We start from the raw sequence: 62,715 nt of genomic DNA, 5'->3' as shown, positions 1-62,715 counted from the left end.
TCCATGAAGGTCCTGTGGAACGGTGCACTACCAGATCTAATGAGCTGATTAAGGTCTGAAACCTTGTAAAAAGAATCTGAGACTCTGGAACTCTTAGGGTGCCCAAACTTTTTCACAGAGACATAATAATGTTTTTATTTTATTTATTTTTTGTTCATTTTAAGGCATAAGAAGTAACTATGCATCAATGTTTGCTGAAAATATTGTGTGTTTTTTTTCCATTTTCAAGAGAAAAATTTTCCAAAATCAGTTCTTTATTAAGGGGTGCCTAAACTTTTGCATAAGACTGTATATACAAGCTGAAAGCACAAATCCTCTCTGTTACTGTCTCATCATTGTGATTTCACACTGTGATTGCTTTTTGATGATGTGACTAATTTTCGCCATTAAAATGTCCTCACTTCCTGTCAAGTGACAACGTCGGCTCTGAGTCAGAATCATTACGACAAAAACCAAACAAACGGGAACAAATTGGGTTGGGGGGGATTACCTATTTTGTAAATAATAATAATAATAATAATAATAATAATATACCTCATTACACAACCATTAGCTTATGGTTTACACTTCATCTTTAATTTTGTAATTGTAATTCTTGTTAATAATTTTTTAAAATAATAGATAATAGATATAATAGATGAATGTTACATATCTGCAAATGTGACACAACAAGCTCATTAAGCTCAAAGGCTCATTAAAAAAAAGCATTTTTACGTTTGTGAATTTAAAAAAGCGTAATTTTTTAAACATATTGTATCTCAGTGGGCGGCACGGTGGCTTAGCGGTTAGCACTGTCGCCTCGCACCTCCAGGGTCCCGACCAGGTTCGATTCCCACCTTGAGGTCTGTGTGCATGAAGTTTGGATGTTCTCCCTGTGCTTGGTGGGTTTCCTCCCACAGTCCCAAGACTTGCAGATAAGGTTAAATGGAGTTCCCCAAATGTCTCGTAGTGTAGGTGTGTGTGTGTGTGTGTGTGTGTGTATGTGTGCCCTGCAAAAGATTGGCACCCCCTCCAGGGTGTACCCCGCCTCGTGCCCTAAGTAAAGATGAGAAATTTTCATTTATTTATTTGTTTGTTTGTTAATTAGGGTTAAATTTTAACAATCCATTACTATTACTAATACAACAACTCCTATTACTACTACTGTTAATGAGTCAGTATATAAAAAATGTATAATGTGTTAAAATGAATAAAGTCATTAATAAGCACAAAATCATGTGACATGTTTTAAAGTGATAAATTATTGCCATTACAGCATCTTTACTTCCTGTCATGTGGCAAAGTTGACTCTGAGTCATTATGACAAAAAGAATTGAAGGAAAATTATTTAGTTTGTAAATTAAAATAATAACAACAATAACAATGATCACAATGATTATTATTATTATTATTAATATTATTATTATTATTATATAATCATATAATATAATCAAGCTTAAAATGTTATACATTTAATGTAGATGTACATTCATGTAGATGATGCTAACGACACTTTAGCCCTCGCATTTATGGACTTACTAAATTCCTTTGGGGTTAAACAAAATATAAATAGATCAACTCACCGCTGTAATCATACACTAGATTTAATTATATCTCATGGTATAGATGTCACTAATATAGAGATTTTAACTCAAAGTGATGATATCACAGATCATCAACTCCTGATATATACTCTACCCATAGAACAGATTAGCTGTGTCTCTCCACGTTATCGATTTGTTAGAAATATGAATCCGACTACTAAAGACAGATTCACAAGTAATCTACCGGATCTGTCCCAAATTCTTATTAGACCCCTAAATGCAGACGATCTAGACGAAGTGACCAGCAGCATGGGTACTATTTTTACCAGTACATTAGACACTGTTGCTCCCATCAGATTTAAAAAAGTCAGAGATAAAACACTTGCTCCTTGGTACAATAGTCATACTCGCGCCCTAAAGAGAGCAACCCGTAACCTTGAGCGAAAATGGAGAAAAACTAAATTAGAAGTTTTTCAAATTGCGTTTAAAGACAGTATGTGCAGCTATAGACAGGCTCTAAAAACTGCTAGGACCGAGCATCTTAGCCAACTGATAGCAAGAAACCAAAACAATCTCAAGTTCTTATTTAGTACAGTAGCCCGCCTAACAAAACCTAAGATGCCTCCAGAGAGTACTCCACAACATTTTAGTAGTGAAGATTTTATGGACTTCTTTAATGAAAAAATCGATAGCATAAGGAAGAAAATAACAGAGGTTCAACCTCTAATAGCATCTCATGATCTAGTTCAGCCTAGAGCTTCACATTTAGATTTTCAGTGCTTTACAGGTATAGGACAGGAAGAGCTGTATAAACTTATCACCTCAGCTAAATCAACAACGTGCCTGTTAGACCCAATACCAACCAGATTTTTAAAAGAAGTGATGCTTACAGTTGGAGAGCCACTTCTAAACATTATTAATTCTTCATTATATCTAGGTCACGTCCCTAAACCTTTGAAGCTGGCAGTTATTAAGCCGCTTCTTAAAAAATCTAATTTGGACGCGAATGAAATAACAAATTATAGACCGATTTCAAACCTTCCGTTCATATAAAAAATATTAGAAAAAGCAGTATCAGCTCAAATATGCACATTCTTGCAGAAAAACAACATCCTAGAAGAATTTCAGTCAGGTTTCAGGCCCCATCATAGTACAGAAACTGCACTAGTTAAGATTGCAAACGACTTGTTTTTAGCTTCAGACCAAGGCTGCATCTCAATACTAGTCTTACTTGATCTAAGTGCTGCATTCGACACCATAGATCATAATATTTTCATAGACCGCCTACAAAATCATATAGGTATTCAGGGGCAGGCATTAAAATGGTTTAGATCATACCTGTCTGATCGATACCATTTTGTAGATCTAAATGGAGTACCGTCTGATGTAATGCCAGTGAAATATGGGGTCCCACAAGGGTCAGTTTTAGGACCTCTCCTGTTCTCAATTTACATGCTTCCCCTGGGAAACATCATTAGAAGGCATGGGATTAGTTTCCATTGTTATGCTGATGATACCCAATTATACATCTCAACAAAACCAGATGAAATACCCAAGTTGTCTAGATTAACAGAGTGTGTCCAGGACATAAAAGATTGGATGACCAATAACTTTCTTTTACTAAATTCAGATAAGACAGAGATATTGCTCATCGGCCCAAAAACCAGCACACAACAGCTTTCACAATTCAGCCTGCGTTTTGAAGGATGTACTGTTACTACTAGCTCAACAGTAAAAGACCTGGGCGTGATATTAGACAGTAACTTGTCTTTTGAAAATCATATTTCCAATATCACAAAAACAGCCTTTTTCCATCTTAGAAATATTGCCAAACTTAGGAGTATCCTATCCGTATCTGATGCAGAAAAGCTAGTTCATGCATTCATGACCTCCAGACTGGACTATTGTAATGCATTACTAGGTGGTTGTCCTGCATCCTCAATAAACAAGCTACAGTTAGTCCAAAATGCAGCCGCCAGGGTTCTCACTAGATCCAGAAAATATGATCATATAACCCCAATATTATCATCCCTGCACTGGCTACCTGTTCAATTTAGAATTAATTACAAAATAGTACTACTTACATACAAGGCTTTAAATGGTTTAGCTCCCTCATACCTAACCAGTCTTTTGATACGCTATAATCCACCACGTCCCTTAAGATCACAAAACTCCGGACTTCTGGTAATTCCCAGAATTTTAAAATCTACAAAAGGAGGCAGGGCATTTTCATATTTGGCTCCAAAGCTTTGGAATAGCCTTCCAGACACTGTTCAGGGAGCAGACACGGTTTCCCAATTCAAAAGTAGACTCAAGACGCATCTCTTTAATCTGGCATACGCGTAACTCATCCCATAACCTCATACTCCAGTACACCTATCCTGAATGGCAACTACGCTAATTCTCTCCATCTTTTCTGTATTTTTCTACCCATCCTGAGACATCTGGAGATTGTGCCAGCTTCAGTAGACAAAGGCCAACCCTGCAAGGTTTCTAAGGCATCTTGAGAAGGACCTGCTCCAGCTAGATTCTGCTTTATGATGGCTGGAGCTACACATCCTGCTCCTGTGCTTCCAGTGATCTGACCCCATCTGCCCTCTGCACCTACTGCTGAACTGAATCTACACAACTTCTGATATATTGAACTTTCACCTGCACAACACACTTGATGTTATTTCTGTCTGTTATCACCCAGATGAGGATGGGTTCCCTGTTGAGTCTGGTTCCTCTCAAGGTTTCTTCCTATTGCCATCTCAGGGAGTTTTTCCTTGCCACTGTCGCCGTCACCCTTGGCTTGCTCATCAGAGACATTTCATTCATCATTCATTCATTTAATTATTATCTAGACACATTTTTCTCACACATACACACTTTCAAATATTTTCTTTTCTTAAAAAAAAAAAAAAAATCTTTAATTTTTTTTTTTGTGAAGCTGCTTTGGGACAATGACCATTGTTAAAAGCGCTATATAAATAAAATTGAATTGAATTGAATTAAATTTCTTTAAACAAAAATCATCCAACCCATCTAGAATGTTTTTATTTTTTAAATATATTTAATACACACTTCAGGATTAAGCTGCATTTGTGATGAATGAGTGAATAATACAAACTATTTTAATACACAGACAATTTTGATCTGAATTTCTCTTCAACTAAAAATGTTTTGTACAGAGATAGTGTGCCTCAGTGAGCCTTGGCTGCTCAGGATCCAGTCGCCATTTCACCGGTTCTCCTTGTTTGGACACTTTTGGTATGTCCTGAACACTTCAGCCTCGGAACATCCCACAAGCTTCTGGTTTGAAGACATTTTCAGTGTCTTGTTACAAAGCAGGTGAAAGTGTTTGGGATATATATAAAAAAATGGGCAAGCGTAAGGATATGAGTGACATTGACAAGGGACAGATTGTGATGGCTAGAGTACTGGGTCAGACCAAGTGAAAAACTGCAGCTCTTGTGGGATGTTCCCAGACTGATGAACTGGTGAGCTGGAGTCAGGGCCATGGGCGACCAATACTGACTGATGTGCATGGGGAGTGAAGGCTGGAGTAGTTCACTTTGTAGTGTAGTCCGACCCAATAAACGCACTACAGTAGATCAAACTGAGGAAAAGGTTACTCCTGGCTGTGATGGAAAGGAGTCAGAACACGCAGTGCATCACTGTTATGGTAGAGAAAGGGGAACATACTCAACATTAGACAGGTGCGCATAATATCATTGTATATCTGTGTATATACATATCTATCTGTCTATCTTTATACACCAAAACTCAAATTTGTCACATATACACAACCACACCATACACAGAATATGATGCAGTGATAACCTTATATTCTTTATTCTTAAGATACAATAGAAAAGAAGGGTTCCAAATTTATATATATATAAATTGCATTAAAGGATATAATAAAATAAAATAAAAAGAAATTCCAATAAAAATGTAGGTTAAAATATAAAATTGTACAAATTTAAAAAGGAAAGATAAAAAAAAAAATATATATATATATAATTATACAGGAGTATATACAGTATATTAAGTGGTTAAATTGGAATAGAACAGAATACAGGAGAATACTGTATATCTTGCGTCGGGCGCGCGAACCAGCGTCTCGGTCTCGCGCGCGCACGTCGCGCCCGCGCGCACGTCTGGCGTTTAAACGCCCCCCCCCCCCTTCCCCCACCTCTCTCCACCACTCCCCCTTTCTCTTCACTGTAAACAGCTGTGCGCATGCGCGTCCGGGCTCGGGTTGAGAGAGTGAGAGAGACTGAGGGACTGTGAGGGAGGAGAACTGAACATTAATACAACACACAGCCCGCAAAACTCATCCCCGCTCCGAGTGTGTGAGTAAATCAGACTCCGTGTTTATCATGTGTGTGTGTGTGTGTGTGTGTGAGAGAGAGAGAATACACCGCAGTGTGCAGGGGTCCGGGCAGGCGCAGCGCTTCTGTTAGCTTAGCATAGAGAGCAGGCTAGCTCGCGCTGCCCCACAGTGTGTTTGTTTGTTTGTTAGTTTGTTTGTTGAATTAAGTCGACTCTTTGTTCTGTACAGCGTGTTTATGTGAATTAATGTTTCTCAGTGTTGTTATGCACGTGACACTGAAATAAACACCAGGTGTTATAAGAGTTTATAACAAACACACTGTGGGGCTCTGAGCAAACACACAGCACACTCACTGTCTCTCTCACTGTCTGTCTCTCTCACTGTCTGTCTCTCTCACTGTCTGTCTCTCTTACTGTCTGTGTCTCACTGTCTCTCTCACTGTCTGTCTCTCTCACTGTCTGTGTCTCACTGTCTGTGTCTCACTGTCTCTCTCACTGTCTGTCTCTCACTGTCTGTCTCACTGTCTGTCTCACTGTCTGTCTGTGTCTCTCACTGTCTGTCTGTGTCTCTCACTCTGTCTCTCTCTCTGTCTGTGTCTCTCTGTCTGTGTCTCTCTGTCTGTGTCTCTCTGTCTGTGTCTCACTGTCTCTCTCACTGTCTGTGTCTCACTGTCTGTGTCTCACTGTCTCTCTCACTGTCTGTGTCTCACTGTCTGTCTCACTGTCTCTCACTCTGTCTCTCACTGTGTCTCACTGTCTCTCACTCTGTCTGTCTCACTGTCTGTCTGTCTCACTGTCTCACTCTGTGTCTCCATCTGTCTCACTGTCTGTCTCACTGTCTCTCACTCTGTCTGTCTCACTGTCTGTCTGTCTCACTGTGTCTCACTGTCTCTCACTCTGTCTGTCTGTCTCACTGTCTGTCTGTCTCACTGTCTCTCACTCTGTCTGTGTCTCACTGTCTGTCTGTCTCACTGTCTCTCACTCTGTCTGTGTCTCACTGTCTCTGTCTCACTGTCTCTCACTCTGTGTCTCTGTCTGTCTCACTGTCTGTCTGTCTCTCACTGTCTGTCTCACTCTGTGTCTCCGTCTGTCTGTATCCTTCCCTCTGTCACTCCCACTGTCTGTCTCCCTCTGTCTCCCTCTCTGTCTGTCTCTCCTCCCTCCCTCCCTCTCTGTCTGTCTGTGTCTCTCTCTGTCTCTCTGTCTGTCTGTCTCTCTGTCTGTCTGTCTCTCTGTCTGTCTGTCTCTCTGTGTCTCCCTCTCTCTGTCTGTCTCTCTGTCTGTCTGTCTGTCTCCCTCTCTCTGTCTGTCTCTCTGTGTCTCCCTCCCTCTCTGTCTGTCTCTCTGTGTCTCCCTCCCTCTCTGTCTGTGTCTCTCTCTCTGTCTGTCTCTCCCCCCCTCTCTGTCTCTCCCCCCTCTCTGTCTCTCCCCCCCTCCCTGTCTGTCTGTCTCTCCCCCCCCTCCCTGTCTGTCTGTCTCTCCCCCCCTCCCTGTCTGTCTGTCTCTCCCCCCCTCCCTGTCTGTCTGTCTCTCCCCCTCTCCCTGTCTGTCTGTCTCTCCCCCCTCCCTGTCTGTCTGTCTCTCCCCCCCTCCCTGTCTGTCTGTCTCTCCCCCCCTCCCTGTCTGTCTGTCTCTTTCCCCCCCTCCCTGTCTGTCTGTGTCTCTCCCCTCCCCCTCCCTGTCTGTCTGTCTCTCCCCCCCTCCCTGTCTGTCTGTCTCTCCCTCCCTGTCTGTCTGTCTCTCCCCCCCCTCCCTGTCTGTCTGTCTCTCCCCCCTCTTCCTGTCTGTCTGTCTCTCCCCCCCTCCTTGTCTGTCTCTCCCCCCTCCCTCTCTCCCCCTCTCCCCTCCCTCTCTCCCCCCCTCCCTCTCTGTCTCTCTCTCCCCCCCTCCCTCTCTGTCTCTCTCTCCCCCCCTCCCTCTCTGTCTCTCTCTCCCCCCCTCCCTCTCTGTCTCTCTCTCCCCCCCTCCCTCTCTGTCTCTCTCTCCCCTCCTCCCTCTCTCCCCCCTCCCTGTCTGTCTGTCTCCCCCCCCTCCCTGTCTGTCTGTCTCCCCCCCCCCCTCCCTGTCTGTCTCTCCCCCCCCCCCTCCCGGTCTGTCTCTCCCCCCCCCCCCTCCCGGTCTGTCTCTCCCCCCTCCCTGTCTGTCTCTCTCCCCCCCTCCCTGTCTGTCTCTCTCCCCCCTCCCTGTTTGTCTCTCCCCCCTCCCTGTCTGTCTGTCTCTCCCCCCCTCCCTCTCTGTCTCTCTCCCCCCTCCCTCTCTCTCCCCCCCTCCCTGTCTGTCTGTCTTTCTCCCCCCCTCCCTCTCTGTCTGTCTCTCTCCCCCCTCCCTCTCTGTCTGTCTTTCCCCCCTCCCCCCCTCCCCCCCCTCCCTGTCTGTTTGCCTCCCCCCCCTCCCTGTCTGTCTCTCCCCCCCTCCCTCTCTGTCTGTCTCTCCCCCCCTCCCTGTCTGTCTGTCTGTCTCTCCCCTCCCCCTCCCTGTCTGTCTGTCTCTCCCCCCCCTGTCTGTCTGTCTCTCCCCCCCTCCCTGTCTGTCTGTCTCCCCCCCCTCCCTGTCTGTCTGTCTCTCCCCCCCTCCCTGTCTGTCTGTCTCTCCCCCCCTCCCTGTCTGTCTGTCTCTCCCCCCCTCCCTGTCTGTCTGTCTCTCCCCCCCTCCCTGTCTGTCTGTCTCTCCCCCCCTCCCTGTCTGTCTGTCTCTCCCCCCCTCCCTGTCTGTCTGTCTCTCCCCCCCTCCCTGTCTGTCTGTCTCTCCCCCCCCTCCCTGTCTGTCTGTCTCTCCCCCCCTCCCTGTCTGTCTGTCTCTTTCCCCCCCCTCCCTGTCTGTCTGTGTCTCTCCCCCCCCCTCCCTGTCTGTCTGTCTCTCTCCCCCCCCCTCCCTGTCTGTCTGTCTCTCTCCCCCCCTCCCTGTCTGTCTGTCTGTCTGTCTCTCCCCTCCCCCTCCCTGTCTGTCTGTCTCTCCCCCCCCTGTCTGTCTGTCTCTCCCCCCCTCCCTCTCTCCCCCCCCTGTCTGTCTGTCTCTCCCCCCCTCCCTCTCTCCCCCCCTCCCTGTCTGTCTGTCTCTCCCCCCCTCCCTGTCTGTCTGTCTCTCTCCCCCCCTCCCTGTCTGTCTGTCTGTCTCTCCCCTCCCCCTCCCTGTCTGTCTGTCTCTCCCCCCCCTGTCTGTCTGTCTCTCCCCCCCTCCCTCTCTCCCCCCCTCCCTCTCTGTCTGTCTCTCCCCCCCTCCCTCTCTCCCCCCCTCCCTCTCTGTCTGTCTCTCCCCCCCTCCCTCTCTCCCCCCCTCCCTCTCTGTCTGTCTCTCCCTCCCTGTCTGTCTGTCTCTCCCCCCCCTCCCTGTCTGTCTGTCTCTCCCCCCCCTCCCTGTCTGTCTGTCTCTCCCCCCTCTTCCTGTCTGTCTGTCTCTCCCCCCTCTTCCTGTCTGTCTGTCTCTCCCCCCCTCCTTGTCTGTCTCTCCCCCCTCCCTCTCTCCCCCTCTCCCCTCCCTCTCTCCCCCCCTCCCTCTCTGTCTCTCTCTCCCCCCCTCCCTCTCTGTCTCTCTCTCCCCCCCTCCCTCTCTGTCTCTCTCTCCCCTCCTCCCTCTCTCCCCCCTCCCTGTCTGTCTGTCTCCCCCCCCTCCCTGTCTGTCTGTCTCCCCCCCCCCTCCCTGTCTGTCTGTCTCCCCCCCCCTCCCTGTCTGTCTGTCTCCCCCCCCCTCCCTGTCTGTCTCTCCCCCCCCCCCTCCCTGTCTGTCTCTCCCCCCCCCCCTCCCGGTCTGTCTCTCCCCCCCCCCTCCCGGTCTGTCTCTCCCCCCTCCCTGTCTGTCTCTCTCCCCCCCTCCCTGTCTGTCTCTCTCCCCCCTCCCTGTCTGTCTCTCCCCCCTCCCTGTCTGTCTGTCTCTCCCCCCCTCCCTCTCTGTCTCTCTCCCCCCTCCCTCTCTCTCCCCCCCTCCCTCCCTGTCTGTCTTTCTCCCCCCCTCCCTCTCTGTCTGTCTCTCTCCCCCCTCCCTCTCTGTCTGTCTTTCCCCCCTCCCCCCCTCCCCCCCCTCCCTGTCTGTTTGCCTCCCCCCCTCCCTGTCTGTCTGTCTCTCCCCCCTCCCTGTCTGTCTGTCTCTCCCCCCTCCCTGTCTGTCTGTCTCTCCCCCCCTCCCTGTCTGTCTGTCTCTCCCCCCCTCCCTGTCTGTCTGTCTCTCCCCCCCTCCCTGTCTGTCTGTCTCTCCCCCCCCTCCCTGTCTGTCTGTCTCCCCCCCCTCCCTGTCTGTCTGTCTCCCCCCCCCCGTCTGTCTGTCTCCCCCCCTCCCTGTCTGTGTCTCTCCCCCCCCTCCCTTTCTCCCCCCTCCCTCCCTTTCTCCCCCCTCCCTCCCTGTCTCCCCCCTCCCTCTCTGTCTCTCCCCCCCCTCCCTGTCTGTCTGTCTCTCCCCCCCCTCCCTGTCTGTCTGTCTCTCCCCCCCCTACCTGTCTGTCTGTCTCTCCCCCCTCTTCCTGTCTGTCTGTCTCTCCCCCCCTCCTTGTCTGTCTCTCCCCCCCTCCCTCTCTCCCCCTCTCCCCTCCCTCTCTCCCCCCCTCCCTCTCTGTCTCTCTCTCCCCCCCTCCCTCTCTGTCTCTCTCTCCCCTCCTCCCTCTCTCCCCCCTCCCTGTCTGTCTGTCTCCCCCCCCTCCCTGTCTGTCTGTCTCCCCCCCCTCCCTGTCTGTCTGTCTCTCCCCCCCCCCTGTCTGTCTCTCCCCCCCCCCCTCCCGGTCTGTCTCTCCCCCCCCCCTCCCGGTCTGTCTCTCCCCCCCCCCCCCCTCCCGGTCTGTCTCTCCCCCCCCCCCCCCTCCCGGTCTGTCTCTCCCCCCCCCCTCCCGGTCTGTCTCTCCCCCCCCCCTCCCGGTCTGTCTCTCCCCCCCCCCTCCCTGTCTGTCTCTCCCCCCCTCCCTCTCTGTCTGTCTCTCCCCCTCCCTCTCTCTCCCCCCTCCCTGTCTGTCTGTCTCTCCCCCCTCCCTGTCTGTCTGTCTCTCCCCCCCTCCCTGTCTGTCTGTCTCTCCCCCCCCTCCCTGTCTGTCTGTCTCTCCCCCCCCTCCCTGTCTGTCTGTCTCTCCCCCCCTCCCTGTCTGTCTGTCTCTCCCCCCCCTCCCTCTCTGTCTGTCTTTCCCCCCTCCCCCCCTCCCTGTCTGTTTGCCTCCCCCCCCTCCCTGTCTGTCTGTCTCTCCCCCCCTCCCTGTCTGTCTGTCTCTCCCCCCCTCACTGTCTGTCTGTCTCTCCCTCCCTCCCTGTCTGTCTGTCTCTCCCTCCCTCCCTGTCTGTCTGTCTCTCCCCCCTCCCTGTCTGTCTGTCTCTCCCCCCCTCCCTGTCTGTCTGTCTCTCCCCCCCTCCCTGTCTGTCTCTCCCCCCCCCCCTCCCTGTCTGTCTCTCCCCCCCTCCCTCTCTGTCTGTCTCTCCCCCTCCCTCTCTCTCCCCCCTCCCTGTCTGTCTGTCTCTCCCCCCTCCCTGTCTGTCTGTCTCTCCCCCCCTCTCTGTCTGTCTGTCTCTCCCCCCCCTCCCTCTCTGTCTGTCTCTCCCCCCCCTCCCTCTCTGTCTGTCTCTCCCCCCCTCCCTCTCTGTCCCCCCTCCCTCTCTGTCCCCCCTCCCTCTCTCTCCCCCCTCCCTCTCTGTCTGTCTCTCCCCCCCTCCCTCTCTGTCTGTCTCTCCCCCCCTCCCTCTCTCTCCCCCCCTTCCTGTCTGTCTGTCTTTCTCCCCCCCTCCCTCTCTGTCTGTCTTTCCCCCCTCCCTCCCTCCCTGTTGTCTGTCTCTCCCCCCCTCCCTCTCTGTCTCTCTCCCCCCCTCCCTCTCTGTCTGTCTCTCCCCCCCTCCCTCTCTCTCCCCCCCTCCCTGTCTGTCTGTCTTTCTCCCCCCTCCCTCTCTCTCCCCCCCTTCCTGTCTGTCTGTCTTTCTCCCCCCCTCCCTCTCTGTCTGTCTTTCCCCCCTCCCTCCCTCCCTGTTGTCTGTCTCTCTCCCCCCTCCCTCTCTGTCTGTCTTTCCCCCCTCCCTCCCTCCCTGTCTGTTTGCCTCCCCCCTCCCTCCCTCCCTGTCTGTTTGCCTCCCCCCCTCCCTGTCTTTCTGTCTCCCCCCCCTCCCTGTCTGTCTGTCTCTCCCCCCCTCCCTGTCTGTCTGTCTCTCCCCCCCTCCCTGTCTGTCTGTCTCTCCCCCCCTCCCTGTCTGTCTGTCTCTCCCCCCCTCCCTGTCTGTCTGTCTCTCCCCCCCTCCCTGTCTGTCTGTCTCTCCCCCCCTCCCTGTCTGTCTGTCTCTCCCCCCCTCCCTGTCTGTCTGTCTCTCCCCCCCTCCCTGTCTGTCTGTCTCTCCCCCCCTCCCTGTCTGTCTGTCTCTCCCCCCCTCCCTGTCTGTCTGTCTCTCCCCCCCTCCCTGTCTGTCTGTCTCTCCCCCCCTCCCTCTCTCTCCCCCCCTCCTCCCTCTCTCCCCCCCTCCCTGTCTGTCTGTCTCTCCCCCCCTCCCTGTCTGTCTGTCTCTCCCTCTCTCTCTCCCCCCTCCCTCTCTCCCCCCCCTCCCTGTCTGTCTGTCTCTCCCCCCCTCCCTGTCTGTCTGTCTCTCCCCCCCTCCCTCTCTGTCTGTCTCTCTCCCCCTCCCTCTCTCTCCCCCTCCCTCTCTCTCCCCCCTCCCTCTCTCCCCCCCTCCCTGTCTGTCTTTCTCTCCCCCCCCTCCCTGTCTGTCTGTCTCTCCCCCCCTCCCTCTCTCTCCCCCCTCCCTCCCTGTCTGTCTCTCCCCCCCTCCCTCTCTGTCTGTCTCTCCCCCCCTCCCTCTCTCTCCCCCCCTCCCTGTCTGTCTGTCTTTCTCCCCCCCTCCCTCTCTGTCTGTCTTTCCCCCCTCCCTCCCTCCCTGTCTGTTTGCCTCCCCCCTCCCTGTCTGTTTGCCTCCCTCTCCCCCCTCCCTGTCTGTCTCTCCCCCCCTCCCTCTCTGTCTGTCTCTCCCCCCCTCCCTCTCTGTCTGTCTCTCCCCCCCTCCCTGTCTGTCTGTCTTTCTCCCCCCCTCCCTCTCTGTCTGTCTTTCCCCCCTCCCCCCCTCCCTGTCTGTTTGCCTCCCTCCCCCCCCTCCCTGTCTGTTTGCCTCCCTCCCCCCCCTCCTTGTCTGTTTGTCTCCCTCCCCCCCCTCCCTGTCTGTTTGCCTCCCTCCCCCCCCTCCCTGTCTGTTTGCCTCCCTCCCCCCCCTCCCTGTCTGTTTGCCTCCCTCCCCCCCTCCCTGTCTGTTTGTCTCCCTCCCCCCCCTCCCTCTCTGTCTGTCTTTCCCCCCTCCCTGTCTCCCTGTCTCTGTCTGTCTTTCCCCCCTCCCTGTCTCCCTGTCTCTGTCTCTCTGTCTCTCTGTCTCTGTCTCTCTCTGTCTTTGTCTCTTTGTCTGTTTCATTCTTGCACATCTGATGCAACTCTATTTGTGTTTAAATAAAATTTAAAGAAGAACATCTAATCTAACACACATTCAAGGGGTAACAAAACCGTCCTCATTTATTATATATTTTCTTAATTTATTATTATTTCCATGCAGGCAGTTTTATTCTGAAGCCCGGTCTCTCTGTGGGCTTTGGTCTCGTCCATGTTGGTGTCACATGATCAGATTAATCAGGAATATTATTCAGAGGTGTGAGATCGACTAAAACCCTGTTCTAATTGGATTAGTTTATCAGGAGGCTAAACTAATCCTGGATCAGTGTGTTGTATCGCCAGAAAGTATTTATCTGGAAGAATGTAAAGAGGGGTGTGTGTGTGTGAGAGGATTTCAGTAATACTTTATACTGGTAGCTGTCATTGTTTAATCTGCCTATGGGATCTCGATTTTCTTCTCGACTTATAGTTTCTCTCCTCCTTTAGAGGTAGTGAGCGTGTGAGTTTTCAAGGTTTCACTAATTTATTCCAGAAGTTTCTGGAATAAATTCTTTACGATTGTTTAATTATTTAGTAACAAGTGCAGAGTAGCAGCTGTGAACAGAGTTTATTTATTTATTTTTATTTATTACATTAAAAGGCTTCATTGAGGCTTTCAGGATACAAGTCATGAGAATATAATGATTGTTTGGTTTGTTCATTTAAACATATACTTTAATTTTTTATTACATTCATCCATCCAGCACGTTTCGTTAATCACTCCAGGCAGCTAGAGCTTTAATGTGGCACAACAACAGATTTTTAAAAATGTTTTATTTACGTTTTTACGTTTAATTTATATGTTTTTGTATTTAATTAATGAAAAATCGTTGCAGTTCCTTTAGGATCCTGCAGGTGGTGCCCTAAACCACTCACAGCACAGGATTGTGTTTTTGGAACTTTGGAACTGTAGGAGCGAATGAATGCTTTACCATTATGTCCTAAATGATAAATCAGTGTGGTGAGGTGTGATGGCTTGAGGTCATGAGAAAATATTTTCTATTTATGATATATTTCTAAACACAAATCTGGGAAATAATAGTATAATAATAATAATAACTTTTTATAAAAAATTATGCTTGATGACGTCTCATGTTCGCCTGCTCTTGTTTTATTTCCAGGCAGCATCTCAAGCGAGCGTCCTCACTCTGTCCTGTCCCTCCCCTCAGCTCCCTGAGACACTAAACCTTCATCACCTATAAGCTTAGACACACACACACACTCTCTAAACACTACACACGGATCACTTCACCGCCCTGTTTGATGTGATACGAGCGTCTGGTTCATCGTCATGGCCTCCGTCTCCAAAACCTCCGAGCTGGACATCCCAGATAACCACCAGAAGAGCTGGCAGGCCCTGCTCGCCGCTGCCGAGGTGTACAGCCAGAAGTCGGGCTGTGACCTGGCCATCCTGACTGCCTGCAAGAAGTTCCTCCCATCTGGCGCTGAAGCTGACACTGGCAAGAAGAGAGAAGGGGGCGGAGCCTTGCCGGCAGGAAGCAGGAAGTGGGAATACGGCTATCATGTTTGGGGTCAGGGGGCGCTGGCCGAGGCGTCCCGCCGATACCTGGACGACATCGGCGTGCTGCACTCCACCACGGTGCTGACGGCGCAGAGACAGGCACGCCTCGCCTCAGGGGAGGGCGGGGCCAAACTGGGCGTGGACATTCCCTCCGAGAGGCCGGTTAGTTGATTGGAAGGAGACGTGACATCATACTTTAGCTTTGTCCAATTCTCTAACAATTTTATTTTAATTTCTTTAAAAAAATTTTTTTAAAGTCAACATTTCTGCCAGGAGTTTAATCATATAAAGTTTTACTGTAACATTAGACTGAACACAGCATCTTATTTTCAAGCATTTTTTATTTTATAAATAAACAAATAAATACATAAATAGACAGACTAGTTCATTGATTAATTCGTTATAATAAAATGCTTGAAAATTAAATGCAGTGTTGCGTCTAATGTCAGCATTTAACACTTTAAATATTAATTATATAATTTGTATTTTATTGCTGATCTTACTCTTAATTTTATCTTTTAGTATCCTGTCTCAAATTTTTTAATACATTTATTTATTTATTTATTTTTAAAGTTCTTATTATTTTATTAAACTTATGCTAACTTTCTTTGACCATAATTTTTTTTATTTAATTGTAATTTGTTTACTTGGGTCATGTTATTAGATAATTATTAAATATAATTTTTCTGATATTAGGCTCATTTTAAACCTTTAAGCGTGTCTCTAAATATGAATTAATTTACACATTATTATTGTTATTAACAAATATATTTAATTTTTTACTATTAAGCATCTTAACAGAATCTCCCCCCCCCCCATCAGTTCCCTATCATTATTTTTTTTTTAATGATAATTTTATTTAGTTCAATTATTAAATGTTTTTTTTTTTTTATGTTTTATTTATAATTCATTGTTTTGCTGATTTTAGTTCTTTGGATTGAAAAAAATATATACGTATTTTAATTGCTGACTTCATCATCCTGACTTTGCATTTTATATTTTTAAATTTATAAAAACAAAATACCGATTTTACTTTTAGTAGCGATCTGATGTGGTGTCGTGTTCCCTCCAGGTGCTCACTCTGTAGGCTGTTATCCCTGATGATGTCATTCCTTGATCCCTAACCCCTGGATTATTACGACTTTGTTTTGTTTTTTTGTCGTCCAGACGTCGGTGGGTGACGGAGGTTCGGGCTCGATCAGTCCCGGCCTGAGACTCTACTCTCAGAGCTACCCGTCTATCTACAGCGGGGCGGCGGTCGGCGTCCCCCCATCGGCCCTGCAGGGGAACGGAGGGAAAGAGAGAGAAAGAGCTGCTCTGGGGGAGGTGGAGAGGGCGAGGGAGAGGGCTGGCATCGTGGACCTGGAGGAGGAAGAGGAGGAGGACGGGGAGGAGGACGATATGGACGGGCGCAGACGCAATCTCAACGAGTCGACCGGTCTGTCTGTCTAAGCTTGTTAATCACTTATTTTACCTGTAAATAAGTAAGAAAAAGGGCAGATGTACAATTTCTCTCTCTCTCTCAGCTTGTCTCTCTGTCTCTCTCCTCCCCTCAGGTGTCTTCTCCATGGACGAGGATTCTCTATCTCATGACTGTGAGCCGTTTTTCGAGTCGGATGGTGAGGAGGAGAGCACTGACGGTGAGTACACAAAGCACAACCCTCCCCTAAGTGTAGTAGTAAGGATTGGCCACTAGAGGTCAGACTTGGACATCTGTACTGATTACAATGTGGTGATGATTGATTGGTGTGTTTGTGTGTTGAGGTTCCCTGAGTGAGGAAGCTCCTCCTCCTCCTCGAGGCCTGGCCATGGGTCACTCGGCCCTGTCTCGCCTGTCTCACCCCACGGCGCTGGCGCGCTCGCTGCCCGTCTCGGTGCCCGTCTGGGGCTACAGGAACAGCCGGTCCGGGCAGGGCGAGTCTCACAGTGGAGAGCGGGTGAGCTCGAAGTTTAATTACATAGGATTCTGTTAAGTAAAAATAATATATATTGTGCAATCCGTGTAACGCCCACAAAACTCCATATAAAAATAAAAATATTGAATGATGTATAGGTATAATAATCATCATCATAATAATAATAATAATAATAATAGTAAGAAGAAGAATGTATATATTTAAAAAAATCTATTTTAAAGATTTATTTATCATAATTTATGGACTTTTATCGTCTTAAACAATTCACTTGAATTTTGGAATTTATGTGTCAGCTTTATGTGATTTTAATTAATAGTTTGATTAAATGTTCCCGGATGGTGCTCTTTGTCTCCGATTTAGTGTGTTTGTTTTGGGCGCTGTGGGTTCACGACGTCTTCTCAAATCATGATTTAAATATTAAAAGATTTAACTCTACAGTATTTTCCAGATTAAATGGAAGTGCATTAATCTGCACAGTCAATAAAGTCAAGGTTAGGTTTGTTTACCTTAGTACAGTTTTTCGAGGAAAACTTTAGTACAGTGCAGCAGAACGCTCCCTCAAATCAATACGCAGCTAACTGTTTGCGTCTCCTTTCGCTTTGTGGGTGACGTAAGCGCTTCTTCGTCGGTGTTTACCGACGGTTTGCATCCGGAAGCGTGTCTCACCAAACAAATAATAGCGCAAAAAAAAAAACATGACGCAAGCTTTTAAAATTACAGTGGAACCTCGGATTACGAGCTCAATTCGTTCCGGAAGCAGGCTCGTATTCCAAAACACTCGTAAACCAAATTTAATTTACCCATAGGAAATAATGAAAACTTAAATTATTCGTTCTACAGCCCAAAAAAATAAATACATAAATATAATTAACACAAAATATAAAGTAAAAATAAAACAAAATAACCTGTACTTCACCTTAAATTTTTTTTTAAATATATCCCGACAGATAAGGGTTTTCGTTTGTGCACGGAGGGTGTATGTGCAGTGGCGGACTGGGACAATAATTCAGGCCGGGAATTTGACTCCACTCCCAGGCCACCTCTGCTGCTGCAGTCACCACCACCCTATTCATGTAATCTACTGGACTGATAAACTTGTAGGCTAACCCTATTATTGTAACAGGTAGACTACCAGATGCAATATAAATGAATAAAAAAATAGCCCTTAACAACTCACTAGGAATACACCATTTATAATACCAAACCAATGACAAATAGAAAATTGGCTTTTTAAAAGAGATAATAAGAGACACATTCACATGTTGAAATATTTACATTTTATGTATTTTCAGTGCTCAACTCTAGTATATCGAATGCATCAGAAACACAAACACAAATAAACTTAACAAAACCTATAACAGCGTAAGTAACAGATAACAATGTTTACTTAATTATGGCATTATGTGAAACAGACCAGTAAGAGTAAACAGTAAGTAATTAGCACTACTAGTACACCAGTAGGCGTTTGAATTGGGTGATACTTAAAAAAAAAAATCTAAATCTTTAGACTGTGGACAGGCAAAATAATCAAAAGAGATATAAAGGCTTTCACTGTCTCCTTAATCTTTCCCTGAATCCTTCTCTCTATCACTCTGCACATGTAGTTGCTCTGCAATATGAAATAAGCATGTTCAATAATCTGTACTTATAATTGTGCAGCCATCAGTTGTATGTCCCCAAAATCACAGTCCTACTACTGATCTTATAAATCATAAAAAAGCACATGTTGTTTAAAAAGTATAGCCTGCTGCCTGCATGTTTAGTTTTGCTTATCTTTAACTTTACCTGAAGGTCCCTGCTCTGACTCAAACGCTGAACTGTCCACCACCTCTAGCTCAACAGCAGGAGCATTTACAGCACTAGTGCTACTGCTGCTTCCTTCGTCACCTTTTCAGACGAAACGAGACTTGACACAGCACAGCAGCACTTACATATTGTTACTCGTTTGTTGGTTTAGTTTTATCGATTGTGATGATCTAAGTGATTTGGATGAAAGTGTTCGTCTGCCAAATTATTATAAATATAATGTAGATGTAATCTTGACCGACCTGTTCCCTTACTGGCGAACATGGCTGGGATTTTGCAGCAGCTTGCTGCGTCTGTGGCCAGGGCTTTTTTCCTTTTTTTATACGCTGACTCTCTGCTCCTCCTTTGCGTTTACGCTCCATTTTTTGAACGATTTAGTCAGATATACCCTGTCTCCGGATATAGCCAGATATTAAGCAGTGCGTCGCTGACGTTGGGTCATGTGATGTGGGAGTGTAATTTTTCCTCCTGATCTTCTAATCTTCCCCTCCCTTTCCATTGCCTGATTCGTAGATTGAGAGACCCGTCAATTAATTCGTAGTTATACACCAGCCTATCACATGCCAGGCTGATCGTCTGCACAGCGGCAGCCGGCAGGCCAGAACGACCGTCAGGCCACCGGGAAATGTCCCGGTGCTCCCGATGGCCAGTCCGCCCCTGTGTATGTGTGTAAAATGTGCACGCACACACACACACATTAACGGGTAGACCGTTTTTGAAACCGTTTAAAAATTAGCAAGGAACATTCCTAGTCACACTCACGTGAGCGCATACTAACAGGATCACTGCTGTAAGTAAAACAACAACAAAAAAATTAAACAGCTCCTCACCTTTGAAAACAATCGCGACAAAGAGGAGTTTGCGTGTTTATTTGGCAACCTAAGAAGAGGGGGGCTGAATGGGGGCTCGCTCCCGTTTACAGCCTCCTTCTCTCAGGTTGCCAAACAAACACACAAACTCTCTGCCTAACACAGACACAAACACACACACGCACTCAAAAACACTGCAAGCACTAAGACCCAGCAGGGGAGACGATAGGTCTCGGCTTTACAGCTCCCCTTCTCTCAGGTTGCCAAATAAACACACAAACTCTGTCGCGATTGTTTTCAAAGGTGAGGAGCTGTTTAATTTGTTTTTTGTTGTTGTTTTACTTACAGCAGTGATCCTGTTAGTATGCGCTCACGTGAGTGTGACTAGGAATGTTCCCTGCTAATTTTTAAACGGTTTTAAAAATGGTCTCTCCGTTAATGTGTGTGTGCGCGCGCGCACGTACATCACACACACACACACACACACACACAGTGTGTGTGCGTGTGTGTATTCACTCAGCAGGAGAGGCAATTACCTACAATTCTGCTGCAAGAGAGAGAAAAACCGTTGGCTCACTTGTGATGATGTAACGCTCGTTGTTAAAACAAGAAGCGCATGCGTGAAACATGATACTCGGTGCTCGTAAACTAAGACAATGCTCGTTTTTTAAGGCAAAAATTATTAAAAATTGTTGCTCGTCTTGCGAAACACTCGTAAACTGCGTTACTCGTAATCCGAGGTTCCACTGTAATTAAAAGAAGCTTTGAGTTTGAAAATTTTGCCTTAATCATTTTTTGTAATCGAGTTACTCGAGGAATCGTTTCAGCCTGAAATTTGATGCAGATTCCACATTTTCTAGCCTTACCGTTTGTCTCTCTTATTTTAAAATACAGTCCGTGAAAGTTTTGAATGAAAAATGCGATGAAACTTTGACCATCAGGTCCTTTTGATGGGCGTGGTCTAATATTCTAATGAGCTGGCTTGATTGACGGCCTGGCGTTACTTAGATTAGCTTTCAAATAATTGAAACCTTGGTTTTATTATTGTGTGTGTGTTGCAGGTGGGCTGTGCAGATCTCGATCACATCGCTGCCAGCATGAAGGCTCTTCTAGCTCCTGCAGCCACCGACGGAACGGAGATGTTCGGAGCGCTTCCTCGACCTCGGCTCAACACAGGCGACTTCTCGCTCAAGCACTGATGATGGATGTGTGTGCGTGTGTATGGTTGGGAAACGAATCATGAAAGACTAGACGTGTGAAAATGAACTGAGATGTAAATACGAGGCGAACATGTTATTTTTTAGACAGATTTCCACATTTAACACGACAGGAATATTTGGTCTTTTTTTTTTTTTTTTTTTTTTTTTTAAATGAGGCAAAAGTGGAAAGACCAAGTTTGAGTTCGGAGATTGTACAGATCCGCATCGAGCTGCTCTGGGATTAGTGGTTTGCCTCTGTGGCGTAATTAAATGTAGCAGTTGCACTGATTCTGGATCAGTGGTGAAAGTTTAGGAACAAAGAAATTATGAAAAGAAAAAAAAAGTTCACAAGGACGTTTTTGGCGTCAGGATTCACTTTCGGTAACGTTTAAGCTCTAACGTAAAGCTTGCCGATATGATACGACGATTATGATGATACGATATCGATATTGCGATACATTTGTTACCATTAAACGATGACTTTTATAAGCGTTGTTAGTATTGTTATGCATCAGCTGTTTTCATAGTTCTCAATAGTTTGATAGTTTTTTTTTTTATTTATCTTTTTTTTTTTCCTTTTTAAAAAGTTATTTTTTTAATAACTATTTTTATAACACTGCACTCATTTTGTGTTCATCAAAGAAACAAAAATCTTGATGTCACCATGTGATATTTTCGGACATATCGTGCCAACTCTCAAAAAAAAAAAACGGACATATTGAAAACCCATCAGTTAATTTCATTATAGATTGACTGGGGGCGGAGCTTAAACTCTAGTCTTTGCCCACAACCAAGCAGTAATGCATATCAATACTCCCGTCACCCGCCCCAACCCACCATAAAACGTCCTTGTAAACTCGGATATAGGGAACGTGGATCAGACTTGGATGAAAACGTGAGCGTGAAAGCAGGCGAGATTTAATTCGTATGTTTTGCGTAACGTAGCAGGCGTTGAGAACTGTCGCCGATTTTAAACAAACACGAGACGACTGTGTGTGCTTCTAAAAACCAAAAAAAAAACCAACAAATACAATCGATATTTTCCTGGAAAAATCTAAAAAACAAAAACGACAAAAACAACAAAACTGCGAGACAGTCAGTGAAAAGCTGCTTCTATTTGAATCTGCTCCTGTTCTGATCGATACAGGAACAGCTAACTGACATGTTTCTTTTGCTAGCTTTAGCCAAAAAAAAAAAGAAAACGGTCATTAGCATAATGCTAGCTGGATGTTTGCTTGCTTCGTTGTCAGCAGTTAAATTTCAAAAATCAGCCTCGTTCACTGCGCATTAGTTTTAGTCACACAACCTTTCACGCTATTGTACGTGAGCAACACTAAGAAACAGCACGTGTCATGTTCGTGGACGTAATCGATGCCGCTAATTTCCACGCTGATACTGTTGAGAAATCGATGCTATGCTTTTTTTTTTTTTTTTTTTTTTTTTTTTTTGGGTGAATTGTTTAAGACGATAAAAGTGTAGTGAAACATCTGTGTTATGGCTGATGATGATGATGCTGCTGCTGATGATGATGATGACATTGTCAGTCTCACACATTTCACACCATGTGTTCAGTGTTTAAACAGTTTTGAATAAAACTCTTCGTTTATTGTTGAAGAAAAATTTGCCATTTCTTTAGTCTTCAGTGTTTAGTCCTCTCGATTTTTTTTTTTTTTTTTGTATTTTTTTTGTATTATTATTTTTTTTACATTTATGAAAGGAGGCTCCAGTGTCAGGACTTTGCTAACTTCTGTTACAAAGTAAACAAATCCTGTACTTGAGCAAAAGTTGAGATTTCCTAGGGCAAATATTACTTAAGTAAAAGTAGATGTCATGCATTTACATGTGTACTTGAGTAAAATATACTGTAAATATGGACTTCAGTACAATAACACAGTCATGCTCACGGTCACCTCCCGCCTTTGAAGCTGTAAAATCTCAGGTTTCTGTGTATAACCTTTTGAGAGGGAGGAAGAAAAGAATGGACTAAAGAAGATAAACAGCATTAATCATGTTTCTGCAGCATTAAATGTAATAATGAACAGATAAATTGTTTCATTCATAAAATGTCATAATTGTTGGAAGGTCTCTGTGACGTGAGCAGAAGAAAACACATTCTGTTCTAGGAAAATCAGCACCGACACTGGAGACTCCTTCCATTAATGGCAGCAGGGTTATTTGGAGTGAACGTGTTAATTATAATAAATAAAGCTATGATAGTGGTGGAGCTGCCCTACTGTCACAGCTGTTGTTTATAGAAAATAAACAAACACCTTCGGCACCAATCAGAAAACTTGGTAACACTTTATTTTAATCATAGAAGCAGGCAATTCTTTAGAACATGTGACACACACACAGGAGGAGGTACAGTAAGTTCCTAACTTTGTTATTGTATTTTACTCAACAGTGCTTACTGACACTTTGTTCCGCAACAAAATCACACCTCGTCATCGTGGTCAACTTCCTCTTTCTCCTTTGTGCTACTCTTTCTTACAGATCCAGCATAACGATTTATTGCCCATCCAGAATGCGGGCAGGAGCTTTTCCTTGAAGGAGGTTTTGTAGCGGTGCAGGAGCTTAACCTTTTTTGGCTCTCCTTCCACAAGGTAGAAGGCCAAAATGCCGGCCGGTTGGTCCACGTAGACACCAATGGTTTTGCCTTGGTCACAGTGGATCTCCACGCTCTCTTCATCGTGCCAGGCTTGATAATTTCGTCCGCCCCAGCCCACGGCCCATGACGCATCGTTCTCCCCCAGGGCACATGCTCCGTGTTCAGTTTTGCGCCCGATGCTGGCGTACACCACCCCGATCACCGCCCAGCCTTCGTAGTCCACCTCCCAGTAACCACGGCAACCCAGAAGACCCTCCTTACATAATACCTGGATGGGAAAAAAACATTAAAATAGAAAATAATTCGAAAATGTACATTTTTGCTTTAGATTTTTAAAATGTATATATTGGGTATAGAATAGAGTTAAGTTAGGCTTTAATTTGGCACATATGCATTACTGCAAAGTAAAAAAAAAAAAATCTTTGCGTATCACAGCATAGCCGGGGTCTGAGCACAGGGTCAGCCATGATACATGGGATGCGTCTGGTGTCTGGGAATGATTCTCTCTACCTAGAAAATGGTTCTGGCCTTGACTGGTGTTGGCAACTGTTTCTCTGGGGACTTGACAGCTCGATAGTTCATGACTGGAACTTCTTACAAGTCTACCTGGGTCTTCAATAACTACCTGGACTCCATATTAACATTAATTAACATCAGCTATTATAGCTGAACTGCCTCCCACCCTACACACTGTATAAATGCAGATCATTTACTGCTTTCTGTTTTCACCCAGATGAGGATGGGTTCCCTGTTGAGTCTGGTTCCTCTCAAGGTTTCTTCCTATTACCATCTCAGGGAGTTTTTCCTTGCCACTGTCGCCCTCGGCTTGCTCAACAGGGACGAACTGACCATTTTGATTCATACAAATTCACATTTCATACAAACTTAAATAATTCTTTTGACTGTGTAAAGCTGCTTTGCGGCAATGAAAATTGCTAAAAGCGCTATACAAATAAAATTGAATTGAATTGAATACAGTGCCCCAGAGCAGATAGGGTTAAGGGCCCAACAATGGCAACCTTATGGAGCTGGGGCTCAAACTGCAGACCTTCTGGGCAGTACCTCTGTGCCTTAACCCCAACGTTTAACATCCAAGGAAAAGATACAACAAAAATGTCAATTGTCAGGAAAAAATAAAATAAAAATCACTGATTTGTAAAAGGATCACCACCCTCCTAAAAATAGCTGCACCTGATTAAGTCTAGAAATCCCCTCAATGGTACACAAAGCCATTTGACTTTCAACTGTGGTCATTTTGATTAGCTTAGCATGAAAAGCATTTCAGTCCCTGGGAGTGCAACTGAAGTCAGGAAATTGATTAAAAAAACAAATTCAAAGGCTTTTTCAATGCCTAGCAGCACAGTAAAGTCTACTATTAAGAATTGGAAGGTATTTGGTATTTGTGGACGTCGCTCCAAACTAGATGAACCAGCCAGGAGGAAAGTGGTCAGAGAGCCTACAGCAACTCTGAAGCAGCAGGACGAAGAGTGGTCATTATTATGTCGGGTGGAAATGTAATACAGCTCTCCATGCAACTAACACCACTCCTATAATAAAGCACGGGGTGGTAATATGCTGTTATGGGGGTTGTTTCTCTGCAGCAAAGACTGGAGCACTTGTCAGGATAGAGGAAAATTGGATGGGGCAAAAATACTTAAGGAAAATCTGCTGCCAAAAAGTTGTCAAGGAAGAAGGTTCACCTTCCAACATGTGCCGATGACCAACAACACACGGCAAAACTGACCACATAGTGACTAACGGAGAAAAGCGTGAATGTTGTTGCATGGCCTAGTCAGAGGCCTAGTTTAGACTTAAACCTTATTGAAAATCTGTTTAATGACTTGAGTACTGCAGTCCACAAATACTCAAAGTTTAGATGTGCTAAGCTTCGTCTGCCTTTCAGAAGGTTATTTATTAGCTTTACTCGATTGAGTTTACAAAGCAGTATTAGAAGAGTATTAGAAGGCAATCCTTTTCCAAATCAGAAATAGTTTTTTTTGTATTTTTTCTATTTCTTTCTGACATGTTGGTTTTATATCTTTCACTTAGATGTTAAAAGTTCCACTGAGTAAATACAGCTGGATAAAACATAAACCGTCTTCATTTTGGGCCGCAAAGCAACAAAATGTGATTCTTTTAAAGTGGTAAAGTCAGTGGTAAAGTGTTAACAGAGGAGTTTACACATTTCTTCATTACAATACTTCCTGATGTTTTTTTTTTTTTTTGCATTAACTTAAAAACAGATGGGGAGAAATCAAGGTTTGTAGCTACCATAATGTAAGTCTGAACGGGAAACAAACAAACAAAGTTTGGACACAAGAAGATTTATTGTATACATTTTAAAATAATACTTAAAAAAAACTATGAAATAGTACGTATGACATCAGGTAATTAGGTAACAAAAGTGGTTAATTTTTCTTTTAAGACACGAAGGCCAGCTGTTCCTTGCAAGAACAGTATTGTCAAGTCCATTTGCAAAACCCATCAAGCTCCATGATGCTTTCATGGAGACCATCCCAGGAAATTGGGCCCAAAACCCACTTCTGCTGCAACAGGGATAACCACAGCCATGAGAAGATTGTAAAACGAAGCCCATTTAAGAATTTGGGAAGATTCATAAAGAGTGAACTGCAGATGGAGTCAGTGCTTTAAGAGCCACCACACACAGACATATCCAGGTCATGAGCTACAACTGTCGGATTCCTTGTGGCAAGCCACTCTTGAACCAGAGACAACATCAGAGGCGACTTATCTGGCTTAAAGACTAAAAGGACTGGACTAATGCAAAGTGGGCCAAAGCACTATTTTTAGGTAATTTTGCATTTCCTCCATGGAAATCAAGGTTCCAGAGTCTGGAGGTAGAGAGGAGAGGAACAAAATCCAAGTTGCTTGAGGTCCAGTGTAAAGTTTGCACAGAGAGTGGTGGTTTGAGGAGCGCTGTCATCTGCTGGTGTTGGTCCACTGTGTTCTTATTAGGTCCAAGGTCAGCACAGCTGTCTACCAGGACATTTTAGAGGAATCCATGATTCCCTCTGCTGACCAGCTTTATGGAGATGCTGATTTAATTTTCCAGCAGGACCTGGCTCCTGCCCACACTGCCAAAATTACGAATACCTGGTTTAAGTACCATGGTATCTCTGTGCTTGATGGACCAGCAAACCTCAATGGGGTATAGTGAAAAGGAAGATGCAAGACACCAGACCCAATAACACTGAGCTGAAGGCTGTTGTCAGAGCAACCCGGGCTTCCATAAGACCCTAGCAGTGCCATAGACTGATCGCCTCCATGCCAAACACCATTGCTGCGGTAATTTATGCAAAGGGAGCCCCGACCAAGTACTGATTGCTGCACGTGTTCATACTTTTCAGTAGGAAAACATTTCTGCCTTAAAAAAGATTTTTTATTGGTCCTAAGTAATATTAATATTTTGAATCTATAATATGAGTTTCACTTTTTCAATTGAATTACTGAAATTAATCAACTTTTTGATTATATTGTAATTTATTAAGATGTGGCTGTGTGTGTGTATATATAATATAAATGACTGAATAAAATAAAAAAAGAAAAAGGAAGAGAAAAAAGGTATAAGAGGGAAAAAATGGAACAGAAGAGTATTCGGTGTAAAGGAAATAATAAGAACAAAAACAGACCTGAGGAGTGACGTCGTATCTTTCGGGTCGGTTAAATACAGGACAGCTATGCTCGGACGCCCGGGTCACTTTAGTCCCACCCTCAGAGAGCCAGAGCAACTTCTGAGCCGTTTTTTCATCCAAAGAGATAGGGATCCAGTCTGAGAGGAACACGTGTGCGCACACACACACACACACACACACACACACAAGAACAATAACATGTCACCAATGTTACTGCCACCCTAAATACCCTAAGCTTTAGCTGAAGCCGTATACAGACATGTTCAGCTGTTTCACCTGTAACACTGACTCTACACTTTACTGTAAAATAATGTAAAGAAAATCTCCTTTACATTTCATCAGCTCCTCTCTGGTCGTGGGTTCAGGAATATCAGGTTCATACACCGGTGGTACGTCTGTGACACGAACAAACAAACAAAATTTACACGTTTTAAACCTCCAACAGCTTTACTAACCACATCAAAAACTTCACACACTTCCACTGATATCTATCTATCTATCTATCTATCTATCTATCTATCGATCTATCTATCTATCTATCGATCTATCTATCTATCTATCTATCTATCTATCTATCTATCGATCTATCTATCTATCTATCTATCTATCTATCTATCCATCCATCCATCCATCCATCCATCTATCTATCTATCATGTATATGCACATGACATGTAAATAGGGGTTAGTGGGCAGGGCATGCTTTAACACATTCTGAATCCAAGCATTTGTTCACACTCGACTGATCGCACTGCAGTGTGTCTGTGTAGCATCTAATCCTCTAATCATTCCACTTCATAGATTTTTGGCTTGTTTGTAATAATATTAACAGACACCAAATGCTTTTTGGGATTATAAGGGTCTGAAATAAATACAGTGTGGACATATAAGAGTTATTAATAATATTTTTAGTTTGTTTTGAAATATTCATGTCTTGAAGCATTTGTTATTGTGAAGTATAGTGAAGTTAATTAAAGATTAATCTATGCAAGTTCATAAGAAGCACATAAAATAATCACAAACTCTCTACACTCTCTAATCTTCTACACTGCTGAAAAGTGAATAATGTGGGAAAGTATGAACTCCCTGTTAATTAAAAACTCTTACTTGTCTCTCTTTCTCTTTGGGTTTCCAACTGTAATTGTAAAGATCCCAAGTCACATGACTAATTACAACTTATATTGGAGGGGGAAAATGCATTTTAAAAAGACTTCCTTTTTAATTTAAGTGCATTTATTTTGCCTGAATTTGTCATGTTATACAAATTGTTTATAAATAAAGAAAGAATAAATATATGATTAAATAATCCAAAATAAATAAATATTTAATCATCATTTAATATTGTGTTTGAGTTAAAAATATGAGGTGAAAAGAACCTTAAATCACAAGGTTTTTCAGAATTTAATAAATTTGTGGGATTAGATATTAGATATCTGATAATTAGGAGTCTGAGAACAGTTTTCAGGCAGGTTGTTATGTTTTTAAACAAACTTTATCACAGACATGCCAGAGGAATCAGTGTCAGTTCTCAGACTGTTCCATGCTGCTGTGTGATTATAATAATAATAATAATAATAATAATAATAATAATAATTATTATTATTATCATTATTATGATTATTAATTCTGATTGAAGTAGTTACCTGAAAGGGCTTCAGTTTTTGCTCCCTTTTTTCCTGTAAACAGGCATTTAATTAATTAAAAGTCATAACACTGACGCACCCATTGTATAATCTGTTTTCTTTAAAAAGAGCTGTGCAACTGGTGCTATGTGACCACATGCTTTACAATGTCTGTTATTTCATCATGGACAGAAAGCTAGAACAAAGAGTAAACATGAAATTCTGCATGAAACTGCGTAAATCTGCCACAGACAGACCGAAAAAGGCGAGGCAGGTCCGCGGACAGTAAATCTGCCACATTGTGCATTAAGAATTCTTCCCCAGGGGCCAGACAGTCATGAGCAAACTACTGCCAGATTTTAAGCCATCCAAGGATGTATACACTATTAATTATTTGATTATAACTGCACAAGACCAAGTGTTTTATTTCTCTTATCTCTCTTAGTAGTAAAAACAAGTAATGTCTGTTTTTTAGAGTAGTAACATGAACCTCGATTTATGTCTCGCCTTCTGACAAATCACAACGCAGCACAATGTGTGTATTTTTATTTATCTGTCAGCACTTTATGTGGGTTAGGAGCTTCACACATACACACATTAAACATATGCTTGCATTAATCATGTATACATGTGTCATGAATGTGAAGATCACACTTCTGTAGAAACCAGACACTATATTGCACATGATGAAGACGAGGAACTCGATCTGTAATCAGGCGTCTTTACACGTCCAGAGTAAGCTCTCAGAGTAATGCGAGCAACTATTAACTGGCCACAAATAGTGGATGATGAAAAGAGCAGAAGAACGAGGTAAAGGTCAGCCGAGAACAGAGACAGCCTGTCCTCTCTTTCATTAGTCCTCCTACAAAACCTCCATCCAAAGGAATCTTGGGAAAATAAATCAATCATGTGGAAATTTGCAAAGCGAACCAAATAAAAAAATATATAACAGTTAAAAAGTAAATTCTGTGAAATAAAAATCATGTGAAAAGAAATGTATTATGTGGAGAAGAATCACAGTAAAAAGTGAATCACAGTGAAGAAGAATCACAGTAGAAACTAAATCTTGTAGAAAATAATCACAGTAAAAAGTGAATCATGTGGAAAACCATTCGTGAGGCCACATCACTGAGGGTGTTTAAGTCCAATCTTAAAACTCACATGTTTTCTCTGTCGTTTAAACCAATGTTGATTTTACATATTGTTCTAATTATATATGTGTGTGATGTGATTTTAATTATGTTCCTTTTTTATATTATTTTATAAAATTTTATTTATTTTTATTATCATTATTTTGTTTTTATTTAATTTATTTTAGGAGATTATTATATTATTTTATTATTTATGTGAAGCACTTTGGGGCATTCTTGTTGTTAAAATGCTATAGAAATAAAGATGAGTTGAGTTGAGAGTTGAGAAAAGAATCACAGTAAAAAATTAATTGTGTGGAAAAAATCACAGTAAAAAGCGGTTCAGGTAGAAAAGAATCACAGTAAAAGGTAAATTGTGTGGAAAAAATTAATATTAAAAAGTAAATCATGTGAAAATTAATTACAGCAAAAAGTGAATTATGTGGAAAAGTATAAAAAATAATCGTATGAAAATGAGCCATAGTGAAACGTGAATCATATGGAAAAGAATCATGGTAAAAAGTGAATTTTGTAAAAAAAGAATCACAGTAAAAGTGAATCACGAAAAGAATCACAGTAAAAGTAAATTTTGTAAAAAAAAATAATCACAGTAAAAGTGAATCACGTTGAAAAGAATCACATTAAAAAGTGAATCACGTTGAAAAGAATCACAGTAAAAGTGAATCACGTTGAAAAGAATCACAGTAAAAAGTGAATCATGTGGAAAAAAGTAAGAAATTAATTGTGTGGAAAAAAATCACAATAAAAAGCGAATTACGTTGAAGTGAATCACAGTAAAAGTAAATCACGTTGAAATGAGTCATAGTAAAAAAAGAATCACAGTAGACAGTGAATTTTGTAGAAACCCAGATAGCACAGGTACGTCGCGGAGACGTCTCCTAAAGAGCGTATCATCTGGTAAACATCGCGTTAGTTTTTTTATAGTCGTATTTTGATCGTCTGTAGATCGCCTGTTTGAGCTGTTAAATGATACATCGTCTTTACATCTATATGACGTATCTTTATCGCATGAAATTTGCTGGTATGTGGACGAGAAGCTGCGGCGCCGTTGAACCCCACGCATTCCTCGCCCAAGTAGAGCTAGCCGCCGACTTCGCGGGCTGGGCCCCGGCGGAAACAGCCGTCTGTGTAGCTCTCTCGCTGGAGGGCAACGTGCTACGGGTGCTGCAAGACCTCCGGGCCGATCAGCGGAAGGACTGGGCAAAGCTGCGGGAGTCACTTCAACTTCCGGTTCGGCGTGGGTGAGGAGCTGGGGGTCTGCGAGCGACGGGCTTCTGAGCCACTCGGGCTTGAGGGACAGCGTACTCCAGCAGCCGCTAAACTAGCGCCGGGGGGACGTTTGGGAAGCCGCGCTGGGATTTACGTCGACTGTGTGCTGGACAGTGTCTTACTACGCGCGCTCGTGGACACCGGCTCCACTGTTTCGCTGCTGCGCTGTGGATTACTGGGGCAAAGCAAGCGCGTCTGCAGACTGCATGATCCTGCCTTCAACGTCCGCTACGTGAAGGTACGGGCATGTCGCACGGTGTGAGTCCAAGTGGGTAAGCTAACTTATTCACACGAGTTCTTTGTGGGGAATGTCGAGGAGGACTGCATTTTGGGGTTGGACATTTTGGAGAGATGGGGTGCACACACCCAGGGGGGCCAAACTTCCAGTAGCAGAACGAGCGGGAAACCTACACGCTAACGTCGGCGCTTTACCCCGATGGCCGGGCAGCAAAGCGCGTGGTCGGTACTGCGAGCGAGTGGAGTGTCGTGACGACGTAGAACCCTCGACTCCGAACATTCTCCCCGTGCAGTCCTCCAGGCTCTCCGGCGGTGATCAGCCAGTGTGCGGCCGAGTTACTGCACCACCCGTAGTCGCTTCGCTGGTGTCACAGCTGGACCGTGATCCGCTCATCGCCAAGCAGGAGAAGGGCCCCACCCAGCGCTCGCAGGCACCGCTGCAGGACTTTCGTGTGGGGGCACCTATGGAGCGTAGGGGCGTGGACACTCACAGCCGGGGGCGGGATTTTGCTGCTGGAGAGCAGGTATGGGTGTGTACATCCGGAAGGAAGAGGGGGCTCTCGGGCAAGTTTATGTCCCACTGGGTGGGCCCCTGTACAGTAATTGCTCGGCTTTCCGATGTCATCTACCGGGTGCGGTTCGCGGGGCGGACACGAGTTGAGCTCCACCAGGACCGTCTTGCACCTTACCAGCCGCATGCCGACAAAACATCGAACTCTGTGGAGGCCGGACCGCCTCAGGACAATGTTCGCGCTCATCCCTCACCCGCCAAAGGACTCCGGCGTTCCCAACGTCAGCGCCGACCGCCTCCACGCCTCCGAGACAAGGTTCGTCATGGTGACTAGGGACGGTCACAGCTCGGGTAGGGGCAGTCTGGCGTGGGCAGGGTGACGGCTGACGACCACCATGCCATGCGGGGATGTCTATGTGTTCACCCTGTTGGGGAAGGGTATTTGGGGTAGTGGCTTTGGCCATGTTGTGTGTGTGGAGTGTGTGTGACGTGTGGAGAATGTTCTCGTGTGAATGTGCTGCTTATGCTCCACATGCTGTGTGCAAAATAAAGTACTCCCAGCCATTGCATTGGGCAGCAAGTAAGCCCACTTGTCTCTCCAACATCCTTTCCGGCGGAAATACGTTACAATATGTAACATTTATTACTGTTACCGTGTTAAGGTTACACACAAACTTTCCGGCTGGTCTGGAGTAAGATAATCTAGCTGATAATAGCTGCTGTAGTTAGCCAAAGAACCCCACCTGTGTAAGAAAAGAAACGGCTAAGATGTCTGAGCTTATTATCTTTCTCTGTAGAATGTTTGCAGGATGATGAAGATGGTGAAGTGATAAATAAACGCTAAACTGTTAACTGTAGTGCTAGCATGACGCAGGCATTTAGTTAGGTTGCTAGCGTTATCAAACACATATCTTTCTAAATAGAAACGAAATACTGAACATAAATGTCACCTGTTGTTTAGCAGTTATTAGGTTAGGGGGCAAATACTTTTTCACACAGGCCCAGTTAGGTGTGGAGTTTTTCCCTTAATGAATGAAATCATAAATTAAAAACTGTATTTTGTACTCGCATTGTGTAATATTTTTGTTTAAAACTGTTTGATGAGCTAAATTGACAAAGGTGCAAAAACAAAAAAAAAGTGTTACTTGTGTCTCTTTCTCCTCACCTGTCTCAGACATGTCTAACTCTTATATTATAACGAGCCCGAGTCACATGAATAATTACTTAATTACTTAACTTATATTGAGGGGGAAAATGCTTATTAAAAAAACTTCCTTTTTCATTTAAGTACATTTATTTTGGCTGAATTATTTGTGTTATACAAATTGTAAGTAAATTAATATTTGAATCATCATTTAAACATTTAATCATTTTACATGATTGTGTTTGAGACAAAAAAATAAGCTGAAACAACTTTAAATCATAAGCCATTACAGAATTATGGAATCGGTGAAATTAGATATTATCTATCTGATAATTAGGAGTCTGAACAGTTTTTGGCAGGTTGTTATGCTAAACAAACTTTATCACAGACATGCGAGAAGTTTCAATGTCATCTCTCAGACTGTTCCATGCTGCTGTGTGATTATTATTATTATTATTATTATTATTATTGCAGTTTGAAGTGTTTACCTGGACGGGCTTCAGTTTTTGCTCCTTTTTTCCCTGTAAATAGGCATTTAATTAATTTAATTATCACAGACATGCGAGAAGAATCAGTGTCATCTCTCTGTGTCTCATCAGTGTCATGCTGCTGTGTGCTTATTATTATTATTATTATTATTATTATTTTTATTATTATTTCAGTTTGAAGTAGTTACCTGCATGGGCTTCAGTTTTTGCTCCCTTTTTTCCTGTAAACAGGCATTTAATTAATTTATTATTAGACAGGACAGGAAAAACACATCTGAAAAAAGACTTTTACGAAAACATGGCTTTCACCCAGCAAATAATCTGTAAAGTTTAAACTAGAGCTGGTGCAGCTCTATCAGGTGTCAGAGAAAACACAGGATTTCAGTGTCAGTTGTAAAGTCTTTGCAGAAATCTTAACACGGAAATAGTCAGGACTCTTTATACAGGATGTAAAGGCACTATTACAGCACTATTATTATTATTATTATTATTATTATTATTATTATAACTGCACAAGACCAAGTTTTTTTTATTTCTCTTATCTTTCTCAGTGGTAAAAACAAGTAATGTATGTTTTGCAGTGCTCATTGAACAAATCTATCTCAGCTACTACAACACGGTCCTCTCACCAGTCTCATTTTACTCTTTCACTTTCTGCAGCCTTCCCTCTGAAACTGGAGACTCCTTCCATAAATGACCTAAAATAGCTTTAAGAAAACGTCACCACATCAACTTTTAGAGTAGTAACATGAACCTTGATTTATGTCTCGCCTTCTGACAAATCAGAACTCAGCACAATGTGTATATTTTTATTTATCTGTCAGCACTTTATGTGGGTTAGGAGCTTCACACATACACACATTAAACATATGCTTGCATTAATCATGTATACATGTGTCATGAATGTGAAGATCACACTTCTGTAGAAACCAGACACTATATTGCACATGATGAAGACGAGGAACTCGATCTGTAATCAGGCGTCTTTACACGTCCAGAGTAAGCTCTCAGAGTAATGCGAGCAACTATTAACTGGCCACAAATAGTGGATGATGAAAAGAGCAGAAGGACGAGGTAAAGGTCAGCCGAGAACAGAGACAGCCCGTCCTCTCTTTCATTAGTCCTCCTACAAAACCTCCATCCAAAGGAATCTTGTGGAAAATAAATCAATCATGTGGAAATTTGCAAAGCGAACCAAATAAATCAAAAAATATATAACAGTTGAAAAGTAAATTCTGTGAAATAAAAATCAGGTGAAAAGAAATGTATTATGTGGAGAAGAATCAGAGTAAAAGTGATTCATGTGGAAATGAATCACTGTTAAAAAGTGAATCACGTTGAATAGAATCAGAGTGAGGACAAATGAAACACTCACTCACTGAAGCGGCATTTTAAAGTGACTTTAGTGAATATTCACTTACTCATCACGCCAGGTGGCTCAGTGGTTTCTCGCCTGCCATGTGAAAGGCCTGGGTTTAATTTCCACCTAAAGCCCAGCCACTGGATGCGGTGCAGGTCCCAAGCCAGGATAAAAGGGGAGGATTGTGTCAAGGGCATCCGGTGTAAAACCTGTGCTAACAAGTTCTCTGTGGATCGGATGATCTGCGGCGTGACCGCTTGACAGGAGCAGCCAAAAGACAAACAACATACTCGTCCAAACGAGGCGGCGTGAGCATTTCTACATCCGATACGTTCTCCTAATATAAGGATTAATTAATTCATTCATTAATTAATCAATAAATTGATGCATTATTTGATTTTATTGGATAATTGATCAAATAATTGTAATTAAATAATGAAAATAAATAATCTGATAATTAATTATTCATTTGAAAAATTAATTAAGTAATGCATTTGATTAACACTTGAGAACTTTCTACAGCTTTTGTTTTTACTTAATTTAATTGCTTTAACATTAATTGCACTTTATTGTTTTAGATGAATAAAACTACAGTTCTCAATTGCATCAATTCCGTGATAAAATATTGTGATTAATAAATGATTCAATAATTCAACTATTAAGTAAGGAATTTAATGATTAATTGGTTAATTATGAAATTAATATATTAATTGACAATTGAGTTGATTCCTGTATTTGCTCGACATTTGAGAATTTTTAAAGGTTTTTTTAAACTTATAAGGACTTAGATGTTAATTAGTCTTTGACTTTAGTTTCATTGCCCAGTATTTGTCCTGCTGGTGTTGAAGAATCTCTCCTTTGAATGTGTGGCTCGATTTAGCCAGAGGTCATAAGGGCTTTCCTCTCATTCCAAGCAAACCTGATCTGTTTGTTTTGGCATCAGCTCTGGAGTGATGTTCCTACTCCAGGATCGGGTTTTACTACAGGCTCAGATGGATGGAAGCGATAGCGCTGTGATTTGATGCTCGGCTGTAGAGATGATCTCAGGGCCACATGCTGAGCCACAGCTCTCTGATGGACCTCAATTTGACACACAAGCAAACAGATGCATGAACAAGGACAAAGGTTTCAGCAACCTTTGCAGCGAATGTTTTTTTTTCCCCCGACCTTGTAGAATCCTGAAAAACGTCGAGGTGTCTCGGTGAAGTAAAGAATTCACCTGGAAACTTTCCAACGTGGCTGTAAATGAGTGTTAGGGATTTGAAACCGAAGATCCAGCAGAACAAGAGAGGGAGGGAGAGACGGCAGAAAACATATGGAGGGAGGACGGCTGATGACAGGAACGTGCGTGGTTGGCAGATGCAGGACGAGAACATGAGAGCGGTGAAACAGTAGACTCGTCCCTGCGAGCTGTGTTAAAGCAGCAATAAAATCAACACTAATTACACGTTAATGAGGACGGTTCCATCGCTCACGGCATTAATTAGCTATCTGTCAGTCTGTCGTTCCTTTATTATTATCTCATCTGGCCTGTGTAGAGATCTCTCCATACAGACTTTATCTGCTGCACATCACAGTGAAACTGAGAAACATGAAAAGAGAACAATACTTAGATTTTAACCCAACCCTTAATAGTGTCCCGTCCCCCACCTCCCCCCAATAACCAGTGTCTAGACACCAGATAAACAGCAATAATTTATGGAGTTATTTTTACGGCTGGTGAAAGCGATGAAGCTGGACACCAAGTTAATCACGTCGCACATTTCTGTTACAAAAACTTTAGTTTAATATTTGGTATAAAACCAGATTTCTTGTCTCTGAGACGATCAGGACATGACAAGGATTATTCGAAAAATATTTTTATTTCAGATTGTTAAACGTCTAAATGATATGAATATCAACATGTGACTATTGCTGAGAGGAAGAAGAGAGAGAGAAAGAATGCGAGATTATGACGTACCTGATTTATTCAGCTCAGACATGATGGTGCTAACGGACATGATGGTGTTTCTTGAAGTGAAGATCTGATCTAGGCTTCACACACACCAACAACACACTCTTATTTCCTCAAACCAAAAACAAGGTGGGAGGGGAGGTGTTAGGTGGTATGTGCGTGTGTGTGTGTATGTGTATGTGTGCGTGTGTGTGTGTGTGTGTGTGTGTGTGCGTGTGTGTGTAGGGGGTGTACATTTAATCCTCCCACATGAGGACAAACAAAAAACACAGAGGTTGGAGACGCACGTATTTATGACATGCATAAAAAAATCACGAGCCGATCACGCAGAGGCGTTTTGCTAAAGCGGATTGCAAAAGTTTTCACCCCCCTGCTGAAGTTATACCCAGAAGCTGGGATTCTGCGTTATGAACCTACACGGAATAAATCATAGAGCTGAAGACTTTCAACAGCTGTCACATTGTGAAAAAAGTTGTGAGTGCATAAGTGTTCCCCCTCAGAGCTGACCTGTGCCATAGTTGCCAGTTCCGCTTATAATACACGGGTTTCTTTTTCTCTGAAGTTGTTTGAAAATATTATAGGTTGGATAAATAATTTTATTCTCTACATTTATTGTTTTGGGGGCCTTATTTTGCCCCCAAATTCATTGATTGAGCCCCACATGTATCTCAACATAGACCAGAGTTCCAGCTCCTGATATTGGCTCTCCAGCCCCGCCCGCCTCAAACCACCCCAAACACACACACACACACACAAACACACAGAAGAAAAGTCATGTGGTTCAAGCCTGGGTCTCCTCATATTACTTAAGAATGCCAACGAATAAGTGTTCCAAGTGCTTTCCAAAGATTGGAAAAATTTCAACTTTTTTTAGTATATGTTTTATAATTTTATAGCTACTAATACATTTTTGCAGGTGACAAAAACAAGCATAACATCCTCATATACTAATATTAGCTTACATGGTTCGGTTATATTATTTCCACTGTAGTTTAGAGGCCGACGATCTGCTCTGTCTTTTCCCATCTCGGATTCTGCTCGTTTGGCAACACCAATTAGCCTAATCTTTGGACTGTGAGAGGAAACCGGAGTACCCGGAGAAAAGCCACCAAGCACGAGGAAAACATGCAAACTCCACGTACACAGAGACGGGAAACGAGTCTGGCTGGGAATCGATCCCAGACCCTGGAGGTGCAAGCCGACTGTGCTAACCACTAGACCACCGTGCCACCTCTGGGGATTTTAAAACTATAAAATAACACACATGGCATTAGGTAATTAAATAACAACAACAGCAACAGTCAGTAGTTATTTTAAGACATGATGGTCAGCTGTTCTGGAACAGGTCTTGCAAGAACAGTATTGTCAAGTTTGTAAAACCCATCAAGCTCCATGATGATGAAACTGTCGCTCATGAAGACCTTCCCAGGAAAACAAGACCCAAACTGAGCTCTGCTGCAGAGGAGAAGTTCATTTAGAGTCATCAGCCTCAGAAATCACCAATTAACAACCAGAACCTCAGATTAGAGCCGTTATGAAGCTTTACAAAGCAGAAGGAGCAGATAAACGCCTTCAGTATTGTTTTACAGTGTAATGGAATTAGAAGGTGAATGTATCTATTCTAGTTTAATATGTTGGTTACATGGTAATGTTAACTTTGTAGCCGTAACATCTTATAGTATATTGGGCTTGTTTATGAAGCTGTGGTTGCTGATTTGTCTTTTGAGAGTCTATGACAAGTGCATGTGATCTCATTACATTATAAATACACCTCCCTGACCAAACAAACTGACTGAATCCCAAAGACCAACGTCAAGACCGTCACCATTTTGTCTTCATTAAGGAAAATTGACGACAGCACCACGATGCTTTACAGTGTGTGTGTGTGTGTGTGTGTGTGTGTGGTGTTCTCAGAATGGTGGTCAGTCTTTGTTTATTTTAAAGTCAGACTTTGGACAAAAAACTTTATCACCCCAGAAAATGTTTTGGAGGGACAGTGGCCGCTCAGGTGGTTGAGACCCCTCTGGGTTGCTAGACGTAAATTATGTCATAATCTGTCAATTATGTAACAACGAGCCATTTCAACTGCTCTCCCTCTTCTCCTTCACCTCACTTCCCATGGGCATGAGCACCACAAGCAGCATTCCAGGGTCCAGCTCTAGCTCTAATGCAGAATAAACTCCTAATAAAATATACCGTGGAAACTCGGATTGCGAGGAACACGGTTTACAAGTGTTTCATAAGACGAGCAAAGTTTTTTAATACATTTTGACTTTTTGATTTAAGAGTACCGGGTATCATGTATCACGCATGCGCTTCTTGTTTTGACGCCGAGCGTCACATGATCAAAACTGAGCTAACGTTTTTTCTCTCTCTTGCGCTGCAGAATTGTGGGTAATCGTCTTCCCTGCTGGGTATTAGTGCTCGTCTCTTACTGGTATAATCAACATCCATGCACGTGCTTACTGTTTACTATAACACTGTGACCACGTGTGTGTGTAAAACATATTTTATTTTGTGTCTGTATGTGTGTTTGTACAACGCGCATGTAAAGCAAAACCAGGTCTCATTAGAGAGGTTAAAGATCCATTTTCTCTCTCTGTATCAGCCTGCTCTTTGTCTGTGTGCACACGTCATTGGACACCGTGCCACACACACACACACACACACACACACACTCACAGCGCCTGCACAAACGGAAACACTTATCTGTCACGATTTCTTTTTCTTTTTTTAAAAAAAAGGTAAAGTGCAGGTTAATTTGTTTTATTTTTACTTTATATTTTGTGTTAATTATTTTATGTATTTATTTTTTGGGCTGTGGAACAAATAATTTGAGTTTCCATTATTTCTTATGGGAACATTAAATTTGATTTACGAGTGTTTTGAAATACGAGCCCGCTGCTGGAACGAATTATGCTCATAATCCAAGGTTCCACTGTACACAAATTTCCTCTTACACTTGAAAAAGGACAATCAGCTGAGACATCAAATTCAAATTCAAATTTAATTTGTCACATACACACTCATACATAGTACGATATGCAGTGAAATGCTTAGACAACTGCTCGTGACCTAAGAATAAAAGAATATGAATAGGAAATAAATATGAAAAATAAAATAAAGGGTAAGTTTAACTAGGGAAGAATAAAATAAAAATATATATTAATAAAAGTTAAAAATAAGAGACTTCCGGGAGAGTGTGATGGCGTAAAGACGTGTTGAATCTTGCTCCCGCATTGTTATCTTTATAACTGTTTCAGTAGCCTTCCACTCACTTTTATTTTGCTGTTAATTGGACAATACTGAGGTCAGACACACACTGATACCAAATGATGGCAGCCAAATTAACAAAACAAAGTAAAAAAGATCAGAAAGCTGAGGCCTGTGGAGACGACGGTAAAGACATTAACATGGCCGCAATCACCAGGCTTTTGGAAGAACACAGGGCTGCTCTATCGACAGAGTTTAAAACCACTGTTTCGACACTCGATGTAAAGCTGGACCGAATTCAAGCTACCGTGACGGAACATGGCTCGAAAATTAGCTCGTTGGAAGCCCACGCGAATTCACAGGAGGAGCGCTCACGAGCCCTGGAAACTACATGTGCCATGTTAACAGAGAGCAATGCCAAGTTGCTCTCTAAGGTTGTGGATCTCGAATCACGCAGTCGACGTAACAACATAAGAATTATCGGATTACCTGAATCTATCGAAGGCCCCCGCCCCTCTATCTTCTTCTCCGATCTACTCGTGGAGGTGCTGGGAAGCGAGGTCCTGGAATCCCCCCCGGAGTGTGACAGGGCTCATCGATCGCTGACTGACAAACCGAAGCCGGGACAGAGGCCTAGGCCCGTCATAATCCGGCTCCACAAATTTCAACAGAAAGACAAAATCATCCGTGAGGCCAGAGCAAGGAGGGGGAAGCTTCAGTACCGCGGAACCCCCATTGCTATCTACGAAGACTACGCACCAGAGGTTGTGGAACAACGTTCTAAATATAAAGAGGTGCTATCCGAACTCTACAAATTGGGACTAAAACCATCACTGTCGTTCCCGGCCAGGTTAACCAACGTAACGAAGGAGGGTAATAGGAGGAGATTTGCGACGGTCGCCGAAGCGAAGGAATATGCTGCATCTCTACTTTCAGCTGAAAACTAAACTTGAAGTGCCCAATGTAGCAACTTGCTACTGGTTCGGTTAGTGATTCAAAACGCAACGTTTGTAAATTGTTCAGAACAATGCTCAATTAAGAGGTTAAAATGTTATTGTTTGACTGCTATATCTTTAATATGCCAGTGTTTAGACTGTCCCAATCTTATAGGCACCTTTTATTTGATAATACAGGTGGGCTGTGCACCACTGTACTAACGATATTCTTGATATCAGACCCGCCTTTTAGATATCATTATGTCAGCCTATAGTACTAATTATTATTATTATTATTATTATTTTTTTTTTTTTTGTCTTGTCCAATTTTCATTTACATTACAAACAGTGGGGCTAACCCTTATGTTAAATGAAGGGAGCGAGACTTTGGAAGTGTTGAGCTGTTTAGCTTAGATATTTACACTTTGGGGATAACTTTAAGGCCACAATTAGTGTATGTGTGTGTTTTTTTCTTTTTGCTTTTGTCTTTTTTTTTTTTTTTTTTACGGGTCAGATGGTCCCAAATTGCTCTATACATCGACTTAGATGGCGGTTGCTAATACAGCAAAGGGGGGTAAAGATATACGCCTCATTTCATGGAATACTAAAGGATTAAACAAGGCCGTTAAGATTGGTAAGGTATTGACACAGTTGAGACATTTAAAAGGAGATGTCATATTTCTACAGGAAACGCATCTTGAAACAACAAATGTCCAACGTATTAAAAGAGCGTGGATGAGCCACGTTTTTCATTCAAAATTTTCTGGGAAGGCTAGAGGGGCCGCTATTATTATTAGTAAAAACACAGTTTGAGCCAACAAAAGTTATTGAAGATACTAATGGTCGTTACGTCTTGGTATCGGGCTGGTTACAGAGCTTTCCAGTTATTCTGGTTTCTATTTATGCGCCCAACTGGGATAACGAACAATTTTTTATTAACCTTTTTGCTAAAATCCCAAACAGTGACACTCATCACATACTGATAGGAGGTGATTTTAACTTTGTGCAGGATACTGTTCTCGATAGGTCGTCACCCAAACAAATTAGTCTGTCAAAATCTGCCAAAGTAGTACGCAACTGCTCATCATGTTTAGGAATTTCAGATCCCTGGAGGTTTAGAAATCCCTATAGCAAAGTATTTTCCTTTTTTTCTCCTCCGCATCAGAACTTTTCGCGAATTGACTTTTTTTTGATTGATAATAAATTGCTACACTTGGTTACTGCTAGTAATTATCATCCTATAGTTATTTCGGACCATGCCCCCACATCGCTCGATATTAATCTTCCCTCTCCCACTTCCCCATCCCTATGGAAGTTTAGCTCTCACCTTTTAGCAAATCAGGATTTTAAGAACTTTGTGGCAACACAAATTAATAATTACATGGAATACAATGACACCACTGAAATGAACAGTGAATTTTTATGGGAGGCGCTCAAAACTTTTGTCCGCGGCCAGATTATTTTGTTTACTTCACATTTAAATAAGGCTGATAGGGCTAAGAGACAGGAAATTTTAGACAAACTTTTTAAACTCGACGAAACTTACGCCACCTCCCCTTCTCCAGTCTTATATAAAAAAAAGGCTTGTATTACAATCAGAATATAACTGTCTAATGACACACGAGGTAGAGAGACAATTACGACAAACCAAACGTTTCTTCGAGCATGGTGACAAGGCCGGTATATTACTAGCCCAACAGGCCCGTGCAGCCAGTGCATCAAGGGTAATCCCAAGAATTATTTCTTCTAGCGGTAATCTTACTACAGACCCGGCCGAAATTAACAACATTTTTTTAGACTTTTACACTAACCTTTATACATCCGAGTATTCTTTAAATTTAACAGATATTCCCAATCCCCTAAATTCACTAAATTACCCTAAAATTAGCAATGATGCAGCTGAAAAACTAGGCAGTCCCATTTCTCCTCAGGAGATCCAAGAAGCTATTAAGTCAATGCAGAATGGAAAATCCCCAGGCCCTGATGGCTTTACGGTTGAATTTTATAAGGCATACTCTAATCTGTTAACCCCAGTCCTATTGAAGATGTATAATGATTCCTTTCAAATTGGTAAATTGCCGGCTACTTTATACTCTATATCCTTGCTTCTGAAAAAGGACAAGGACCCCACATCTTGTGCTAGCTACCGACCAATCTCTTTGTTAAACGTAGACTTTAAGATTTTAGCCAAAGTTCTTTCCCTTCGCCTCCAGGATGTTATGTCATCTATAATTTCTCCAGATCAAACTGGCTTCACATACGGAAGACATTCTTTTTTTAATACTAGAAGACTACTTAATATTCTTTTCTCCCCTTCAGCCAACACTCCTGAGGTTATAGTTTCGCTCGATGCAGAGAAGGCGTTCGATAGGGTGGAATGGGAATATCTCTTCTTCGCACTGGACAAATTTGGATTTGACCCTAAATTTATTTCTTGGATCCGATTACTTTATGCCGTTCCAACTGCCTCAATACACACCAATGGTGTTCGCTCGCAGCAGTTCTTACTTCAACGAGGTACACGCCAAGGATGTCCACTCTCACCCCTGCTATTTAATATAGCTATTGAACCTTTAGCTATCTGGCTTCGCAGTTGTGACGCATTTAAAGGTATTATTCGTCATGGTCAAACTCATAAACTCTCTCTTTATGCGGATGACCTGTTATTATACATTTCTGACCCCTTAGTTTCCCTCCCCCCTATATTACGCATTTTAGACCAGTTTGGCCATTGTTCTGGGTACAAGTTGAATTTCCAAAAAAGTGAGCTATTTTTTGTAAACCACTTAGCTAAATCTCTTCCTACATCTTCATTCCCCTTTAAGATAGCCTTGGAAGGGTTTAAATATTTGGGCATATCCATAACCAATTCATTTAAAGACTTGTTTTCTAATAATTTCACCCCACTCTTGGATAAATGTAAATCAGATTTTGCTCGTTGGAAATCCCTCTCCTTATCTCTAATAGGCCGTGTGAATCTTATCAAAATGATTATTTTGCCAAAATTTTTGTATCTTTTTCAACATGTCCCTGTCTATATTAATAAATCCTTTTTCACCAATCTAGATCAACAATTGAACGGGTTCCTTTGGAGTAACAAACCGGCTCGTATTAGGAAATCAGTGCTTCAACTTTCCAAATCTGAAGGAGGTTTAGCGCTTCCAAACTTTCGTCATTACTTCTGGGCCTGCAATATTATTAAACTGCTTTATTGGGTAGACCATAAGGGTTGTGTCACTACCCCGCCCTGGCTACATATAGAGGTATCCTCGTCTCATTCCCTGCCTTCTAATATCTGCTCACAGCTTCCTATTGAGCTGCACAAAATTTCACGCAACCCAGTAGTCACTAATACCATCAAGATCTGACTTCAATTCAGAAAACAATTTGGCCTCCACAAAGCGTCTATTAACATGCCAATCTTAAATAATCATTTGTTCCCCCCATCTCTTTTGGACCGTACTTTCGACATTTGGGCAAATAAGGGCCTTTGTACTTTAAATGACCTGTATGAAAACGATATTTTTACCTCTTTTTCTTCTTTATCAACTAAATTTAACCTCCCTAATAGCCATCTCTTCCGCTTTTTTCAAGTAAGGCACTTCATTCAAAAATTGTTTCCTCACTTTCCTAATCGACCCCCTGAATCGGAACTCGATTCAATTCTTACTCTGGACCCAGGTCAGAGACGACTGATATCCAGTATCTATTATAAAATATCCTCCCTTACCCCATCTCCACTCAATTCTCTTAAACAAACCTGGGAGCAGGATTTGGGTTTTGACATATCTGAGGATCGGTGGAAAGATATTCTTGATTTAATTCATTCTTCGTCTATCTGTGCCAGACATGCTTTAATACAATGTAAAGTGCTTCACAGAGCTCATTACATGAATGCTAAATTGGCTAAAATATTTTCAAACATAAGTGATGAGTGCAATAGATGTAAACGTTCCCCAGCTGATCACCTTCATATGTTCTGGTCTTGCCCGAGACTAACAGACTACTGGTCAGACATTTTTAGAACAATCTCACAGGCCTTTAATCTCACCATTGTCCCTGATGTACTGATTGTCCTGTTTGGGCTTTCCCCAACCTCAATTACATCATCCACGATGCGTGGAGTCATTGCCTTTACCACTCTGTTAGCTAGACGTGCAATCCTTCTTAAATGGAAACACGTTTCTCCCCCTTCATATGAAGACTGGGCACGAGAAGTATTACATTGTATTCAACTTGAAAAGATCAGATTTTCTTATAAGGGATCACTGAGTTCTTTCTACAAAACATGGAATCCCATTCTGAGTATTATTAGACAAGTTAATACATCACCTGGACCTTCCCCTTAGAGACCTAATAGAGGATCATTTGACCGGACCTTACTTTTACTTTTATTGTAAATTAATTCGTTCTTTTTTCTTTTCTTTTTTTTTTTCTTTTCTTTTTTTTTTTTTTTATGTTTTATGTGGCCTGGGAAGGGTTATGGGCGGGAGGGTATGTTGGCTATTTTTTGTTTTTAGTTTTATTTTGTTTTGTTGTTGTTTCATATAGTAGACACTATGTTCAGTTCATGTCTGCAAAAATTAATAAAAAATAATGGGAAAAAAAAAATAATACAATAACTGTACACAAAAATACACAATATAGAAAATATATGGAGAATATATGAAAAAAATGTAAAACAATAAGAGCAGCCGAATAAATGGTAATAAAAGAATGGTAATGTCCATGGTTGTGCAATCCACATATTAAAAGTGACTTATGCAGTGCAAATATGCTTAAAGTGATTTATTTAAAGTGACTTGTGATGGAGTGATTTGATTTGATGACCACGAAGTGTAGTTGTGCAGTGGCCACTAGTGCAAACAAATGTCCAGAATGTCCAGTGTGTGTGTAAAAACCATTTGTGTGGGTCAGTACTGTGTGGTGGTGTGATGTGATTGAGAGACCTTATCGCCTGCGGGAAGAAGCTCCTCCTCAGTCTCTCTGTGTTGGCCTTCAGGGAGCGGAATCGCTTTCCTGACCTCAACAGAGAGAACAGTCCATTGTTGAGATGGCTGAGGTCCTTCACCATCTTCCTGGCCTTGGTCCAGCACCGCAGATTGAGTGCAGGTCAGGGAGCTCAGTGCATATGGTGCGCTCAGCTGATCGCACAACCCTCTGTAGAGCTCGTCTGTCCTGCATGGTGCTGTTCCCGAACCAGGTTGAGATGTTTCCCGTCAGGTTGCTCTCTATGGTGCTGGAGTAAAAGTTCCTGAGCACCTTGGAGGGCAGTCTAAAGTCTCTCAAGCGTCTGAGGTGGTAGAGATGCTGTCGGGCCTTTTTCACCACGGTGTTGATGTGACAGGACCATGACAGGTATTGCGTGTTTTGAACACAGAGGTATTTGAAGCTGTCCACTCTCTCCACTGGGCTCCTGTTGATGATGGGGGTCTGGTGATTCCTCTCCTGCTTGGTGCTGAAGTCCACTATCAGCTCCTTTGTCTTACTGACGTTTAGAAGGAGGTTGTTCCTCTGACACCAGTTCTCCAGATTCCTAATCTCCTTCAGGTAGCCGTCTCATTGTTATCAAAATTCAGGCCCACCACAACTGTGTCGTCAGCAAACTTAATGATGGTGGTGGAGCTGGTAGTGGCCACACAGTCATATGTGTACAAAGAGTACAGCAGGGGGCTCAGAACACAACCCTGGGGGGCTCCAGTGCTGAGAGTGATGGATGCTGAGACGTGTCCACACCATCCTTACTGCCTGTGGTCTGCCAGTTAGGAAGTTGGAGATCCACTGACACATAGATGAGCTGAGTCCCAGGTGCTCCAGCTTGGTGGTGAGTGTGGAGGGAATGTACAGTACCAAAGCGATAATGCAAATAATAAGTAACTGAAACTTAGCTTTGAGGTGTGACACCAAAAATGACACCAAAAACTCTAGAACCTGTACAGATTCCCGAGTCCTTTCCTTTAGAACAATCATCTGGTGCCCCTTTGCACCAAGGCAGTTCCAGAGCTAATTCGGAGCCAGTGCTCGATTTCAAACCAGTTCTTTGTTTTCAGACCGTCAAACCACCGGTTCTCAGACTGAAAAACTGGTTCCATGGCAGCACCAACACTTTGCTGGGCTAGAACAAAGAACCACTTACATCTGTGGCTGAGACGAGATTTTTACGACCAACTAAAAGTTTGTAACCACCATCTTAAAAATGGACTCAAAATGCAACCGGAAGCAATGATTAAGCCAGAAGAACTCCTTGCAAAGCTATGTTGAAGTTCACCATTGTTTTTGTTGTGTTTGTGGCTCACCTTTATTTTTCCCACTAGCATTTTTTGCCGCTAGCACATGGACATATACAGTGACATAATGAGGTGACTCTCTAGCCCATGGTTCGCTATTGAACCAGCTCTGACCCAGCACTAGCACAAGACATGAACTAGTACCTGGTTCACTTTGTGAAAACAAGAGTATGGGTTTTTCTTTCCCTAATGAACCCTTTAAGAAACCTTAAGATGTCTTAATGATTCTTTGATTGTCCTTTTGGGAAACCCTTGTCCCATCACTGCAGTGTTGACACTGTTGAGCCCTTGGGCAAGGCCCTTAACTCTATGCCTATATACCCTCTCTGGTTAGGCAGAGTCCAGACCTTAACCTCATTGAGAATCTTTGGGATGTGCTGGAGAAGACTTTACACAGAGGTTCAACTCTTCCATCATCAATCAAAGACCTTGGAGAGAAATTATCGCAACTAATGGACGGAAAAGAATTGTTGTGACATTTCATAAGCTTATCGAAATGATGCTATGACTGTAATCAAAGCAAAAGATATCCAATATCTAATCCAATAAAATATTAGAGTGTGTGATACCCGGCCATTTGAGATGCTGGGCATCCTCAGTGCCAGTGCCAAGCATGAAGGTATGGGTGGGTTGTGGAAGGAAGGAAGAGCATCTGGCATAAAACCTGTGCCAATAACTTGTGGATTGAATGGTCTGATATGCCAAGCTAGAGTAACAGTCAAAACCCAAAAAGAAAAGAAATCAAACACCAGAGAATATGTCTGTGTTTTCTGAATCTAGCTAACTAATATATATCTATGTGGAGTGAATATCCTGTTCGTCTGGGAATTAATCTAAAATCCTAAAAAGCGATATGATCCCTGATTTCAAACGATTATTTGAATGATACATTTTCAACAGGTGGCATAGTGGGTTGAGATTTCAATTCCCACCTTGGGGTGTGCGCGGTGTTTGCCTGTTCTACCCGCGTTTGATGGGTTTCCTCCCACAGTCCAAAGACATTCAGATTATGCATTCCCAAAGTATCTGTAGTGTGTGAATAAGTGTGTGGTGTGTGCATGTATGCCCTGTGACAGATTGGCATCCTATTCAGAGTGTACCTTGACTTGTGCCCTAAATCTCGAAACAAACAGTGTCACACTCAATAAGGAGATTTAAAAAAAAAAAAAAAAAAAAATGTTAATGCAGTGTGTGTGATAATCGCTGTCTTTGTGCCAGCATGTGTTCCTTTTTCAAGCCTACAATAGGTGTTGAAAAGCCAGTGATATAAATAACACCATGAAAATTACATACTTTAATGCCACATTAATAGTTTCACTTCTGACTGTGTAACTCTGAGCTGCTTGTTATAAAGAAGTGCCAGTGGATTCCATGAAGGAGCATTAGCCTGGTGTCATGGAGGGAACGGAGGTTTAGCGGAGTTGATGTCGGGCCAAACGCCCTGGTGGTTTTTCTGGGAACGGCTCTTTGGTATCTCAGGAGTCCTGAGTCTGAGTTACACATTCTGTCACTGTCAAGCTAACAAACAGTGCATAACAAGCCTATATTTAGTTTTTAAAATGCTCTTTAATGTCAAAGTCGCTTGTGAGAAGTTGTAAAGTATAGATAGATAAAATGCTTATGTGAAATTTTAAAGGAGGTGAAGGTGACAAACAAAAGGTTCAGTGAGTTTATAGGAGAGCCGTCCCAAGAGTTGATCGGAGTCGTTCACTGTGCCAGAGTCATTCAGAGTCTCTATTGAAGAGTCACTCAGAGCAGTGGCGGACTGGACTCTGTGGGCTGGTCCAGTCAGTACGCAAGTATATATATATATATATATATATATATATATATATATATATATATATGATATTGCATCTCATATATATATATATATATATATATATATATATATATATATATATATATATATATATATATATATGATATTGCATCTCTTTTCTACGCAGATAAATGAATGTGTTGATCGCACAGATAAAAAACATTATTTTGAATTATTATTGACTACCATAATTACTAGCATGAGCGAATGTTGCTTTTGATTTTATTCCAGCTTACCTGTTCAGTGTGATTGCCATCCTTTTCAGTTGGAAAGGGAAGAAAAGGGGAGAGGTGTTGGTCATCATCAGCAGACACTGGTTCATCATCACTGACCCCGGCATCCATTCTGCTCCTGGGTCAGCATCCTGGGGACAAACTTGGCAGCAAGAGCCATCCCAAGCATATTTTTGCACACGTTCTTTGCATATTTTTTTCCCTCCTTAAACCATTTTCCTTCCACATTTGTTCTAAATAAAATTGCCTTTTTCCTAAGACCATGCCTCGTGTCTGTTTGTGGTGCCACCCACGTGTCAAACCCATTATAACAATTAAATAAAAGATATACGATAGAAGCAAACTTAATGAAAATATACAAATTAATAATAAAAGTAGCCAGAGTAAACCAACAAATAAACAGACAAATAAATAAATAATAATTTTTTTTTTTTTTTCGTTTTTCTGCTGTTCACTTTCAGGGGTCACCACAGTAAATCATCTGCCCTATCCTCTGCATCCTCTTCCCTCACACCAACTAACTTCATGTCCACACTACATCCATAAATCTTCTCTCTGTTTTTTTCTCTAAACCTCCTTCCTCGGAGTTCCAACCTCATCCTTCTCCTACCAATATGTTCATCTCTCCTCTAAACATGTCCAAACCACCTCATTCTGGCCTCTCTGACTTTATCTCACAGTTATCATCTAACATGTATTGTCCCTCTGATGGACTTATTCTTGATCCTATTCTTGATCCTTGTGACTCCCAAAGAGAACCACAGCATCTTCTTTTCTGCTACCTTATGTATCACTGTCTCTAAGCCATTGACCATCGCTGGACTCACCACTGTCTTAAAAATCTTTTATTTTATTCTCACTGATACTTTTTTATCACACAAAACACCTAACACTTTTCTCCACCCGTTCCAACCTGCTCTTCACCTCCTCTCCACACCCTCTGTTGGTCTGGACTGTTGACCCTAAGAACTTTTTTACCTCTGCTTCCTGTAGCCTCACCGTTCCACTCATTCACATGTATTCTGTCTTGCTTCAGGTAACCTTCATCCCTCTGTTTTCCAGAGCATACCTCCACCTTTCTATATTTTCCTTCACCTCTTCCCTGCTCTTGCTACAAAGCACAATGTCATCTGCAAACATCTGTCATCCTGTCCATTACCAGAACAAACAAAAGGGGGCTCAGAGTCAATCCTTGATGCAGACCCACCTCAAACTTGAACTCTTCTGTCACACCTAGAGCACATCTCACCACTGTCATACACCTTTCATACATGTCCTGCCCCACTCTAACTGCAACTCTACCACTCTTCCTTATACCATACCACAGCTCCTCTCTCAGCACCCTGTAATTTGTTTTCTTTAAATCTACAAAGATACAATGCAACTCCCTATTCCCCTTTCTGTACTTCTCCATCAGCATCCACAAAGCAAATAGCCATGAATAGGCAAATAGGCATGAAATCATGTGGCTGCTTATAAATTCTCACCTCTGCCCTTAACCTAGCTTCCGATACTTTTTCACATAACATCTTTGTATGGCTTATCAGCTTCATTCCTCTGTAGTTGCCACAGTTCTGCAAAACCCCCTTGTTCTTAAAGACTGGCACCAATACACTTCTCCTCCATTCCTCTGGGATCCTGTCACTTTCTAAGATCTTGTCAAACAGACTAGTAAGAACCTCTATCTCCACCTCCCTTCCTTACTGCCCAACCTAGCATACAATGTTCAATGTAGCATACAAGTTCTCATATGCTCTTTGTTTGGCCTTTGCCACATCTACCTTCACCTTAAGCTGTCTCTCCCTGTAGTCCTGTCTACTCTCTTCAGTTCTCTGAGCATCCAACTTCTTCTTAGCTAACCTCTTTCTCTGTATGCACTCCTGGACTACCGTGTTCCACCACCAAGTCTCCTTGTCCACTTTTCTCTTTCCTGATGATAAGTCATCTCCTACCTGTCTCTTTGATCACCTCAACTGTAGTTGTCCAGTCAACTGAAAGCACCTCCCGACCACAGAGAACCTGTCTCAACTCCTTCCATGAAAACTACTTCCTTTTACAACTTTCACCTTTGTCCTCTGCTCTGTCTTTGTCCTCCGCACCTTCCTCACTCCTAGGGTAATTTTACACCACCACCATCCTGTGTTGTCTGACTACACTCTTCCCTACCAATACTTTGCAGTCACTGATCTCTTTCGGATAACAATGTCGACACAAGATGTATTCCACCTGAGTGCTTTTGCCTCCGCTTATATATGTCACCCTATGTTCCTACCACTTCTGGAAGAAAGTATTCACCACTGCAATTTTCATCCTCTTTGCAAACATTCCGCGACTATCTTTCCTTCTGCGTTCCTGTACTGAAGACCTAACCTGCCCATCACATTCTCATCACCTCTGACTTCTTCCCCAAAATCTCCATTAAAATCTGCATCGATCACCACTCCCTCACCTCGGGGGATGGTCTACACCACTTCATCTAATTTACCCCAGAATTTCTCAGTGACTCTGGCAGATGAGCTGAACACTTTCTACGCTCGCTTGGAGGCTGCAGCTAAAAATGCTAGCGATGTTAACGACTGCAGACAGGAAGACACTGCCAGCACCGGAAGCACATTCATCATCTCCGAGCATGAAGTGAGGAGAGCCTTCAAGACAGTGAACACCAGGAAAGCATCAGGACCAGACGGCATCTCAGGTCGTATCCTCAGAGCCTGCGCAAACCAGCTAGCACCTGTGTTCACTGAGATATTCAACCTCTCCTTATCTTAGTCGGTGATCCCCACATGCTTAAAAAAATCCCTTATTGTTCCCGTCCCGAAGAAACCCCATCCTGCTTCTGACTATCGCCCTGTAGCCCTCACCTCAGTAGTGATGAAGTACGTTGCGCGCATTATCCGAAACGAGCTCCCTGACCTGCACTCAATCTACAGCAAGCAATGCTGGACCAAGGCCAGGAAGATTGTTAAGGACCTCAGCCATCCCAACAATGCACTGTTCATTCTATTGCGGTCTGAAAAGCGATTCCGCTCCCTGAAGGCCAATACAGAGAGACTGAAGAGGAGCTTCTTCTCGCAGGCGATAAGGTCTCCCAACCACACCACCATGCAGAACTACTGTAATACCATCTTTTAAACATCCCAAATTAAACTGGACATTCATGGACACTATGGACACATTCATGCACACCTACACTTACATATTTATGTTTTTTAATCTGGACCATTGCACAAAGACAATTTAATAAGTCACTTTAATAAGACACTTTTTATGCATATTTGCACACCCTCAATCCTTTTTACAGCAAATTTCTAAATTTTATCTCTATATTTTCCATATTTGCTATATTGTAAATGTTCTATTGTACAGTATATTTCTATTTGTATTTAATTTTTTATTCTAGTTAAATAATTTTTTTTTTGTATTTCTTTTCTTCATATTTATTGAATAAGTTAAAAAAATTATCTCATTTCACTGCATATCATACTGTGTATGACTGTGTATATGACAAATAAAATTTTAATTTGTTAACCTGGGCCACGACCGATCCGATTGAAGTCCTGTTAATGATTCACATGATTGATTTGCCAAAAGTTTTACGTCTGATGCTCTTTCTGCCACAACCCTTTGCATTTATCCAGACTTATCCAGACTGGCACGAGAAGACACTGGATTGTGCCCCCCTGTGGTTGCATTAACTAAAAAAAGGAAAAAAATAACAACAACTTAATAGCAGAAAAAAAAAAATCACTGTGTTCCATTGACTAAATCAAAATGCCAAGGCAATAACAGAGAAGATTTAGTTTTGTGTTTCAAAGAGGAAGGTGATAGTTTATGAAATTATTTACAAAATTTACATTTATAAATGTAGAAATTTGCAATTTAAATAAAAAAATGACAATATATTCAAATGACTTGTAACTATGATGGAAAAAAGATGATTATGTCCTTTAATGTAAAATTGTAGGATTCATGAATATAATTAAAATATTATTTTCAAGTTGCCACCAAAATGCCAAAATACAGCTCCACAGGTAGAAAACTTTTTAGAAAAGATTTAAGGCAATTCAATTCAATTTATTTGTATAGCTCTTTTAACTATTGTCATTTTCCCAAAGCAGCTTTAGACAAATTTTATTATCAAACAAGTGTGCATAGTTTAAAAGATCTATTGTTTATAATTACTGATATGGCGTCCTTTTATAAAGCCTGTCTGAGGTTCTCCAATCACTGAATTAAAAACTTTTTTTATTCTATTGGCAAAAATCAAAGCTAGAATTTTATAAATGACATTTTACAATAACTATCTTACAAAATGTTGGTGAGCCATTGGTGAGCCATTTGCCCCTTTAATTTTTATTTTCCCCCAACGTTTAGTTTTTTCACCTATGTCTTGTTAGGTTAATTTTTTTTTTCACAGAATTTTTATTTATACATTTTTTGTCTGAGAGGTTTGTACAATATTTTATTTTATGTTTATGTATATATTTATTTATTTCTTGTGAAGAACACCATAATGTGTTGTTATAAAATGTTGGGTGTATAATAATAGAATCAGTTGCGGGAAAGGAAACCAAAACTTGACCACATACCGATATTTAACTGCAGAGGGCGCTTCTGTTTAAGGTCATGCTCGAGCACATGGATGAGTACTCCATCGCCTTGCTGTTTTTCCCCTAGTTTTTATAATACGCGGTACTGACAAGCAGCCTGAATCTCTTGAACGAAGTATGCGTGGCAGATCGTAAGGCACTAGCAGTTCACTCAGATACTGCGGCAAGAGACCATTTAATGCTTTATATGTCAAGAGTAGTATTTTAAAATCAGAGGCCAGCGGAAATCAGAATCAGAAAGAGTTTTTATGCCGAGTACACTTGCACGTAAAGGAATTTGTTTTAGGGACAGAGCTTCCAGAACAGAAAACAAATGACAAGACAAAACAGCACGACACAAAAAAAGGGTTGACATCGAATGGAGTAGGGTGTGAGATACTTTTAAATAAATTACATAACTATCTGAAATAAAGGTGATTGAGGCCATATTTACAGTCTGATAATCATGGAAGAAGAGCATCCTGAACTATAGAAGAGCTCTCAGTGCTGCTAGATCATTGTATCTCTCCACTCCATAAAAAATAACAAAAATAATCCAAGATTTTTATTTAATACTGTAGCTAAATTAACAAGTAACAAGACCACTGCAGAAATCTCCACAACAACATACAGTAAAACCAGGAGGTCATTTACTACTTTAACGAGTGCTGTCTCCGTACTGTGATGAGGCCTTAATCCAGACTGATACAGTTCATGTATGCCATTTCTATGTAGATATGAGCATAGCTGCTCCGCTACTATCTTTTCCAGAATCTTGGAGATGAAGGGGAGGTTTGAAATCGGCCTGTAATTGGACAGCGGACAGGGGTTGAGGTCAGGTTTCTTAATTGGTGGTTTAATAACTGCTAAATGAAAGGATTTTGGAACAAACCCAATGCTGAGTGAACAGTTAATTATTATGAGTTCTGTTATTGCTGATAGATATTTTTTGTGAAGCTGCTTTGAGACAATGACCATTGTTAAGGCAAGTCATGTCAAGTCTTTATTCGTCACACATACATTACTGCACAGCGAAATTCTTTATTCTTCGCATATCCCAGCTTCTTGTTAGTAGGCAGGGGTCAGAGCGCAGGGTCAGCCATTTTTACGGCGCCCCTGGAGCAGACAGGGTTAAGGGCCTTGCTCAAGGGCCCAACAGTGGCAACCTGGCAGAGCTATATAAATAAAATTGATTTGAATTTAATTGAATAGTTTTGCTGTTTGAGAAAATGTGTCGGTATAGGATCCAATTCACAGGTTGATAATTTTAAAGAAGTGATAAGTGAAAATAGTTAATTCTCTTCAAGGGGAGTAAAGTATTCTAGGTTCTGATGTGATGTGGTTAGTTTATCATCTGTATCACTTTATCTGGTTTCAAAGCCTGAATTTTTTGCCTAATATTTACGTTAAAAAGTCCTCACTACTGTATGTAGTTATGGAGATTTCTGCAGTGGACTTCTTTTCTTGGTTTTGTTTATTTCTATAAAAGTGAAGAGATACAATGATCTAGCAGCACTGAGAGTTTTTCTATAGTTCAAGATACTCTCCTTCCATGCTATTTGAAAAAAAGTGCGCGTGTGATCGTTATATCAGGGAGCAAGTTTACATTATCTAAGGTACAACGAAATGTTGACTCTAAATATTCAGTCGCCTGGTCAAATTCTGTGGAGTCAGACGGTGATCCAATCAAAGTTGGTAACTGCCAACTAAAGCCCTGTGTGGTATTTGATGTAAATGTACGTTTAATGCGGTAGCGCGTACATTATTACTATGACACACTTTAATTGAGACAAGACAGTGATCTGAGATAACTTCAGACTGTGGAATTGTGATTATATTTTTATACTTAATCTGAAGGATAACATTAAATCTAAAGTGTGATCTGCTTTATGAGTGGGTCCTACTACACACTTATTTACTCCTACTGAGTTCAGTATGGACATAAATGCAGTACTTAGTGGGTCTTCTGGATTCTCAAGTCTCCAGCAATTAACGTTTTGTCTACAGAAACGACCAGGTTTGAGAGGAAATCTGCAAATTCATAAAGAAACTCAGAGTAGGGCCTTGGGGGTCTGTAAATTTTAATTAGTGGGATCGACTGAGCAGACTTCATATTTGTAGCTACACTTTTTATGTTATTATATGGAACTTCAAATGCATAAAATTTGTGCCCGTGTTTCTGAATGATAGACAGATTAACATTGTAAATAACTCCAACTCCTCCTCCTCTACCAGTTAGCCGAGGCTGGTGTATGTAGTTGTATCCAGTAGCTTCATTTAGAGCTACATACTCGTTCTCTTTAATCCAGGTTTATGTTAAACGGTGTATATTAATCTCCTGGGCTGTGATAATTTCATTAACTATAACTGCTTTAGATATGAAAGCTCTAATATTTAACAGTCCTAGCTTCAGAGCAGAGGTGCTGGCTGTTTATTCAGTGTGTTTTGAATTTTTGGTCTCTATATTAAATAAATTACTAAAACAGACTTTCTGAGTCTTTCTATGTTTTTACTTAGCACAGTCAAAATAGACACAGTCTCGATATAGTGAACCCTGAGTGACGACTCTATGCAGCTAGCAGACGGTTGGTTAAGCCTGTTTGTCTGCTTCCTGGCCTGGGCTCTGGATTGTCATAGATTAACTAGACTTCTGAGATTATAACTATACTACAAGAAATGAGAGAAGCACCTTCCCAAGTGGGATGGACACTGTACCACCCTAACAGGGCAGCTTCGCACTCAAAGGTCTTCCAATTATCTATAAAGCCCACATTATTTTCGGAGCACCACCTGGACATCCAGCGGTTCAACGACAATAACCTGCTAAGATGTTACTGCTGTCGCCATGTCTCAGTGGGATGGGACCAGACCCATCCTATTAAGACATGGCCATCCAGACCATACTACTTCATTGGACATCGCCTTTGCTAGTTTAAACACCTCTGTAAAGTTACTCTTACTAACCTCTGACTGACGAAGGCATATATCACTAGCTCCAGCATGTACCACTATCTAAGAGAACCTATGCTGTCCTAGAGCCCTAAAATTACCTGCTATGTCCGGTGCTCTTGCTCCCGGGATACAGCCATTGTGTTTTGGGCTCTATTATAATTTCCCAAGAAATGCTGACTATGCAAAAAAGTAAATTAGAACAGAAATTTGTACTGTAAATACAAGGTGAATAGTGTGGGAGATTTTTATCTTCCACTGTTAATGCAAGTTACACTTTATTATATATAGTTTATTGCAGCAGTAAAGCCCAAGTGAGCCAACCCAATGCAAGGTCAACAGGCAGACTGAAAAGCAGTTCAAAACACACTCTTTATACAGTGGAACCTTGGACTGTGAGCATAATACATTCCCATTCCGGAAAGTGGGCTCGTATATCAAAACACTTAAACTGTAACAATTGGATAATTAAATAACCTGGTTACATTAAACAAGATCTTTTATATAGCCTCTGGTGAAGCGCTTCCCACTCAGAACAAGAAAAGACACCAGTGGTAAACAGCAACCCAAAGTGTATTAAACAATAAGGAAACAAAATAGGTGCACCAAAAACCAACAAAAACTACTAATAATAATATTTACAAAATACATACCACCGAATGATGTGTTAGTATGTGGAATGATTGTCCAGAGTCCTGATTATTTATGAATGGAGTGTGGTGTGAAATGGATAGGCCTCACCGGAAGTGATGGTAATAATCCAGGAGCATGATTTTGAAGTTGAAATGAAGTGGTGAAGCAGACCAAGGGTGATAATCCAACTGTACAGAATATCCGCCGCCGACAGTCTCAACAAAAATCTTTAAATTCCTTGACAATTGTTATGAAGACAGTCCTCTGCATCTCCCATCTCACTCCTCCCGAGCTTTTCCCCAGGTGTCCTTTTAACCGGATTCCCTGACCCTGTACATCATCGGGATGACCTTGGGATGCAGCTGCATACTCTCAAAAGACTTTATCCCCAGAACCATAACACAGGTCTTTGGGACATATAACCATATCGGGTAAAATGTTTTACACGGCATAGCAGTTTACCCTCTTTTTGTTAGACTGCTGATACTAAGCTTATATTAAAAAAAAACCATACGTGGTTGCCCTACATAGAGACCGCCCCCCCTGCTTCCGGTGTGTGAGGAGAGCATCTGTATTAGTGCTTTACATAAACCACATTTATTACAATGGTTATGTGGGTTGCCCCAAGACCTAGAGTGATTTATTGGGCCCTTTTTTTTTCTTTCTGCTGACCACTTTCACTTGGGAGCTAGCTTAGCAGAGAACTTTTGATGGGTGGAGAACTTTCGAAAGGGTAAGACTTTCGAAAACCAGTTCCCCCGGTAGGACAGTTGCTTCGTTCTGCTGGGAAGTGCGGGATCTGGCATGTTTAGCTTTCCGACTTTCTGTGTATTGTGGTCTCTTCCTCCGCTGTGGTCCAGTAGCTGTCAAGTAAAGTGCAGACTGCTTATTCAGGTGTGGGTAGTTAGTGGGTAGGCTAAGACTGTGGTCACTGTAGTGCTATGGTAAGGGTTTTTTCCCCCGGTTTCCTGAGGGGCGGCGTTAAAGGGGTGGCAGAACTCCCGTTGCTCCTGGGTCCCTTACTGCGGATGTTGGGTCTCTGGCAGACCTCACAGGATTGAACATACTGCCAGATGTCCTTGCGAGCAGAGGGCCACCAGACACCATGGAGTACATGTAACAGGGTTTTTAGTCTGCCCCTGTGTCTGTCTGATGGGTGCTAATGATAGTACTGCAGGAACTTTTGGGTTAATTATTGTGGGACCACCAGCTGAAATCTTCCTCCTCGCTTCACAGGAACTCTTCGATATAACACCCCCTGGTGGCGTTCAAAGGCTATCCCCTGGTCCTGTGACTTTTTATGTCCTCTTCAGTGCTCAATTAAATTACCTGGCTGTCTTTCTGCTGGGCTTGGGCTATCTCGCACAGGTCACCAAGCAGGGCAGCGGAAAACTTGGTGTTGTGGAGAGTCCACCTTTGGAGGCAGAGGGAAGTAAAGAGGAAAGGCAGCTGAGAAGTCTCTGCAGGGTTGACCAGGCTGTGGTACCAGTGACCTTAACTTTTCCTCTACTTCAGTCAGGTAGTCATCATTGCTCTCTTCTTTCTCTCTCTCTCTCTCTCTCTCTCCTTGTTCCTCTACCTATCTTCCTGTTGAGCTATGCATGTCGCTCCTGAGCTGCCAGTGATCCAGACCTCCTCTGCCTCCTGGACCTGTCTAACTCGTCCTGGAGTCCTGCTTCTGGTTGGAGATCTCATCACATGGATCCCCCATGTGGTCTGCCTGGGATGCGTGTGGTGACTGGGGATGGTTCCACTTTTCCATGAAGGTGGTCCTGTTCTCGACTGATGCAGACAGCTGTTCTCAGAGGACCTGTGACTTCAGTCGCTCAATAGTTCAGGACTGGAATTTCTTACAGTCTACCTGAGCCTCCAGGAACAAACTGGACTTTAATCTTACACATCTCCTCTTATACTAAACTTCCAGTCTAGCATAATATTATGCACATCAATCCCTGCTATCTGTTTTCACCCAGATGAAGATGGGTTTCCTGTTGAGTCTGGTTCCTCTCAAGGTTTCTTCCTATTAACATCTCAGGGAGTTTTTCCTTGCCACTGTCACCGTCGTCCTCGGCTTGCTCATCAGGGACAATCATATCATTTTGATTCATACACATTCACATTTCATACAAACGTAATTCTTTTGATTGTTTAAAGCTGCTTTGTGACAATGTAAATTGTTAAAAGCGCTATACAAATAAAATTGAATTGAATCAGGCAGGAATGCAGCCATGAATGCCTATTTTAAAAAAATCCCAGTTTTTTTTTACCTTGACCTTCTCCGCCTTCCACCAGCTCAGAGCAGGGCCCTGCAAAACTGTGCTGAGGGTTCCGATGAGCTTGCCACTGGGGAGTGGTCTGACCTCCAAGTAGCTCTCATATTGACATATAAAGTTGAGCACGTCAGCTGTCTGTTAAATTTCCTAATGATGGAAAATCATTTGGATGGGCGGATGAGCCCCAAAGGTGGAAGTAGCTGGTAGATCTGTGGAGGTAAGTAGATTGAATGAGTGTGCTGTTCCAGAAGGAGGGGCGTCATAAGTTACACTGCTCACTTGGTGTTGTACCTTCCCCCTTGAAGCTGCGACTGGAGTCCTGGGTGAAAGCAGTGCAGAAGGATGTGATGTTGCAGGGGTGCAGGCCTGTAGTTGGTGAAGAGTAGGAGTGCTAGTGCAATGTAGCTTTCTCAACTGGCCCACATAGCATCTCTTTGCCGAACAACAGTCGGTGACTGCTCTCTCCAGCTTTTCCAGGGCCTTCTAAAAGTACCTCACCAACCCTGCTAAACTAGCATCCAAGGCCTGCCAGAAATTAAAAGGCATTCCAAGATAGCGCCCGCTGCCGTCACGACTGCTCCAACCTACTTTTCATTATTTTTGTATTTTAAGGTAATTTCCAGTAACTTTAAATCGGCAAAATTACCACCATTGAGTACATTAGGTATGATAGAGACACTCTTGTTTCTCTTGTTGGTATACAATGTACTCACAATTCAACGTTTTTACCTCCAGATCCGAGCTGGCCGAGTGAAATCCTGAGGGAGAACAATAGACACGATGCGAAGTTCCAACCTCAAACGCGCAGCGCCAAACTTTCATCAGCATATCACCTGCCCCACCAGGGGCAAAAGGACACTGGACCACTGTTACACGACAGTCAAGGATGGCTACAAGGCACAATCTCGTCCACCGTTTGGTAAATCCGACCATGCCACCATCTTTACCATGCCAAAATACAAACAAAGGCTGAAACAGGAAGTTCCGGTTCAGAGGAAGGTTGCACGCTAGACGGACCAAATGGTGGCTGCGTTACAGGACGCATTCGATGACGCAGACTGGGGAATGTTCAGAAACAGCTCCGATGATAACGTCAGCGTGTTTACGGAAGCGGTTGTGGGATTCATCGGGAAACTAGCGGATGATACCGTAGAGAAAAAGACTACCAGAACGTTTCCCAACCAAAAGCCGTGGGTGGATAAAACCATTCGCGATGCTCTGAGATCTCGCACCGCTGCCTACAACCGTGTTATATAGGTTGCGTCATATAACGTCCGGAAGGAGGTGAAAGAGGCGAAGCAGCACTACGGAAGGAAACTAGACGTCACTGTTCGTCACATGACCAACAGAGTGACTCTAGGAGCCTGTGGCAGGGACTAAGAACAATAACGGACTTTAAAGCACCAACATCCGGTATGACGAACGTGGACGTGACTCTGGCAGACGAGCTGAACACATTCTATGCTAGCTTTAAGGTTGCAGCTAAAGACGCTAGTGATGCTAATGCTAGTGGCGCTAACGGCTGCAGACAGGGAGACACTGCCAGCACCGGAAACGCGCTCATCATCTCCGAGCACGACAGAAGGAAAGTCTTCAAAAGAGTAAACACCAGGAAAGCAGCAGTACCAGACGGCATCGTAGGACGTATTCTCAGAGCCTGAGCAGACCAGCTAGCACCTGTGTTCACTGAGATATTCAGCATCTCTTTATCTCAGTCGGTGATCCCCACATGCTTCAAAGAGTCTATCATTGTTCCTGTCCCGAAGAAACCTCATCCTGCTTCCCTCAACGATTATCGCCCTGTAGCTCTCAACTCAGTAGTGATGAAGTGCTTTGAACAGCAGGTCAGAGACTTCATCATTTCTTCACTACCCAACACACTGGACCCACTACAGTTTGCATACCGCCCAAACCGCTCCACAGACGATGCAATCTTCCATCTCATCCACACATCACTCACTCACCTAGACACTCGGAGGGAGAATTATGTGAAAATGCTCTTCAACGACTTCAGCTCTGCATTTAATTCCCTCCACACTCACCACCAAGCTGGAGCACCTGGGACTCAGCTCATTTATGTGTCAGTGGATCTCCAATTTCCTAACTGGCAGACCACAGGTAATAAGGATGGGCGGTCATGTCTCAGCCTCTCTCACTCTCAGCACTGGAGCCCCCCAAGGTTGTGTTCTGAGCCCCCTGCTGTACTCTTTGTACACATATGACTGTGTGGCCACTACCAGCTCCGACACTGTCATGGTGGGCCTGATCTCTGACAACGACGAGACAGCCTACCTGGAGGAGATTGGAAATCTGGAGAACTGGTGCCAGAGGAACAATCTCCTCCTGAACATCAGCAAGATGAAGGTGTTAATAGTGCACTTCAGCAGAAGCAAAGCAGGAGAGGAACCACCAGACCCCCATCATCAACAAGAGCCCAATGGAGAGAGTGGACAGCTTCAAATACCTCGGTGTTCACATCACACAGGACCTGTCATGGTCCTGTCACATCAACATCGTGGTGAAAAAGGCCCGACAGTGTCTCTACCACCTCAGGTGCTTGAGAGACTTTAGACTGCCCTCCAAGGTGCTCAGGAACTTTTACTCCTGCACCATAGAGAGCATCCTGACGGGAAACATCTTAACCTGGTTCGGGAACAGCACCATGCAGGACAGACGTGCTCTACAGAGGGTCGTGCGCTTGGCTGAGCGACCATCTGCACCGAGCTCCCTGACCTGCAGTCGATCTACAGCAAGGAGTGCTGGACCAAGGCCAGGGTGATCAAAAAAACTAAAAACAATTACAATTAAAATAAACCCATTCGAGATGAGCAACTTGAATATCCAGAGCTTCAGGCACCGGAGCTGAGGCCAGGCAGCAGGACCTAAGGGCGCAATGGCCTACCTGATACAGCAACCTGCAATCACACTAGTGACTTTCTCTCTCTTTCTCTCTCTCTCTCACACACACACACACACACACGTGCCCGCATTCCACACATTCAAAGAGAAACCAGCACCAGAATTCCACCGTTGCCTGAAACACCCAGCTCCTGTACCGAAAAGAATAAAATTATATTCTTAAACAAGTACAATCACTCACAGATACTAAGAAACAAAGGCTGCCCACCCCTACAGCTGGATTTTTTTTACCAGCCTCTTGTACATGCTCTCTCTCTCTCTACACACGTACAGCACACAATAACCCAACAAACACTCACTACACATTCATTCACAAAACCGGGAGATATACCCACACACACACAAACACACAGTGATTTACAACCTAGAAGGGCTATAAATCACGCAAGCAGGAAGTAAACAAACAAACTAAACTCTA

General features: G+C 42.9%; 2 protein-coding genes across 2 annotated transcripts; one reads left to right on the top strand and one right to left on the bottom strand.

Annotated features, from left to right (window-relative positions):
* The first annotated feature begins 5,753 nt into the window (after positions 1-5,753).
* On the top strand, positions 5,754-21,415 carry akt1s1 (AKT1 substrate 1 (proline-rich)). Its single transcript, XM_053515471.1, has 6 exons — positions 5,754-5,863; positions 14,319-14,881; positions 15,887-16,157; positions 16,276-16,359; positions 16,484-16,656; positions 20,312-21,415. Exons 2-6 carry the CDS (start codon positions 14,489-14,491, stop codon positions 20,447-20,449), a joined length of 1,059 nt encoding a protein of 352 aa, XP_053371446.1. The 5' UTR covers positions 5,754-5,863; positions 14,319-14,488; the 3' UTR covers positions 20,450-21,415.
* A 1,316-nt stretch (positions 21,416-22,731) lies between these two features.
* On the bottom strand, positions 22,732-33,203 carry LOC128544916 (tripartite motif-containing protein 16-like). The gene is made up of 5 exons (XM_053515230.1): positions 33,131-33,203; positions 28,352-28,384; positions 27,043-27,105; positions 26,708-26,847; positions 22,732-23,325 (listed from the first exon to the last, which is right to left on the bottom strand). The coding sequence occupies exons 1-5, from the start codon at positions 33,201-33,203 to the stop codon at positions 22,927-22,929; spliced, it is 708 nt and encodes a 235-aa protein (XP_053371205.1). The 3' UTR covers positions 22,732-22,926.
* Between the last annotated feature and the right edge of the window lie 29,512 nt (positions 33,204-62,715).

Source organism: Clarias gariepinus, chromosome 16 (assembly GCF_024256425.1).
Source record: "Clarias gariepinus isolate MV-2021 ecotype Netherlands chromosome 16, CGAR_prim_01v2, whole genome shotgun sequence".
NCBI lineage: Eukaryota > Metazoa > Chordata > Actinopteri > Siluriformes > Clariidae > Clarias > Clarias gariepinus.
The sequence above is the reverse complement of the archived record's forward strand: the minus strand, read 5'-3'. Positions and strand labels throughout refer to the sequence as shown.

What these genes read in the sequence shown, in the direction of transcription:
- LOC128544916 (XM_053515230.1), bottom strand. Translation starts at nt 33,203, where the DNA reads ATGTCTGTGATAATTAAATTAATTAAATGCCTATTTACAGGGAAAAAA. An exon ending in AAAAACTGAAGCCCTTTCAG is followed by an intron (nt 27,106 to 28,351) that starts GTAACTACTTCA and finishes TTCGTGTCACAG; the next exon opens with ACGTACCACCGGTGTATGAA. An exon ending in CAGAGAGGAGCTGATGAAAT is followed by an intron (nt 26,848 to 27,042) that starts GTAAAGGAGATT and finishes TGTTCCTCTCAG; the next exon opens with ACTGGATCCCTATCTCTTTG.
- akt1s1 (XM_053515471.1), top strand. Translation starts at nt 14,489, where the DNA reads ATGGCCTCCGTCTCCAAAACCTCCGAGCTGGACATCCCAGATAACCAC. An exon ending in ACATTCCCTCCGAGAGGCCG is followed by an intron (nt 14,882 to 15,886) that starts GTTAGTTGATTG and finishes TTTGTCGTCCAG; the next exon opens with ACGTCGGTGGGTGACGGAGG. An exon ending in CAATCTCAACGAGTCGACCG is followed by an intron (nt 16,158 to 16,275) that starts GTCTGTCTGTCT and finishes TCCTCCCCTCAG; the next exon opens with GTGTCTTCTCCATGGACGAG.